The following is a 72089-nucleotide window of genomic DNA, read 5'->3' as shown; positions in this document are numbered from 1 at the left end:
ACCTCAAACTTTAGTCCATATAGACTGTAAGGAGTAAACAGAGGAAAAAGAGTGACATTTTTTGCGACCAGCGACGAAGCTCCAAATCGTTATTTGTGCTGCATTCATGAGGCAGATGCACGTGACTGGGCAAAACCTGCCCGCCTGGCAGAGAGTCCCAGCCCCCAGGACGGTATGAAGGATGAGGAGTCCTCTCAAAGGGCCCTATTACTTCTCCTAAGTCTTTTCCCTGCTCCGGAGGCTGTCACTGGCCTGCCTCTCCTGCTGCGAGGAGCATAATGCCCGGTATAATGTTCTAGAATGAGCTCGTTGTACACCTCGGTCTCAGTGGTGCCTATGATTTATGAGTGGATTCGTTTTTTAGTTTGGCTTAACCAGGTCAGATGTAGCCAACGCACAGAAATATGTCCTTGCTATCAGTAACTGCGGTAGAGTGTTATTAACGCTGACCGCAATGTAGAGCCACACACATGTCCTCACTGAATTTGTTTTTGTCTGGCTGGAACAGTTTTAGTCCCATTACTTTAAGAAAAAGTTCCAACAGCCCAAACTGGCTGTAGTGGTGCCATGTTTGTGTTTTTACAGATGGAGTGCATGTAGTTATATAGACATGGTGAGCGCGATACTACAAACGTCTTTCTCAGAATGTTTAAAGCCTGAGTGATAATTCAGACAGATGTAAACTAAAATAGGCTATTTAAGTATAAGTATATATACTCTTTTGATCCTGTGAGGGAAATTTGGTCTCTGCATTTATCCCAATCTGTGAATTAGGGAAAGACACTCAGCACACAGTGAACACACAGGGAGGTGAAGCACACACTAATCCCGACGCAGTGAGCTGCCTGCTATAGCAGCGCTCGGGGAGTAGTGGGGGTTAGGTGCCTTGCTCAAGGGCACTTCAGCCGTGAATGTGGGCATGGAAGAGCAATGGTCAACCACTTCCCCTGTCCACATTTTTCCTACTGGTCAGGGATCAAACCGGCAACCCTTCGGTTACAAGCCTGAAGCCCTAACCAGTAGGCCATGGCTGCCCCTCAAGAGGCCACGGCTGCCCCTGTTTGAGCCCAAGAAAACCTACTTCACAAATGCAAATCATCAAGAGAAACAGAGCAGGTGTTCTAGTCCAGCAAAGAGGAAATAGATTAGTGTGCCTACATGCATACTTCAGTCACACAAAACTTAATGGTCACTCACCAACTTTGTTCATGCTCCACTAGCATTCCACAAACACACACTCATTTCGTTTAAATGATTCACCAGCAAAAGACACACGACATTGATTCAAACCTGCTGGAACGTTTAATGTTTGATGTCAACTCCAGCCGTTCCTCAACAAGTCCTGCACCAGACTCCCCTCCCTCCCCGTCCCTCATTCTAATATGGCAGCTCGCTGGTAGGCTTCAGATGTAGGTTTGATAACAAGCTCTGTGGGCAAGACAGCAGGACGCAAGTCTCATTAATAGCTGGCAGGTATTAATTATCTGTTGGCTGGATAGAAGACGAAAGAGAGCAAAGACTTTCGCAGGTGCTTTCACTGCTGTCGTCACGGCGACAATGGCAGATGGCATCCCTTAAATCATCTTGGTCACCCCCCCCCCCCCCCCCCCCCAAAAAAACAAAACCCCTCCCCGTCCAGATGTGGAGGTGTCAGCGAGCGCAGCACAGTGAGGATAATGCTCTTCTCTGAGCAGCACAGCCACTTGAATTCAGAAAAGGATGTTTTTTAATGTTCTTTTTTCCCCCTTGTCTCCTAAACAGTATTTCGATGATTTACAGTTATGGCCAACCACCTGCTACACAGAATGGAGAGGGTGATGACTCATGACTCTCCTGAGCACTTGTGCTACCAGGATAATTCCCCTTTCATCAGCAGCATCGACGCCAGAACTTGGCAGTGCGCTACGCTGTTTTTTAAAGTTTCATTTATTTTTTTCTCTTTGGTTTCTTTTTCCCCACTGCTGACAGAAACACATACTGTTGTGTCGATGGTAGTTCCTTCTGTTACACTCAGCAAAGAAAGAATAGATGAGAAAAGATGTGTGGAGAGAAAAAAAACACCATGTTTCAAGGAGATGAAATCAACCAGAGAGAGCCAGAAAACTTTCAAATGATGACTGTCAAGAAAATCGACGGACCGCGGAATATAGGCATGTGTACAGTAGATGTAACTGAGAATCTCTAGGTGCCATCATACACCAAGTGCAGTCCACTGCATTAATCATTAAGCGCTGCATCCTTGTGCTCCAGATAGATGGAGCATCAGTGGCAATGAACCATTGGTGTTACCCACTCAGGCAACGAGAGAACTGACAGAATGTGAAATGGGGTGAACAACAGTGGGAACTGTGATTAAGACGCGGCTACTTTGTGTGTGTGTGTGTGTGTGTGTGTGTGTGTGTGTGTGTGTGTGTGTGTGTGTGTGTGTGTGTGTGTGAGAGAACAAGAAAGAAGGAAAAAAATGGAGAGTGGGAAAAAAAGAAATAGATACAGTGAAAAGAGAAGGATAAAGTAGTCTGACGGTAAAGCCCCTCAGTGGGGGTATCTCATGGATTTATAGATCAGAGGGAATTATGGGAAAGTGGCCTCTGAGTAAATGGAATGTTGCCCTGGCTCACTTGCATTGTCTCCATGGTGACAGCAGAGATAACGGAACAATCGCACGGAACACATACAGTGACCTTGAGCTCTCTTCTCTTCTTCTTCTTTTCTCCCATCCTGAGAGACAGCATTACAGCTTCTTCCCTCTACTTGGGTTTTACTGTCCTATTTACAACTACCAATTTATTTATTTATTGATGTATTTATTTGTTGCATATTTATGTATTTATTTACTAAGGTTTTTTGCACTGTTTTCTCTGTGAGTGAAAAGACAAACCAACCTCCATTTTGAATGGCATCAAAGGGACAGAGGGCAGTGGTGTGGGGAGATGAAGGGGAAAGGAGTGGCCTAATGGCTATAAGGCGGTGGTTTAAAATGGACACCCTTGGGAGAACACTCGGACTCATTGGAGCAGCTGTGTAGCTTCTGCAAGAGAAACAAATGGGCGCTGTCACAAACGGTTCCCTTCCCGCCGACTCAGCAGGCCACACGAGGGCCACTCGGTCCCGGAGGAACATTCCGTTCACTTGGATGTCTCTGTTGTGACATCCGAAGTGTGCATCCCAGAGCAAAGTCTCCACATCAGCTTGAACTGTAATTAGCTTGGTGTTCACATTTGTTTGTACAGAGATTGGTTATCTATGTAAAGTAGCTGGTGAGTAGTTGTCATCGGAGATTCATGATGAGCAAAAATGTGTTTCCAAGTACTCATCTCAGTGAAACCGTTCACATTATATAAAAACATTTAAAAATCAACCATGCCCAATTTAGCTTTAAATGTGCAGTGGACATCAATTCAGAATGAGCAAATGCATCAGCTGTCTGAAAACATTCTTCCCATTTGTATTAGCTTTTTGCTGAGTAACTATTTGTGTGGGTGTTTGTCATGTCGTCAAAAGTGACTCAGTCATTGACTCACCCAGAGCACATAGTGACATCAGTTGGCTTCTCTTGAGGCCAAAAGCAAATGTCTACCCCCAGGGGCGCAGGAGATATTTTGAAAGTGAGGGTGGACCAAATTGTGAACACAAACCCATAGTGAGATCAGATTTCCAGATATCGGATCGCCACCTCTGGCCCACTTTCGACCATCATATTTTAAACTTGCCAGAATATTTACATAATACCATTGATTGTTTTCAAAATATTTTTTGATTAAAATGGTCAAAACTGTGAGATGAGCACAACGCCAGATCTGCCCTCAGACCAGCTTCTTGCTATGTGCAATTCTACTTTTATTTAATTTTTTTAGATTTATTTTACACTACTTGGGCCAATGGTAGAATACTCTAAAAGCAACATGATGTTGATATTTTACGAAGCCATGAATGAATCATCATGCCTATGATCCAAACATAGACTACATGATCAAATAGCCTAGTTAGGCCTACAGTACCTAAATTGTCTGGTATAAACCAAATCAACTCTCCACTATGTGTCTGCAGTTAATATTTATGCAATGTTAGAACATGTTGGCTTAACAAGTTACCAGACAGAAAAACAAAACACACAGAAAATTGCAACAGAAAGTTGCCTTTATAATCAACTACTATTTGTTCCAACAGCATTTAAACAAAGCATTTATAAAATTGAAAAAAAAAAGATATTAAATAAGAAGTAAAATAAAATACTGTTACTGTAGTAACTGTACCACATTATCCCAAGCTTCAAAGAGCTCCCCATGTCTGTGACAGCCAGACGTGACACCGCTAAATTCTCAGCTTGTTTATACCCCACACTGAACGCGTAAGAAAGGCCCATCACTCTGGGGTGTGGTAGCCTACTCTCTGGGATTTATGCACCAAGGTAACTGAAGTATCCAATTTGTGTCTTGAAATTATGTTTGAAATAAATGTCTTAGAACAAAAACTTTGGGTAGGCCTATATACTTGTATTTTATAGTTACGCTAGTGAAAACGAGTTGATCAGTAGGCTAGTTGAGTTTGTTATCAATAAACATAACAGCTAATGTCATGTTGAGCAGGTGATAGGCTACCATAAATCCTCAAATTATGCCCGGGATTGATTCTATTTATAGCCGGACAAATAAAGGCAGGTTCCCATATTTGCCTATACCATACTAACAATTGCCATCAGTCCACCAGCACTACAAGACATTGCTTCGATTTAAGTCAATGAAATAACACCTCTTCTTAATATTTTATTATATTAATGGTTGGATTAATAAAGTCGTTTTCCTACCATGGGTCTCCAACACACGTTCTCAAGCTCATTGTCTTGCCGCCCCTTTCGAGCATTGCCAGAGGCTGAAGCCTACATTTAACACAATTGTTGCGTGACTCAAGGCATTCCAGCCTACGAATTTAATAAAAAGTAGCCTACTAAATCATGCATAATTAAACAATAACTCAATTTAGGCTGCTTGGCTACGCAAAAAGGTTTCTATTACAGCACAACCCCTATTCAATGAATGGCTGCCTTGTCTCGCAATAAACAGCGGTGGAAATCCCAACACTTTTTCAACTGCATGAAACATAACAGTGAACCATCAAATATCTCCCAGAGTTCAGTGCCCATCAGTCCCAACATTTAGCAATATAATCAAACAGTCCAAAAGTAAACTAGATCCCAAACCAAACCGAAAATGTTATGCTTTTGATGGCCTACCAGTATGCCACTCCAAACGAAAAGCATCTCTAATGATGGTTGTTAGTAGACAAACTGGCTTCAGATATCCAACAGAGTGAATATGAGATTGTGCAGTTCTACAGTACTGTATGGCTGTGGTTAGTGATGTGATGCTGTTAATGGGGAGTTTTACATAGTTAGCGCAAACCCTATAGGTTATTATTTATTTAGCGTATATAAGGCTTTTTTTCCTTATCAAAAGTGAGGGGGACGACGGCCGTCTCTTCAGCACTGCGTGGGACACATCCCCCACGTCCCCCGTGCCTCCTGTGCCCCTGTCTACCCCAAAGCATGGGTGATGCACCAATTAGCCCATCAAGCTAGGCAGTCACTTCAGAGAAAAGACAGTGATAACATAAGACTTTTTCTTGTTCAGGGCTAAAAAAACAACAACACAGACACACTTGCTTAAAGTGTTTATGTACAGGCCAATGCTGTTTAAAATGGACCCAGTTGTGAGGTGATGATTGTATAATACCAAGTCATGTAAAAAGCTGGGAGAGCCATTGTATTTTTTTATTAAAAAATACTTCAAAATGAATGTTTGTTTGTTGTGTTTCAAGTGCTTCAAACTACTGTGCGGATACTGATTTTCTTTCCACATCATCTGTACGATTTAAAAAATGGCACATTTTAGAACTCACTGCAAATTATGTCTATTGGCTATTTGCCAAATACCGTAAAAGTTTTCCTCACATCTCACACTAAAGCATTTTCTTTTAGAGAGACAATTTGTTTTCACAGGTTTTGTGTGATGCTTCAAATGTCATTGTCATTATTGAGTACTATTTGTGCAGGATGTATTGAAGTAAACAAAGCAACTTCACCTTTATTTCAACTTAAATGGAAATAATTGCAATAAACATTAACAACAAAAGCATCACTGCCTAAACCAAAACTATGTGACCTTGACTAAGAGTTCTTGGGAGTATTTGAAGTGCGATGCTGGTATGATGTTATTCAGGGGTTCCCTGTGCCTGGCTATTTATCTTGAGATACTCATCTGCAGTGCCGGGGAAAACTGCCAGGCTCTCTCTCTCTCACATAGACACACGCTCATACACACACACATACAAACACACACACAGACACACACACAGACACACACACACAAACACCTCCTACACACACATACCCAGACACCTCCTACAGTGCCCTCTCACCACTGTGATCATAAATTGCATCTGTGTATTCAAAAGGCAATCCTGGCGAAGTCCAATGTTTAGCATTTATGTTAAATCTTACAGGGGCCTTTTAAGTCCTCTGCGGTTTTGTTGGCTAATTTATTTATTTATTTATTTATTTATTTCTGGATGTGGTCAATTCATGAATTTTCACGAGGCCCACACACACTGCATCCCTGCTAATGAGCAATTGTTATGCATTATGACTTCTTTGTCTGTGCAGACATCAAGACACTTCTATGGGGTACTGGTGTCTACCCAATGTGTGAGTGTGTGTGTGTATGTGTGTGAGTGTGAGTGTGTATGTGTGTGAGAAAGAGAGAGAGAGAGACCCACAGACATACAGAAATTACATGGTAATTGGGAGAAGGGAAAGAAGAGTGATGTTTTTTGAACTAAGAGGACATAATATTTTCTCTCTATCCTCTACTGCCGTTCACCGTTAAGTTTACTTCCCGACGGCTCCAGCGGCTGTTCATCACATTTATTGCTTCCAATTTTCAGTCGAATTGACCTCATAATAATCTTGTCTACATTTCACGGGCACATGATTTGGGTTTAGGATGCATGCGCACGCATATGCGCAGACACACACACGCAGACTCACACACACCAATCAAAATAGTATAAAAAATATATAAAAAACTACCCTCTTTTGGGGGTTAGTGCAAGCCAACCCCTATGGTGCATGCATACATTCATTCACATATGCCCCCACACACACACACACACGCACACACACACACACAGATACAAGCACACACATGCACACACACTCTCCACCACAGACCTCCCAAAAAATACCACCTCTCTGGAGATGTTTGATGTGTTGGCAGTGTTGGGAAGAATACTTTTAAAATGTAATCAGTTACAGAATACAGAATACATGCCCTAAAATGTAATTTGTAACCTATTCCGTTACATTACTCCATCTAAGTACCGCATTCTAAATACTTGGATTACATAAGCCCTGTTTTATTTTACATTTTATCAAGTGTGAAAGCTGCTATTTCAGTTTGTAAGACCCACAGGCGATGTCAGCAAAAAACCCACAACTTAACTTTATAGGATAAACTGAAACATTATACATTTTGTTAATGCACAAGATCATCTCACAGAAATATTAGAATTTCAGTTCAAAAAGCCCAGAAATTCATCTGAGAAGGATTCTAAAAGTAACCCCTTAAAATGGCCAAAGTAACTGTATTCTGAATACCACTCATTGAAAATGTAACTGTAACTAAATACAGTTACTCATATTTTGTATTCTGAATACGTAATCCCGAATTCAGTTACTTCCCAACATTGTGTGTTGGACTCCATGCACGTCCGGCGCCAACAGATGTTCCCGACCTGAGGGCTCACTCCAATTCTCCACATATAGCACGTGTTCCATGGACCCCAACTCTGCCGTCTGCACCCCGGCCATCTCCTCTCCAGCCCCATAAATCATTGGGTGTGTGTGTGTGTGTGTGTGAGAGAGAGAGAGAGAGAGAGAGAGAGAGAGAGAGAGAGAGAGAGAGAGAGAGAGAAAGCATTTGTGTGTGCGTGGTGTGTGTTTGAGTATTCCCACAAGCCCAGGACAACGAGAGATGACGGTATTAATAGCACTGATGCCAGAAGAGTCCTGACATACCTTCTCTGTCAAGGAGATCCTGGAGGGGAGGTTCTTTTTTCCCCTCACTGCTGCGGCATGGTAATTTAGAAACCACCTCAAAGCCATGAGCATCCTCTCCCTTTAATGCATTTTATCACGTTCATTCAGTTCTGCTCTTCAATTCTCTCTTCTACAAAAACGTGTTAGTGTTTGTTGTTTTGTTCTTGTTCTCCTATTGTCCCCGTGCGGGCGAGGTGCATGGTTGGCAGGGCAACAGCATCACTCTGTCCGCTCCCCTCCACACCAGAGCTCGTAGGGTCGACTAATTGGACTACTGTCCGGCCTGACCGAGACCTCGTCCCTCAAGTGGTGTTCGTCGACCTCGTCCCTCCCGCGTGGTTTGTCACCCTCGTCCAAGCAGTGGAGGTTGACAGGCCGGCGAAGTGGGCTTGTGACAGCGAACTTCATTAATGGAGCCACAAAGACAGGGATAAATGGCTGACAGCTATTACTAGCCGTTGAGGGGATGATAAGGTACGCCGCGGTGGTGAGAAGATGTGGGGCGAGAGCAGAGTCAACGTATTCATCTCTGGTGGGCTAGCCCATTTATTTTCCACCAGCAGCCCTGTGTGCTTTTGTTTCTGAATGAATGGAAAGACAAAAAAAATAGAAATTCCCTTGTTCCTCTAGGCCTACGCTAAGCTCATTAAAGCAGACACCTTTCAGAGTAATGCTCCGCTCTGAAATATATTTATCTAAAAACACGACACAAGATACTTGTGGTGTGTCAGACAACTCTCTCGCCCCCGGTGTCCTTCTTATTGCGCTCTTATCCAAAATTAGACAGATTGATCCTCAGATGCATCAGGGACAAAACGAGCCAAACATTTTACAAATGGTCGCTGTCACCGTCCTCTGAATGTCCATTCAGGGTTTCTCCAGGGATGTTCACAAAATTGGCTTCCATAAAAAATAAGAGGCTGAATGTGTGTCCCTCTGTAGAAAGTTATCTTTTATCTTTTAGACAAGCAATCAGAAGACGTGTCATTGTTCTATTTTGGTGTTCATAATGAGGAAGTTTAGATAGATGCTATGGGATTGACTTGTGACTTGGCATGTTAATTGCTACTTACCTTGTTGATAGTTTCCGAATGACCCTAATAATCCACGGTAAAGTGGCAGTGTTGACGTTGTGAAAAGAGCTGAAACCAAGAGCATCACGCGGAAGGACACCAGGCTATGCGCTGGCTGTGACTTCAGAGAAATATACGCGCTTGGGTGAGATGGAACAGAAAATCGAATTTCTCCAAGTCAACAAGCATGGGATTGAAAGAAGATGAAGAAGAAGGTGAATGTCTGGCTACAGAGATAATGAGCACTACCTTTTTTACTGAAGGGACACAACTGCCTAGCAGCAGAGTGGGCAGGTAATCACAGCTGGTCTGTCATGGTACTGGCCTGCGTCAGTAACAATCTACAGTATAGGACAGGGTTTTTTTGACTGGTGGTGACCCAGAGACTATTAATCTGACCAAGAAGCGTTGTGGGGCGAGAGGTCAAATAAAGTGATTTTCACAGTGAAACTACATTACTGAATGCATGGTAAGGGGATCTGCAATGGCTTTACGGATAACCATTAGGTTGCACACCAGATCGCAGGTTGAAAATCCCTGATCTAGGAGAAAAAAATATATATGTTTTTGGATGCAGCTGAATGTAGTTCCCTTGGTGCCCAACACTTTACATTCGAGTAAATGGTTTGTCAATACAGCCAAATAAACCAAAGCAAAAGTAATTCCCTAACATTTAGGAAGTAATTGTTGACTACAATCGTGTGTGTCTCTTTTTGTCTTCGGAGGCCGTAAATAGTATTTAAAAGATCTCGTTACAACCTCTGCTCTGATGGATCGCACCCCTTTTGCTGCCTCATAACTTTTTCGGGGGAGAAGGATTTTTGGGAATGAGCCATCGAGAGTGGTTTTTTTCCAACTGAAGGCCATTATTCAGGTCTGAGAGTAATGGGGCCACTGCTAACTGGGCTGTGTGCATTTCTGACCCCCGAAATGGCTGAATACTAAATAGGCTATCAGAGACTTTTAAACAAGACAGTGCGAGAGCAGTGACCTACCTGTGATCACAGGTTCAATTCAATTTAACTACGTCCAGTTATCAGTACACGCTCGCCTGCGCTGCCAATAACACTCCTAGCTCCCAGTCACATATTGTGGTCACACACACCATCAGGCTTAGGGTAAAAAAAAAACAGCAATCTGAGACAAAAATTTGTTTGAATATTGTTTGAATTTCCAGCCACATTGAATTGGACTCGAAATATATATCCACAGCGAGGAGACAGAAATGTAGAGCAATATTGGCGTGGCGGTGGTTATGAAGCACACACACACAAGCACACACACACACACACACACACACACACACACATAAGTACACACACACGCACACACACACACACACACACACACACACACACACACACACACACACACACACACACATAAGTACACACACACACGCACGCTCACGCACATACACACACACGCGCACACACATGCACACACGCACATGCACACACACACACAAAGCAGGTCGTTGCTCAGTTTGAAATGTAGTCCAAGCAGCCCTGGCCTTTTCTTTGCACTGTGTCTGAACTCATATGATGGATCAGATCGCTTGCTTGGTTACATTTTGCAGTCCACTGGGGCTAGTCATTTAATTAGCTCTCACATTTGCAATAATTAAAATGGATTTTTAATAGCCTCTTATTTAGTCTGATCATAATTTCATTCCTTCAAGGCCCCTGCAGAATAGGACAGATTGCAATTTTTCCCCCCCAAACTCTGTACTCCACAAAACATTTATCAAAGGCAATATCAGTCAAATGAAGTCCTCAGGAAATACATTGGATTCATTATTTTTTGATTCAAACTGTCTGTCAACGCCACAAGGAAGAGAAACTATGGGGAAGTAAACCGATGTTCGTACAGGGGGGGCTACACTGGTCGCGTAACTAAAACTCTGATCAGTGGAACTGGCTACACCAGATGCAATAACGGTCCAGTCTACTAATTGTTTTTATGTGTCGCGAACAAAATGCTTTACTTATGTGCCTGGTGTAGCCTCCCTGTTAGATGCACCTGAAGAATTGTTCTGCACTGTGTGTAGAGGTCGGCCCTTGTATCCACTTGTTCATGTGGCTAGTTGACGGTGGAGAGATGGTGGTGGTGTTATGTAATGTGGCTGGCAAGGAGGGGAGGGAGGGGGGTAACAAATGAAGGGCATTGTTTTATGGTCCCTCTCTTAATTGAGGGGTATCAAAGGGATGTATCTGCTAGGGGCATCATAAATCATGATCAACCCCCCACCTCACACACACACACACACAGACACACACACGCATGCACACACGCACGCACGCACACACACACACACACACACACACACACCCTTCCCTTTTTAAGCCCTTTCCCCTCTCAGCAGGGTTACCCAACAACTTGGAAGAGGACAACATGGTGTGTTGCCACATTTTTTTAAGGTCAGCTGAGATTTGCTGGACATCACTTCCTTAGCCTCCAGCTCAGTCTTGATGTGAAAGCCTTGATTATATTGTCTATCTTCCAGAGCTGCTCATTTGCATCGCAAAGGACACAGCAATAACAATCGGACGAACCACGGACCACAGAATCAGAAGAGTAGGAAAGAGCAGAATACAAATGCAATCGCCATGTGGGAAGTCGCGTAACAGTTAATCAGCAGAAATACAGCGCACCAACTGTTGATATTGTGATGTTATCATCTAATCATTATCATTATAATGCAAGGATTATATTGTAAATTTTCCATTTCAGGTCATTCTGAGCAGAAATGTTATCTTTATGCTTCCGCTCCAGTGTTCAAAGACCTCTCCTTTAAATGGTAACCGGTTAGAATATCATAGAAGAACTGTTGATAGCCCTCTTTTAAAATGGCATTGCTTTCAAATTGATTTATGGCAGGTGGCACGATAACCTAAGGTTTGCTTCATCAGATATCCTCAAATTTTTTTGATTATTTCAGGCACAGACATTTTCCTTCCTTTAAGCTCAGGAAAAATAGTTTTGCAAACATTAACATAGTTATTTTATCATGTCTCTGGTAGATTATTTCACACACTCAGTAATTTACATATTTGTAAAAGGCGCTTCATCCTCAAAAAATGCGTCTGTGTCCAGTTTTCATTTGAGTTCTTTGAACCGTTTCTAATCTCTGTAAGAATGTTCTTTAACAAATCAGATTGTGTGGTGAGATCCAACTGTAGTAAATCCCCTGTGTTAAGTGCACATGTAGAATCAATAAATATATGACTTTTACTTTCTGAATACAGACTTTGACACACCTCTGGTCAAGCTCATAATCAAAACCAGCCTATACAACATCCCAATAATCATAAATATTAACTGATATAGAACATGAATAAATTATGCTGGAATGAAGAAATGAAATTATGCTGGCAAGAAACTTTTGAAAAGAAGAGCTGTTAAAGCTAACAGTAAATAAATTGCTTAGTTTACAGCAGAACAGATGGTCAGCGTTTTCCCAACTGTGAAGTCGAGCGTTGATGATACAGATTCACCAAATGCTGCAATTTTACATTAACAATATGGATATGGAAATGGATATTTGAATATTTTGTGTCCTCTCTGTCTCTCTCACCCCCACCCCCCCCCCCCCCCCCGCTACACACACACACACACACAATTTTGTCCACAATTACCTGATATATCCGTTGGCAGGACCTACGAATAGCATCCTCCAAATGTTCTTGATTAGAGTTTTTCAACAGCACAACTCACGATGGACAAACTCGCTGAGGGCTTTCTGTGAAGGTATGGCTATTTAATGGGGCTATTTTATTCAAATCAGCATGCTGTTTTTTTTCAAACCTCAAAAGCAATCCAAATGTTTTCTCTCATGCACTTTCTGGCTTGCTGAATTAATACCTAGACATATTTTCAATTACCAGATACACTGACACACACAGAGACAAATGCACACACACACACACACACACGCACACACACGCACACACACACACACACATACACACACACACACAGAACTTACAAACAAATTCAATTTCAGCCTGGAATGAGAACACAGGCTCCTGTCAATTCAAAAAGTGCATACTCACCAGTGGACCCAACAATGAACAGTTTGTGTTCTATTAAGCATCATGCAAAAACATGCAATTATATTTAGTCATTATTAATTTCTTTAAGTGAAAAAAAAAAGCTCCAGAAGACAATGGAAGAATACTGAGTAACTTATACCAGTACACTGAGTAACTACTCTTTGAAAGATTGCTAGTTTTACAACAAATTACAATTTATTATGTATAGTACAAAACATTATATTACAGGCTGCCATATCTACAATATATTGAAGCAACAAACACATGCTTGAAAGGCCTGATCAGGGATTCTGTGCAAGTAGTGATTATAAATCATATATCTGAGCAGAAGGGTCGACCACTGCAGATTTGCAAATGAAGATGAATATAAGGTAGCCTGACCTCGGCACATACCGTCTGGATACCAGGAACAACACATTTGAGCATGCGGAACCCCAGGTTATCGGGCAGTGTGCAGGCAGTACACATAGAGGGCGTTTAGTATATTCATGCATAATGTAAGTGCACTAACATGTAACTGCATTAAATACATGTATTTAGTATTTATACCTGTACGTAGACACATTCACATAACTCTGTGTGTTTTTGTGCACCTATTTACTATACATATATAGAATACACATATGCAGAGTGCAAATATGTGTGTAAATGTGTCTTTTGTGTGTGTGTGTGTATGTTCACATAGTTGCAATTACCATCAGAGGAATAGGAATGATCACTTTGGTGAGCCGGGCATTCATTATGCATGCAGTGGAAGATGGAGAACCAATTCTGCACGCGGCTGACTTGTTTCTCTTTATGAAGCGCGATTGTATGAAGTACAATTTTTTTTTTTCAGGTGGGGGAAGAAATGAGGGGGAAAATGAGAGCTGACAAGACAGCGCTGGACCTCAATATTTAATGCCACTTTTCATCACCCATCTCGCTACCTCTACAGAGCAGGGCCATCTTAAAGGAGAGAGGGAGAGAGAGAGAGAGCGAGAAAGAGGGAGAGAGACAGAGAGAGAGAGAAATAGAGGGAGAGAGAAAGAGGGAGGGAGAGAGAGAGAAATAGGGTCAGAGAGAAACAGAGGGAGGGAGAGAAAGGGAGAAGTAGATTGCCTGGTTCCCGCGTTCTCTTCATGTTTTATGAGATGGTCAGACAAGCTTATAGTATGTGCACTCACATCAGTATCCTCACTTGAGTTGCGTTTATCTGAGATGACATTCAAAACCCTCTGATGTGAATGGTGTAAAGTTGTCCTAGCATCATCATCATAACGTATACCTGGTCATGACAGGTCAAGTGTGGATCCACATGACTATATCCTTGTCATTGTCTGTTCGCTCTGTAATATGACAGGCTTTAATGGAATTTAATCAACACTTAAGAGGTGTGATAGGGGTGGAATTAGATATGTCAGGGTGTGAATTAGATGGAATTGGATGAGGTGGGTTAGCAACTGAACATTGCTCTTGTCCAGGCTCTGTATGACAATGCTCAGACCTTAAAGAACATACTCCTTTACCTCTGTCACTTACACTGTCCAGGATAAAAAGGGCATTAACCTTGGACACTATGCACATACCAGTAAATTTTGACCACAAGACAATAGGTCGCTACTTCATATTATATGACACACATAAGAATACTATACTACATGCTTACTCAGATCATGAGCCAACCTGACACTTTAAGATGCCCTGTGCTACTGAATATAGAGGCATGCGTGAGTCGTGACCACCTTGCCCTTTCACTGTGAAGACCAGCGTATGTGAAAATTCTACCTCCTGTGGAATTGTGGCTGTCTTGTTCACTTAAGAGGAGGTGGTGTTGCCTGCGGCGACGGCAGCATCAAATGGAACCGTGTGGTCATTTGCGGCGGAGCGGAGGTTGACTGAGTGAACGGGCGCTGAATGAGCAACAGTGAAATATAGCCGCACAATGCCCACACAGTGCCATCCATCTGTGTTCCCTAACCAGCCAAATGAAGCGGTTGGCAGTCAGGTCCAGCCTTTGTGCCCGCCTGCGTGCCCCCACTCACCCCCGCCCCGCTCGGCCAAATGGGCACAGATGAGTGTGTGTGTGTATTTCCCTTGTCCAACCATCTCTGCTGTTTGCAAAACAACTGAGGACACGACCTCATCAGACATTATCGAGATGTGACTTGGCTAACAGCAATCTTGGGGTTTTGACATGCATCACTGCTACCATCACCACCAGAGCCTTACATCTGTTTCTATATGCACAATATTATGACACATATACCACATAGCTTATTATTATTTTATTATACGAGTGTCCTTGAGGGTCGTGCATGTTGATTACTGATGTGTAAAGACAGCACTGGCTGGTAATTCAGATGAAGCGCTGGCAAAGACCAAATCTGACCCGAGGTCAGCTAATGTTGTCACCGCCCCAGGCCAAAAATGGTCCTTTGTTCCTCTTCGGAGGTATTTTTAAGGCGATGACACATGAGATGCTAGATTATTTTTCACCCCTGGCTGAGTTCTGTTTTCTGGTAATTGAATAGTTTCCTTCCCACTGCTAAGGCACGAATGAAGAGACAGAAGTGACAGAGGACCGTACCTTCAACATGCAACAAGCATGCTTTTGCTTCTCATGAGTCTCACTTTTGACTTACTAGTACAGATAGACACACACACACACAATATCAAAAGATATTTCTTTTCCAGAACTGCTGTCTTGCTCTGCCTTCACAGAAAAGATGCGAGCCATCCGGATGATGTCATTGTGACCGAGGGTGGAAGGTCCGTCCTACATGTGCTGGCTTTTGAGCTTGAGGGAGGTGGTTGCTTCTGACATTTTAAATGCCAGCCTCTCAAGCTCACAGATTTTGGTTCTGATTGTTTACTTTACTTCCCCCTGATGTGCCCTTTCTCCTCCGTCAGATGCTGTCCACACAAGGGGGGATTTACAGTGCCAAAGACGGCACTGAGGTCTCATGGCCATTTGCCATTTTCCAAGATGGCCGCCAAAACAGACCCCAGAAATTGATTTATTGCATAGAATTGACCTAGCAAATTATGATACAAGCACGAAACTCAACATGTATGTGCTCAAGAGCAATACAATGAAATCTACCTGATTGGCCACTTGAAATGGTGGCCATTTTCCAAGATGGCTGCCAAAAAAGACCCTAGAAATTGATTTATTGCACAGAATTGTCAAAGCAAATTATGATGGATGCATGAAATTTGGCATGGATGTGATCAAGACCAATACAATCAAATCCACTTGATTTGCTACTTGAAATGCTGGCCATTTTCCAAGATGGCGTTCAAAAAGACCCGAGAAATTTGCAAAGTTCAAATGTGCAAATTGCAAATGTGGTGTAAATAATTGTTCACTCTCCTTAAATATGTTTCTATAGATGATGAAGTGATACAGATATTAAAAATGTTCCACAATGACAAATAAGCCACTTATGACACACAAATAGCATGGTGATAACATGGTAATAATGCCAGTTCTTAATGTCAATGGAGGGTGTTGCGTGATGCCACCCCCCCCAAACAAATAAAATGGTTATGACATGCTAATAATATAATGACACTAATATGCTAATAACGGCAATTCATGGTTTTCTCGATGTTGCTGTTAAACAAAAGATGCATGTACACCAGAAACAACCTCAGCTACCAAGTAGCCAAGGTCGTTGAAGAACCTTTGTCATGAATTCGCTTTTTTCGCTCTGGACGTGACATTGACATGTTTGATTTAGCTAATCACATAACGGCTCTGGCTTGTCAGCCTGGGACATTCGAAGATAAGAGCATTCCAAATGTTTTTTGCCGAACCGCTCATTACCATCATATTAGCTGACTTTTAATTGCTAAATCGCTTAATCGCTCTGGTCGCCCAGATTGGTTCGCTCCAGGCGAATTCACTTTGGTCGCTTTATTCGCCGACCCTCCATAGACAAATAATGACTTCCGTCTTTCCGGTCGCTTTTGGTTTTACATGCAAATAACATCGGTAACAGTTATTAATGACAAATAAGCCCCTTATAACACACTGATAACATGGTGATAACATGCTAATAATGACAATTCTTGATGTCAATGGAGGGTGGTGCGTGATGCGATACCATTGTGGTAATAATATGCTAATAACGGTAATTTATGATTTTCTCGATATGGGCGTTTAAAAACACTAATAACGTGCTAATGGTACTAACGGTAATAATATGGTAATAATGTGCCGCTCACTATAATTTGTGCTCTCTGCGACTGTCCCCACAATTACCCCAGAGTTAGAGAACAAGGCGACCAGAGTGAATCAATCAGCAGTGGTCCAATGTCGCTGTAAGTGGCTAAAATGAATTGAATAACCTCAGTGGCTGGTTTAATTCAGATAGTTTTGGTCTAAATATTGTAAGGATATGGAGAGTGATACAGTGCATATACTCAAATGTAAAACGGCATATACAGTGTAATGTGTGGTAGGAGAGTAGGCTACAAAGTAGGGCAGTAAGAACAGACAGGAATATTATATATGAGGCATACTAGCATATAAGTGTTCTGTGTAACCACTCTGAAGGCCTGACTGACGTCAAAAAAAAAAAGTTTGGTTTGACTAACTGTAGCAACATTGCCCTTTTCCATCCTCAAGGTGAGGGTGGGTAAAGAAATATTACATCTTACTTGTGACATGGTCAGAATAATCAGCAATTGATATTGATATACTGCCACACCACTCATCAAAGGCATTTTCTTCTTCTCCACCTGCTGTTAAAACAGGCTTACATTGTTGAAAAACAAATAGCATTTTTATACACGTGCGTCTTTCTATTAAAATACCTACACTAAATTCTGAATCACATTTTGCCAATCAGCCCAAAACGAATTGAAATTTAAATAACTGTTCCATGCATGGATTCAAAAGGTGATCAAAAGATCATACCTCAATCTGATTTTTTAGATTAACAATGGACAACGACTGACTGGTCAAAGTGCTGTCTGTGTCAGCAGGACACAAAAGAACAATTAACGTCTCCTGATACGAATCCTGCAAAGACAGATAAAGATGGCTATACATTATTGGCAAAAAATATCCCCTTGTTCCACTCTCTTAATGCATTGCCTATCAAACTTGATTGTGCAAGACTTGACACATGCAGGAATGAATTGAATTTCCAATGACTTCATCATAGAAGGAAACAGAAATGTAGTGAATGTTTAAATTGATTTGGGCCACATCTTCTAAATTAATTGCAATTAATGAAGTTCTAGTGTCTTATTTGGTGGCCATCTTTAAAAATGGCTGCCATATTACATTTTCAAGTTGCAAATGAGGTGGATTTCATTATATTGCTCTTTAGCACAAACACACAAAATTACATACTTGTATCATCATTTTCTTGCTCACTTCTGGGCTAAATTCAGTCTTTTGGCGGCCATATTGTAAAATGGCTTCCATTTCAAGTGGCGAGTCAGGTAGATTTGATTGTATTGTTTTTTTAGCACATTCATGCCAAAATTCATGCTTGTATAATAACTTGCTTGATCAATTCTGTGTAACAAATCCATTTCTATGGTATTTTTTGGCGGCCATCTTGGAAAATGGCCGTCATTTAAACTGGAAAATCAGTTAGAATGTATTGTGTTGGTCTTAAGCACATACCTGCCAAATTTCATGGCTGTATCATAATTTCCTTTGTCAATTCTGTACAACAAACCAATTTTTAGAGTTTTTCATGGGGGCCATTTTGGAAAATGGCCGCCATTAAAAATGGCAAATCAGGCAGATTTTATTGTATTGGTCTTGAGCACATACATGCCTAATTTCATGCTTGTATCATAATATCTTTGGTGAATTCTGAGCAATAAATCAAATTCTAGGGTCTTTTTACACCACATTTGCAATTTGCACATTTGAACGTTGCAAATTTCTCGGGTCTTTTTGAACGCCATCTTTGAAAATGGCCAGCATTTCAAGTAGCAAATCAAGTGGATTTGATTGTATTGGTCTTGATCACATCCATGCCAAATTTCATGCGTCCATCATAATTTGCTTTGACAATTCTGTGCAATAAATCAATTTCTAGGGTCTTTTTTGGCAGCCATCTTGGAAAATGGCCACCATTTCAAGTGGCCAATCAGGTAGATTTGATTGTATTGGTCTTGAGCACATACCTGCCGAATTTCACGCTTGTATCATAATTTGCACGATTTTTCCTGTAGCCGCTCTACTATGTATAGAGACAGAATTTATAACACACTCTGTCAATAATACAAGTGTAAATTTGTGAGGACATTTTTAACTAAGCTAACATCAATTAGACAACATGGGACCGTAATAAAAATCTCAACCTTTAAAGGTCTTTAAAAAGGCACATATTCAAAGGCATCTCTCTCAAGGTTAATTCAGCTTTTAGTTGGGTCATCTATAGCAGTTCCGTGATCGTGGAGAGCGAAGGTTCGTTTCTCACTAGATTTGTCATCTATAAGGTTAAAGAAAAAAATTAGCTGGGGTGCCCCTCACAAAAATGTGGGGAAATTTAGTGAGAGCTCTATATCCAATATGGCTGTTGTAAGCCAAGCTGGATATTAACTTTTTAATGGTTTTGCCCACAGTGCTGCATTACACATGGTTTTTAACCAACCGCCTGCTGAATAAGTGTACAATCCATGTCCCACCTGATGATGACTCTTTGAATCTTCATATGGAAAGGACAAACTACCTTTCATATTTCCAGCTCCATTACAACCTGCAAGAGCATCTTGAGAACGGAAAGTGTCGACCAGTGCGTCACACCCCCTTCCCCCAGCAGCTCACACCTCATGAAAGCTCAGATGAGAGTAGCAGTGATGATGAGAGGAGTTAGTGTGGAGATTCAACAGATTCAGAGTGTTTTAGTTAATTAAATAAATAAATCATAATAAATAAATAATTAAAAAATGACAGACATCTGATGACCTATTGTGTATACTGTAATTTTACTGCCCATAACTGAACTCAGTGTGAGCAGAGCTTCCATTTGAGCCTAATATTACAGCTCTGACGATTTTGAAACATCAACATTTAAAGAGCCAAAAATTGGTGGCCATCTTGAATTTGAAGGTCAAAAATAGGTCAAATCAATAAATCTGAATCATTCATGAATTTCTTGACCCAAATAGTCTCAGAAACCATGTGTAATGGAGCACTGTGGGCAAAACCATTAAAAAGTTAATATCCAGCTTGGCTTATGGCAGCCATTTTGGATATAGGGTTTTCACAAAATTTCCCCACATTTTTGTGAGGGGCACCCCGGCTAATTTTTTTCTTTAACCTTTATAGATGAGAAATCTAGTGAGAAACGAACCTTCGCTCTCCACGGTCACGGAACTGCTATAGATGACCCAACTATTTGTCCATTTCCTTTTGAGGAAAAAAAAAAAAACACAAAAGGGGTCACAAAATAATGTATGGGTAAAGGGATTTAAGCATACAGTCCTGACCAGAACACATAAACATACACTAGAACAAACTAGCATCTTGTTTCTAACAAGAGTGTAAACAGACTATGACTGCAAAATTCAGGTCCACTGTAACTTGTCAAAGAGAAAGAAGTGTCGATGTCCCCTTCAATGTGCAGGCTCCATCTTCTTTGTCACAATAGAGGACAACGGCACCAGACTGTGAACTACCTCTGCGTGAGCCTCACAGAGATCAAGGGGGGGATGGACACAGAATGAATCATTCTCTCTGCTAGAGTGACAGTCCCTCTCACTCCACTGACAGATAATGAACAGATGTCAGACACCAGGTCAGGACTTGACCTCCCAGCGCCCTGCGTTTGTGTTCAAGGGCAGAATATGTATGTGATTCATGGCTTATTTCTATTGTGAGAAAATGAAGGCAACTCGAGACTTTAAAAAAAAAAAAAAAAAAAAGAATTTACATATATATATTTTTTAATAATTTATATATAATTTTACAGCCATTCTGCATCTGTCTATCTTTACTGCACTTGAATAGGCGTTAGGCTATGACTTGGGTAATAAAAGGCACAGGCCTTGGGCTATGATTTGTGCCAGTGCAATTCAAAGTAAAAGACACCAGGCCAAGTGTCTGATAGTATATTACTTGCCTGGGCTGAACTTAATAATAAAAGTGGATCACTTTTCGCTCTTAATTTGAGTATGTGGCAAAGTGCAAAGACTTACTGTACGTCTTACCAAAGCTAATTTAATAATTACACTACAGTAAATCAGTTTGCTAATTTGACAATATGGGTAAGGCCCTAAAGGAGAACTCCCAGCGCGTTTTCACACAGATCTCCATTTCCCAGCCAGGCAGCTACAGCGCTACACTCTGGGGGCGTGTAAATGGGAGCTCACAGACATGCCCCCAGAGTGTAGCTGTAGCTGCCTGGCTGCGTTAGCTGCTGGTTGTGGCAACTCGAGCTATCGGTAAAACCGATTGTTTTCGTTTTTTTTTTTTTTTTTTATATAGGCCTACCGACAGTGCTCAGTGACCTCGAGAAACGGAGAATTGAGAATCTCGATAATCTATGTGAAAACTCTTCGGATTTCTCCTTTAACTGCAAACGTTGAAGAGTCAGCTCAATGTGCCCATCTAGCTACAGCTCATGTATTTTGTTTGTCATTTAAATTATCAAGTGACCTGTGAGTATACTTTCGAGGTCACTCTACATTGCCATCTTTCTTTTGAAGCGGTCATTATGCTCATCATTACTTTCTGTAGTTGTTGTAGCTCTGGTCAGCTGTCTGTCCTGCTGGTCTACTTCAGATGGAAAAGCCAAAATGTCACGCACACACACACACACATATATATAAATATACCGTATTTTCCGGACTATAAGTCGCACCGGAGTATAAGTCGCACCAGTCAAAAAATGTTTCATGAAGAGGAAAAAAAACATATATATATAAATATATATATGTTGCACCTGAGTCGCAGGACCGGCCAAACTATGAAAAAAAGTGCGACTTATAGTCCGGAAAATACGGTATGTTCACAACCCACAGACACGGTTCACTTTTAACCTTACCAATATTAAAGAGTGTGAAGTTAATATTCTTTCTGGGATATAGTAGAGATAAAATGAATATCCTTCCTAGGAAACAGCAGCACTAAAATGTTTCTTTGATAATGCTAATATTGTAATAATATTGAGATAAATGCAGAGACCAAATTTCCCTTACGGGATCAAAAGAGTATATATACTTATATAAAACCTTTGCATGGAAAGAGTTCCCTTCTTTGCACCAAGCTTAGACTAGAGGGAACAAACAAACACACACACATTCTAACATGGACCCCTGAAACGAGACAACCAAGCTGGGTCTTGCGTGGTGATCTGGGAGGTCTAGCTTCCACCTCAAACCAACATCAAAGTTATAAAATAATGACGCATTTGTGGTGGTATGTTTTTGAGTTTACTGAAAAGAAAACACCAAAATGTTGAACGTTTTGGATTTTTTTTTTTACATAAAAACACAAACACAGAAGCCTGTACTGTACACTGTTAAAACTCTGACCAGACTCAGATCTTTGCCGTTCTCGTCCTGAGTTTCCGCTTGATGATCAAGTGATCGCTCTCCTTGTCGTCTCGATCAGCGACCACCACCTGTGCATAGAGGGAAACAGTCCAAATCAAACCAAACTGAGGATCGAGATCGTTCCGTTGTCTCATCACACAACTCTGACTCCTCATCTTTCCCAGAGACATTGAAAAAGAAGAAAAACAAAAAAGCAAGACAACACAAAAAAACTAAATTTAACAATACAAATCTATTAGTATGGACACACACACACTCACACCCCCACACACAAGCTTTATACGCAACGTACACACAAGCACGCACGCACACAGCATGCATGCCCTGACTCTGGCATACTCACACATTTATCACAGCTGTCCAAACATGACCATAAATTTGTCACACACACGCTCTCAGCACTCATGATCTGAAATGAATGCCTGTGCCATGTATGGATGTGGAGCCCGTATGCATTATTCATGCTCCATGTCAGTCAGAAAGTGCAGAGTGCTGTGGCAGCATCAGGCTCAGCCAGTTATCTCAGTCTAACCCCCCCTCCTCCTCCCCAAGCTTCATAAATATCATCTCTCTCCGTCTCCGTTCGGCGGGTGGCATTATAGGCACTTACGGGAGGGCTGCCGAGGTCCAGGGGCGTGGAGGTGTCGGCCTTGTAGAGCTTGCGCTTGGTCCGACGGGGCCTGCCGGCCTGGGTTGCACTCGGTGGCTCTGGAGACTTGCTGGACGACGTGCTCTTCACTGTGGCAGAAAACAGGAGTGTGTGTGCGTGCGCAGAATAAAGAAAGAAAAGGTCAAATAATGCAACAGAACTATACGAAGGGGCATCAAGAGATTGATTTTCTTTAAGTGCTCACTCTCTCCAACCTAGGCGCACACACACACACACACACACACACACACACACACACACACACAGACATACACACAAAAACCCACTCCTGCAGTGAGTCGCTCAAGAAAACAGCGGTCACCAACCTTTGCTGCGTAGGACAGCCGAGGAGGGCTGAGTAGAGTGGCCGCCCGTCTGAAAGCCGCGGCCATGAGGGCCTTTGTTCTTCTGGCAGGCCGGAGACCCCTGCTGCCTGATTTCACTGGCCGCCTTGCCCAGAACAGTGGGGGACTATTGACCAAAGCACACCACAGGTGTCAGTCAGGATGAAGAGAGGCCTTTTTATTACATCCACCGCCACCACACAAATTAAGTGCAATTTCATGGTTCATCACAGCAGCCATTTCATATATTTTGTGGCGTGTTGTGGTTAATTTTACAAGCAGCAGCATATTCTGATAAAAACGTCCAAGACTACAGCATAGAGTTAGGTACCGTATTTTCCGGACTATAAGTCACACTTTTTTTCATAGTTTGGCTGGTCCTGCGACTTATAGTCCGGTGCGACTTATATATGAAAAACATTATATAATTGAACATGTTTTTAAATGTTAATTTATATTAACTGACATGAACCCTACATGAAACATTACCGTCTACAACAAGTCCTGTGCACTTTCAGTCAGAGATTAGTGCTTGCGCTATGCCTGAAACACACGTGCATACTTAAATGCTCAAATTATGGCCGGGATTTTATTTATAGCTGGGCCTCAGATTCGGACAAATAAAAGCCAGCATAATTTTGCTTCAATTTAACTCATAAAAGAGCTCTTCTTAATAACTTATATTGTTGGTTAGTTTAATATTGTTGCCAATGAAAAGTTTATCATCCTACACCATGAGTCTTCAACACGTTGCTCTCAACCAGTCGCACGCAGCCCCTTTCTGAGCTAGAGGCTGAAGCAATAACCTACATTTAAACACAATTGTTGCTGCCATGCATTAGCCTACGAATTTTATATAAAAAAAAAGTAAATCATGCATAATTTAAAAAATAACTAAATTTATGCTATATCTTAGACCTCTTTGGCTATATGGAATAAGGTTTCCCTTGCAGCACAGCACATGTTCCATGAATGAATGAAATGCCTTATCTCGCAGTAAGCGGATGGAAATCCGACACTCTTTCATACATGAAACTTAATGAACCATTGCCATTGATAGCCTACCGGTATGCCGCTCCTATAACGAGAAGTATAGGCCTATGTCTAAAACGCAAGAAATAAAGGCCTATAGCTGACTTGAAAACAAAACTCACTGCCACCATGTAATATTTGATCGCTGTTTTGCTACTAATTATCTTTCACGTGAATATGCACAGAAAGTGAAAGTAGCTTCTGTGTTTGCAAAATTCCTGATTGTTCCTGATCGCTAAACGTTTGTTTTAGCGGTTGATGTAGAAGCACCTACAGTAGGCTAGGCTATAATTTGACTTTAGCGGTGACAAATCCTGCTGAGAGAGAGAGAGAGGGAGGGGGAGGGGGAGAGAGAGAGAGAGAGAGGGACCCCCAAAGTGATCCTGCGCGCGTGTGTGTCTCTGCATGGGGTTCAATTGAAGTCAGAGTTGGTCCGTCAATAGTCCCGCATTCAGGCCGCTCCATTATTATATTAATGTCAGACAGCGCTGTAAAATGTGTGGGGAATTTCTCGCACTATGATGGCTAGAGTTGCGGACTTTTATTAGTATGCTCAATACTTTTAATTTATGCACAATACCCGCAATCCCGCGCTGAAATTTAGGACCTGGTTTTAAATGCACATCTTTTTTTTTTCTCTCGCTCCCTCGGAGGTGGCCAGCGAGCATTTGTTCTGTTGCCAGCTTGTGCCAAATTATCGTCCAAAATGCTTGATTGCATTGCATTCTCCACATTTTTAGCTAAATTTTCATGTACCACATCAGCATTTTGTTCAGTGAATCTTTTGTAAATTGCTTTACAATTACCGTCGGGCCTATAGGCCTATTGCCTGCTTGCTTCAGTCACGTCTAAAACTGCATCTTTTTCTCTCTCGTGAGCATTTAATCTGCTTCCAGCTTGTGACTCCACATCGCCCAAAATGCTTGATTGCATTGTATTCTCCGCATTTTAAATACATTTTGGTGTACCACATGGCATTTTCTTTCAGTGAATCTTTTGCTTTATAATTACCTTCCTGCCCTCCTCTTGGCTGCCTTCACTCCTTCGTCTTCATTAACATCAATCTTTTTGGCCTCAATAATCACATAGTCTCTGTTTTTGGTTTTGTGAAATACTTTTCTAAATAAATGCGACTTATAGTCCGGTGCGACTTATATATGTTTTTTTCCTGTTCATGACGCATTTTTTGACTGATGCGACTTGGAGCGACTTATAGTCCGGAAAATACAGTATGTATTGCTGTATTGCTATTGTTTGTCTGTCTGTTGTTGTGTTTTCCTCATATACATCTACATGTTGTTGTGTTTTCCTCATATACATCTACATGTTGTTGTGTTTCCCTCATATACATCTACATGTTGTTGTGTTTTCCTCATATACATTTACATGTTGTTGTGTTTTCCTCATATACATCTACATGTTGTTGTGTTTTCCTCATATACATCTACATGTTGTTGTGTTTCCCTCATATACATCTACATGTTGTTGTGTTTTCCTCATATACATCTACATGTTGTTGTGTTTTCCTCATATACATCTACATGTTGTTGTGTTTCCTTGTAAGTGACCTTGGGTTTGAGAAAGGCCCTATATAAAATAAATGTATTATTATTTATTATTATTGTGCTTTATTATTACTATATTAGTGGGCAGCCGTGGCCTACTGGTTAGCACTTCGGACCTGTAACCGGAGGGTTGCCGGTTCGAACCCCGACCAGTAGGCACGGTTGAAGTGCCCTTGAGCAAGGCACCTAACCCCTCACTGCTCCCCGAGCGCCGCTGTTGATGCAGGCAGCTCACTGCGCCGGGATTAGTGTGTGCTTCACCTCACTGTGTGCTATGTGTGTTTCACTAATTCATGGATTGGGATAAATGCAGAGACTAAATTTCCCTCACAGGATCAAAACAGTATATATACTTATACTTTACTTAGACAATGTGTTCTTCACTGTGGCAGAGAACAGGAGTGTATGTACAGGACAACCGAAGAGTTTTCAGACCCTTTGAAGTTTCAGAATCAATGAACGCTACCATGCTCTTGGGCAGTTTCAATGCTGAAGAACTTTTCTTTTATCCTTCCCCAGAACTGTGTCTTCACACAACCCTGTCTCGCAGGTCTACGGACAATTCTCTCGACCTCATGGCTTAGATTTCACTCTGACATACACCATCAACTGAGACCTTATATAAAGAAATGTGTGCCTTTCCAAATAAGTCGAGTGTAAGTCGAGTGAATTGATTTAGTCACAGGTGGACTCTAATCAAGTTGTAGAAGCATCTTAAGGAACTTTGATAGAAGTAGGATGCACCAGAGCAACTGCAAGCTCACAACAAATGGTCTGAATACTTATGTAAATGGGATATTTCAGTTATTTTTTTTTTTTTTATACATTTACAAAACACTCCTGCTTTTTTGTGGAGTGTTGGAGTATTGTGTAGATTGATGAGAAAAATCCATTTTAAGATAAGTCTGAAACATAACAAAATGTGGAAAACTTGAAAAGGTCTGAAAACTTTCCGGTTGCACTGTGTGATGTGATTTGTTTGTATGATGAAATCTTAATCAAGTGCTGCTATACAAAATCTCCATGAGGCCTTGAAAAAAACAGTTTGGGACGTAACAGGGGATATTTGTTATGCGACACATAAAGAGTTATGTAAAATAAATGTAATGTAAAACTATGTAAAATAAATACACACTTTCTTCAGTTATTTGTCAACAACTACCTTCTTTTTCTTTCTGCACAATAATTGTCCTAATTTGGAAAGGATGGCATGTAATTAAGTGACAATCATGGGAAATCCAAGAGAGTCAGTGGTTCTACCTTATCTTGTTGTTATCGTGTGCAATTGAAACACAATCGGGAGGTCTGTTCCCAGCTTCAAGGAACTTGTTGCTATGCGACCGTTGCTGTGTCACCAAAAGAATCACATGCCACTACAAGAAAGCCAAGCAGTGAGTGGACTGAGTGGACATTATCCACACTGTGTGTCTGCTCAGTAATAATGGTGTTAGACCACTCAGTCTGTCTAGCCAGGAAGAAATGGAGGGTATTATTCCACACCTTTTGAGAACTCATCTTGGTCATTACTCAGTGACAGTGATGTGAGTAGACTTTTAAATCACTTAGACTGTCTTGTCAGAGTGAAATGTAGGGCATCACACAGTTACCTCTTGATGATTCATCTGGGAAAGTCTTTTCAGTGGCGTTGTCTTTTTGGTTTGGTCCTCCTCACTTCTATTCTCAGACTGTACTTGCCCCTGTGCAAAACACACACATGCATACACATGAAATGACAGCGCCATAAACCGTTAGCATCCTGGTGAGTATTACACATACAGTTTGTTAATGATTTAAACAATCAAAACCACTTTTCATAATAGGTTTCTCTACTCTGCATTAGTTCCCGACTGCCGTCATTGATTTCTGTCCTGATTATACCTGGGATTTTTTTTTTTTACTTGTTTTAAATTTAGCTGGTTCCGCTCAGGCCCAGAAGTGGAACCACAGATTTCAGCTGCTAGTACAACTGCAGTTCTTTTTAAAATTGGGCTTATTTAAAAAAAAATTCAATGGTGCTCATTCTAATACTTTGCCATACATTTTACAACTGAACAATTATATTCCAATTTGAGTATTCATGCCTCAATCGTAATAATAGTACTAATACAAAAGACCTTGATTGAGATAAAACTGACCAATTCAATTGGAATTTCAATTGGATTGAAAAGGGGTTGTGTATTCCTTTTAGAATCTGATTGAACAGCCATGAGCCGTTGAGTGTGTCCACTGTGTGTGTTGAGTGTGTCCACTGTGTGTGTTGAGTGTGTCCACTGTGTGTGTTGAGTGTGTCCACTGTGTGTGTTGAGTGTGTACAATGTGTGTGTTGAGTGTGTACAATGTGTGTGTTGAGTGTGTACAATGTGTGTGTTGAGTGTGTCCACTGTGTGTGTTGAGTGTGTCCACTGTGTGTGTTGAGTGTGTCCACTGTGTGTGTTGAGTGTGTCCACTGTGTGTGTTGAGTGTGTCCACTGTGTGTGTTGAGTGTGTACAATGTGGTCACTTGCCTCCGCTGGTTTCCTCCTCTTACGGGAAGTGCGCCGCGGCCGGTTCTGTTTGGGCGAGGGCTTGGGCCGCTCCTCGCTGTCCCACTGGACCCACCTGTTGATGCGTTCCGTCGGCGGGGTGAAGCTGATGTCCAGGTCCGACTGGTTGTGGAGCCGCCGGGCCACGGAGCTGCCCCAGATCCCCTCGGACGAGTCCAGAACCGAGGCCTGGAGGTGGCAGAGTTCAAACACTGGTCAGAGATTTCAAGCAGACTGGAGCACATTTACCAGCCTCTTACTTTCAAGTGAACTAGGCAGGAAACAACTGTTCAACATCAATGACAGAAAAATATATAAATGTACACATTGTACACACTCAACACACACAGTGGACACATATACACACACACACATATACATATATATACATATATATATATATATATACACACACACACACACACACAAACACACACATATATATATATATACAGGCTTGGAATTTCACCATTCTGGGGGCAAGGCCACTTGGCCTTCAGTTGGGCATATTGGCGGGGGGCACAAAGGCCACATGTCAGGGCACCAAGGCCAAAGTTAACTATACAGTAGTAGCATATAAAAATTATCAAAGTTGTATTTAGCCTATTCACTGCAGTAGACCTGCATCACTGTATGAAACATTACAAAAACATATTACATAGAACTGTAAATCATCTGATCATCTAATAATTACAGATATCTAGGCTATATATAACATTTATTTAATATTTGGCCTGCTATGAAATCATGTATATTGAACAATTTAAGCACAGCTCAAAAAAAAACAAAAAAACTCAAATAGCCTAGATGCATGCTTAGCATTTTGTGATCATTAAGGCTACTTTCACAAACTCTTAGTCAGCTGTCCTCTGATTTACCGATATCTAGGCGATATTTGTAACATATATTTTGTATTTGGCCCGTTATGAAATCATGTGGAACAATTTAATCACATTGTACAACTTAAAGCCCAAATTTGGAGACATCCATGCATGTCGAAATTTACTGCAAATTCAAAACTGGATTACTCTGGAACGGCTAACTGTACAGGGGACTGCTTTACACCTTTGTGTTCGGTAAGGTCTGCTGTTTATTCTGATATATGGTTTGTCATGTGTTAAAAGAAGGGTTTGTGAAGTATAAGAGTAGATGAATGGGTAGGGAGATCATGGACGCAAAACCTTCAGTAGAATGTATGATTAAATTGAATTATATTATTTACTTTTCTCGCGAACCGTTCAACACAGCAATTATCGGCTAACATCGTTTAAAAGCTGAGAAAAAGCTCTTTCATGTGATACTTGTGATGTCTGTGCGATGATGAGTAGGCTACGCAAGTAGTTCAACTGAGAAGAATGGGTGAATTTGGACGCACTTTCTTTCTTGCGCTGTCACTTTCTCCACTGCGTAAAAGACTAAATTAATTTGCGCTGTGAATGCTAAGATTATTTTGACAGGCCACAGGCTAAATAAAAATCGCTATTAGTAGGACGCAAAGCAGAATATTGAAAGAAGGGGGCACCAAGGCCACCGTGGCCTGTAAAGAAATGAAATGCCCGCACTCTGCTAAAACTCCCATATATCTCACATTAAATATATGGGAGTTTTAGCAGTGTGCGGGCAGTTCATTTCTTTGCAGCTCTAGTTCCATTTGCCCTGCGCCTCACCGGTGGGGATGTGCACACCTCCACTACTACTCACCGTGGCCTGTAAACCTCTGATTTTCAAAGGGGCATCACGGCCAACGCAAGGGGCTACGACGGCCATGGCCGTCGTGGCCGCCGTGAAATTCCTACCCTGTATATATATATATATATATATAAATAAATAAATAAATATCTCTCTCCCAATCATTTCCAATCAACACAATCCAAAACTCTGAAAACAATTAGGCAAATGCTATAGATCAAGTGTCAGATCCAGCCCTGAGATGTGATAGCACTTCAAATAGACACTTTCAACTACAAACAAACATGAGTGTCCCAAACACATTGCCGGTGGCACAGAAAACAACATTGAGCTAATGATAACTTGGGGGCAAACAAAAAGTAAAAAAAAAAAAAGTCAACATTTTGTAGAGCATTACGCTAAGGTCCGATTCATTTTAATTTCAAAGTATCCTAGCTGGTTTTGAATGTCTCAACCAAGACCCTCCAGGAACCGACTGGAAGGGTTTACAGCTCCAGTTACTTCAGTCTCTGCTGCTGTGGCTGCTGCTGAGGGCATGCAGGGGACACTAAATTGAAAGTGAAATGGGATTTAGCTTCTAAGCTGAGCAGCAAGCTGATGGACACCACAGAGAAAAACAAAAGCAGACAGACGTCCCCACTCATTTCGATCAACTCAACTCATTAAAATCTACTACAACCTTTCACTGACTTTTCATCTTTTCATCCTTCAGTCAGCCTTCTAGTAGTTTGACACAATGTTCTTTTTGGGGTCAGTTAACAAAAAACTCCATGATTAGAACTGATACGTTGCTATTCTTCTGAACAAAACAAGATTGAATTTTCCATAACCCGCCCAGAACTCCAAGTGGTAACCCTGATAAATTGAAACTGAATGAACCCTAATAACAAAGTACAATGCCCGCATGAAAGAAACCAAACAACATGCATAATGCATGACTAGCAATTCATTTCAGAATCCCCACTCCACCGTTGTATTGATGCGGTGGTGTTTCTCCAACTGTTCAAACTCATCAAAATTTGATTATGGTTTTTCCCCTGTTCAGTGTCTGCGGGTAAGCGGCTCTAAACACTGACTGGTCTGAAACCAGTGTCCCTGGCCTTGAGACAATGGCGTCTCTATCTGAACAGGCAAGGTTCAGTTCAACTCAATGGGGCAGTTTTAGCTCCACCGCGGGGGCAGCGGTCCGCGAGGCTAGTCCTGCTGAGAGACGACGGAGATTCTCACGCCTCTTTTGGTTCAAACTCACAAGGGGCAATATGTAGTTTTTTGAAGGGTTAAAGACAAAAAGGGCAAATTAAATCTACAACATGTGCAGAAAAAATGGTATGCTATAATAGCATTTTTTTGCCGCAGGCCTTCTGAATGAAATCAGAAATCTCAATTTTCTTTCTAAATGCATATCATATTGGCGCACTGGCTAGACTTGTGTTTTCGTGAGCTGGTTGTGGACTACTGCTCGCTGGATGTGTGAGAAGCATGCAGACTGCCTGACTGGGCCAAAGATGCTGAGGATGAATAAACACCCTCAGACTCAGAAAGATCCACTGGGCCTCTATGCTGATAGGTTGAATGGAAATGTGAGCGTTAATTAAATGTTTATTTTTATACATTTTATATTTTTCACAGGTTTCAGCTAAATTAGAATTCCTATCCAGACGTCTAATTAAGAGCAAGGGTCTAAAACTCATTCCCGAGCCCAGCACTTTTCAAGCATGTGTGCAAACGGGATGCACAGAGGGGAAAGTTTGGGGTCAATCTCTGCTCCACACTGACCTCTTGTGTCAGGGAGGTGGTATCTCCCAGGGGCTCTGCGAGTCTGGAGTGGAGCCCAGTGCTGATCTCCTTGGTGTTCTCGCTCTCTGATTTGGGGGTGGTTGCCGCCGTGCCCTCATGTTTTTCTTCTGACCTTGACCCCTCTTCTTCTGCCACTGACACAGGGGTTGCAGGGATACACTGTAGAACACACAGGCATGTGAATTCACCACATCCACTCAAGAATGGACACACACACACACACACACACACACACACACACACACACACACACACACACACACACACACACACACACACACACACACACACACACACACACACACACACACACACACACACACACACACACACACACACACACACACACACACACACACACACACACACACACACACACACACACACACACACACACACACACACACACACACACACACACACACACACACACACACTTTGGTGCACTAAAATGGGTAGAAAACAAGTCTCCTTTTGAGACCTGCCCAATGGACACGAGATGCAAATTTCTCAAATAAATTTCCATTCACACACACCGCATCGGCCGATGCAAGCAAATAATGGGCAAATGAGCTGTACCACTGCAGCTGAAGAGGTTTGATGAGGCAATTTGTAGAGACTTTGGTAAACTCTAACGTCTGAAATTCTAGCCTCCTGGATAGGAATGGAGTGCCAGGCTGAGTCTGAAGACTCTAAGAGGTCCAAAATGTTTATTCGTGCAATGTGCACCCAAACCCTCATATATATTTTTTTAAACATCTTGTTCCAATTAGATCATGGCTTAAAGCAAAGGAGCCAATCAACCGCTTTATATGATGACAAGCAGGGGTGCGTTTCTCAAAACCATAGTTGCTAACCTGTAAGCAACTTAGTTGAATGGCAATGGGAAATTGCATTGCAACCAACAAAGTTGCTAACTTAGTCAGCAACTATGTTGCTGGTAAAGTTGCTAACTTAGTTATCAGTTGAACACTACCAATGCAGTACTGATTTGAAGAATTGAAGAAATCTTTCTTGTAGACAGAAGTTTTTAAACGCGGATGTTTATATAATTCAAAAAGGAAATATGCCTTTCCATGTGGTTAGGTACATTAACTATATTTTCACGGAATTCACTAAAAAGGTGCTATATATTGTAAAATGTATTTTATTATTGGGATATGATATTACCTATATTGTGGTGAGGTTTTGGTCATATCACATGGCCACACCAGCAAGTCCAACTTACCACATCAGTGAGAAGCTTCTCTTGCTGGGGGTCCTGCAGAGGGTTCTGTTGCCCCTCCTCCCCCCTGGATGGATCTGTGGAGAGGGCCGACCCACGTCCGGGTGCTTCCTCCAGCGTAGATTCACCCTTCTCATAAGGGACCTAAAATTAATTAACCACATTAATTATTCTCTCTGTCTCCCTCCCTCTCACATCCTCTTTCTTTCACACACTTTCTCCCTCTCACATACTTTCTCTGTTTTTCAACGCTACAGGCTTAACGTTATGTCTGATTTCAAACAGAAACAACGATGGCCAAACTGTGAGGATGGCTTGCGTGGCTTGCATGTGTGGGTGGCTGCATATGCGTGTTTGATGTCACCAGTGTATGTGATCAAAGGCTGGTAAGGCGGAGCATGTTGCGTTCACTAGAATCTGTACCCCTTCCCTGGCTTTTGAAGAGATGCAACAGGGTCTCACAACATTGATCTCAGACAGAACTCTAACAGGTTGGTTTAAAGTAGTACTGGCAAAAAAACTGACCGATTTCAGTTTTTACATCTAAAGATATATAGATGGTGTAGAAACATTGCAAAAAGCTTCTATCCACATTCATGGCCAATTTTCCCAGGGGTCTCACAGTTAAAATGTCTGGCCCCTCAGGACTGGCGTGGACTAGTTATGTCAGAATGGGATCCTCGTTAAAGGGTTCTATAGACCGTTTTAAGAGAGTTCCATTATCAGCATCATAGTTTTTCCCACAAGGCTTCCGCTTTAACATTCCATATGTTATTTTAATGAAGAGGAAGTAGATTGGGAACAAAATAGAACGTTCAAGCATTGTTTTTGTTTTTCTTGTTGAAAGGGTCTATAGAGAGAGGAAGGGGGAAGATCAAACAACAAATCAAATAAAAACAACTGCAACTACAATGCCTGAAGTATGGGTGTAAAGGTACATGTATTCGTACTGAACCGTTAGGTAAAAGACGTTAGGTTCAATAGAGATGCGATCTGTACAGTAATCAACAGTAGACTTTTCTCTGCTTGCGGATCGTTTCAAATTTTGAGTTCCCACACAAACTTATTTGTGTTATTACATGTCAGTTTAGTAAATGAATGTCAAAATTAATTTACAAAAAAACTATCCCCATTGCATATCAAAAATACTGTCAGTGAATTTTAGGCCTACTGTACCGAAAAATAACCAAACCGTGACTCCAACACCAAGGTACACACCGACCGTAATTTTTGTGTAGGGTTACACCCTTAGTCTGTAGTGGACAAATGTTGCAAGCCGTAACACACAAAGTTGCCAAAAGTGAAACTTAACGTGGAGAAATGAAAATAGGTTCCAATTTAGCCCATGTTTCATCTTTCCAGAACTGGGCCTTGCAGTTCTTGCATAGTCCTGACTTGTAGCCAGACTTATTCATCAATAAAGTAAACTAGCACAACATGACAATAAAACCAGAAGATGGTCGATTATCAGCAATAAATTAGAGCTTTACCCTCATGATGTTCTCCATATTAACTCGGCTAGTCTCGTCTGGCCTCATGTCTGAGAGCTCTCCACTCCCAACCCTCGAGCTCGGTGAGGGGCCTTCCTGTGGACAACGCTCCTTCAGATTCATCAGCTCTGTGAGAGAGATTAGAGTAGAGAGAGAGAGAGAGAGAGAGAGAGAGAGAGAGAGAAAGAGAGAGAGAGAGAGAGAGAAAGAGAAAAAAGAGTAGAGAGAGAGAGAGAGAGAGAGGGAGGGAGAGAGAAAGAGAAAAGAAAAGAGTAGAGTAGAGTGGAGTAGAGTAGAGAGAAAGAGAAAGAAAGAGAAAGGAGATAGGACAGAGGAGAGAGAAAGACAGACAGAGAGAGAGAAAGACAAAGAGAGGAGAGAGGGAGGGAGGGGAGGTGAGAAAGAAAGAAAGAACCAGAGAAGAGTCAAAACAACAACATGGCAACCAAACAGCACTCATGGCAACAGGTGCTTGAAATGATGGGGGGGGGGGGGATTGCCTGAGTCTGGGCCTGAGTGCTACCTGACGTGAGAGACTCGATCTCCCTCAGCTTGGCCTCCAACAGCTGCTCCTGCTCAGCCGGCACCCTCTGCTCTGACAATGCCGACCGTAAGTCCTGGATGAACCGCTCCTTAGCTGGAAGATCTATCAATACAAGACAAGACAAGACAAAACAAAACATACCATGAAACACAAACAAACACAACAACAAAATAAAACACAAATAATAAACAGACAAAGCAAAACCAGATAGAAAGAATCACTTAAACAAACCAAAACAAACAAATAACTGAAAAGCACACAATTAAGATGACAGCAGGATTTACAAATGTCCTTGAGTAAAAAGAAAATGAAAACAGAAAATCAGAGCTTGGAGTGCCTTGAGTCCTTACCTCGATCGACTTTCGGGGACTGATGGGGACTTTCTGCCAATTGGACGTAGCTAGGCTGATCCTGAAAAGCGAGACATCAGAGTGGAATTGGAATAGACAAGACCCAACATTAATCAAACGCACGATAATGATCGCTGGTGCAGTGGGCTCGACGAGTAATTGTGGGAAAGACAACTCACAGTCTTAAGCTGGAGAATCGTCTGATCTTTCAGCCTCAGGTCGCTCAGGGTCTCATTCTTGATTCTCTCTGTGTCGCTGAGTCGACGTTGCAAGGTACTGTTCTCGTCATTGATCCGGCTTATCTGCGGGCGGGTGGGGGATTAAAATAAATGATGTCAACTCACGGAATAACCTCGAAAGCAGGCATTACAGGCAAGCGAAGGCACAGTTGAGGGCTTTACTTTGTACAGCAGTTGCTCGATCTCTGATTCGCGATCTCGCAGTCGTTCCCTCAGCCACGAGATGTCTCGATCCTTCAGCTTCAGATCTTGGCCAAGGCTTTTGATGACTTTCAAGTTCTCCTTCACCTGTTCTTTGCGGCTGTTAGGAGGGAGAACATGCCCAAATTAGAAACACTGTCTAATCCTTCATCATGGTAAGATACAAAGTTCCCCTTTGAACAGCAAAACCTGATCAAAGTGTGTGGTGGTGAACGCTCACTAGTGTGTAGAACATACAGGGTTGTTCATTTCAATATTGCATTTCAATCTATTCTGTACAACCCCCCCTCCGTAAAACCCCACTATGGAACTCTCTTAATGTTATAAGTAGGAGGCCATTATTCTAAGGTGCAATTATTACATAATGTTGCTTTAAAGGTCACATTACACACCTGTTAATTAAATCTCAGCTGAATGTCAGGACAATTCTCTACTTAATATAAAACACAAGAATATCACATACAAGAATATCATTTTTTTTCTCCCTGTAGACACCTTTAGCAAAACTTGCTAAAATCCTACCACCATCACTAATTCTGATTTACTACAACTCCCACTATAGTACTACTGGTTTCAAATATCTTTTTGCTACTACTACTACTACCACCTTGACAAATTCCTACAAATAATAACTAATTTGAAGTGGAAAGAATGGGATAACTTGCTCTGAGAGTTCTCTTGTTACGGTCTCCATGTTGGCTTTCTGCTGAGCAAGAGCTTCCTCCAACTCCGCTGTGGCCACTCCGCTGCGGTCCTGTTGGCTCTGCTCATCTCCATTCTGGCTCTGCAGGCCCTTCAGTTTCTCCTCCAGGCCATGCCTCAGGGTCTCGGCCTCCTGCAGCTGCCTCTCCAGCTCGGCCACCCTCTCCCCTGCCTCTCTGGCAGCCCCGAGCCGCTCCTCCTCCACGTGGGCCAGCTGCTCCCTCAGTCCCTGGGCCTCCTTCTGCAGCTCAGCGTGACGCTTTGTGCCGTCTTCCAGGTCCAGTAGCGCGATATCCAGCTGGGCCTGGCGGGTCCCGGCTTCGCCCTGCTGTTGGTCGCAGAGCTGCTCCAGCTCCCCGCAGACCTCCTCCATCTGCTGGAGCTGCGAGTGGGCCTCTTCCAGCTCGCGCTCCAGCTCCTTGATGCGCTCGTTCTTGGTCAGCGATGTCCTGGCGAGGTTCTCACACTCCTCCTTGAGGCCGTGCAGGGCTTCGCTGAATGTCTGACCACCGCCCTGGGATTTGCTCGCGTCCAGTTTGGCTTTCTCCTTGAGCCTCTTGACCTCCTGCTCCAACGCGGCGGCCGCCTTGGACTTCTCCAGAGCCTCCTCTTCGTGCTCTTTGGCTTGCGCACGGACAACTTGAAGCTCCTCTCGGAGTCGTGCCACCTCGTCTTTTGCCTTGCTCGCGTCCAGTTTGGCTTTCTCCTTGAGCCTCTTGACCTCCTGCTCCAGCGCGGCGGCCGCCTTGGACTTCTTCATGGCCTCCTCTTCGTGCTCCTTGGCTTGCGCCCTGGCCGCTTGAAGCTCCCTGCCGAGCTTGGCCACTTCTTCCTCTGCCGTCTTGGCCTCCTCGGCGCGAAGCCTTGCCTCGGTCTCCGCAGCGACGACCTTGGAGGTCAGCTCGTCGGTCTCCACCCGCAGCCTTTCGCGCTCCTCGGCCAGCGCGTTCCTCTCGGCCTCTAGCGAGGCCATCTCCAGCCGCTCCCTGTCGAGCGAGGCCAGGGCGGCCTCGTGGAGCTGCGCCTCGTCGGCCAGCGCGGCGGTCTGCTCCTGGACGCTCTGCTCCAGCGAGAAAAGCTTCCGCCCGAGCTCGTCCAGACGCTCGTCTTTGGCCTCGGCCTCCGCCAGCAGCCGCTCCACTTCAGCGCGTAGCTTTTCTGAACACACACACACACACACACACACACACACACACACACACACAAAAAGTGAGTCAGAGTACAAAGAGCAACACAAATTATGGCTTTCACAGTCCTATTCCAATTTTTGCACCCCGTGTAGCATTTCTCCGTGGCCTTGGCATAAGCCCAGTATGGGTCAGTGCCAGCGGATATGTTCAAATCGGCAGCACAGAATGGAAGTAAAGAGGCCTTCAAAGAGGCTATCAGCACGCATGGGGCTAAAAGTGCATTACTTCTACTGCTATCATTTAGCTGCATTGTGCGCTCAAACGCTTTTCCTCAGTAGTATAAAAAAGTAGATTCTGAGGTGAGGTGAGGTGAGGTGTGTGTGTGTGTGTGTGTGGGGTCTCTTGGGCACGTACCGCTGTCGTCTGCTGCCTGACAGTCAACCCCCCTGGGGGTGCTGTCTGGACCCCAGCGGGCGTCTTTGTTCCGGTCACAGGCATCCGCACCGCCCTCAGCCGGACTGCACCGACAATTCTGCTTGAAGTGTAAGATTTCCTCTCTGATCGCGTTAATCAAAGATCTCTGTGGAGAAGAGGGGAGGAGGGGGGGGGGGTGGAGAAGTGAGGAGAAGAAAATACAAGGGTGGAGGGGAGTCAGACTTTCACTTAGGCTCAGGATTACCAATACTAATACAACTGATTACCAGCTATTTATTGCACTGGACTTGCATTCATAATGGATGTGTTTGTGTGTACTGTATGTGTGGTGTGTGTGTGTGTGAGCACACATGTGTCTGCGTCGAGTGTAAACTCTGTACATTTGTGCAGTTATGTCTATGCATGTGTATGTGTGTGTTTATCAGGCTTGTTTGTGATTATGATCATGTTTGTGAGCATGTGCTTATGATTTTGTGTGTGTGTGTGTGTGTGTGTGTGTGTGTGTGTATAGTCCTCACTGCACTCACATCGTTGGTAGTGGTCTCTATGCTGTGGTCCAGAGTCTCTTGCAGTTTGGCGATCATGGCGTCTTTCTCATGACACATGCCCATGAGCTCCTGAACTTTCAATGTCTGACCCTCGTAACTCTAGAAAAGAGGAAGAATGAGAAAGAGAGAAGAAAGGAGAGAGAGATACAGAGAGAAAGAGAGAGAGAGAAAGATGTTTGTAAAAGAGCCATAGAATAGCTTTGAGTAGGGCTGCACAATGAATCGATTTTTTATTCTAAAATCACAATTTGAACTAATACAATTAGGTGATAATCGCAAAGGCTGCAATTAACCGTGCAGTTCGCAACTCTGTCCCAATGGTTAAAATCTTTCCACATCTATGTATTTCTATTTTCATGTCATTCTCGTTGTGTGACAGACAGTGATACTCCCCTAACAGGAGCGCTGTGCTTCTCATGCACTAGGGCATGCCCCCCAATCAGAGGTGGCCCAACTTGGAATACTGAACTGAAGCTTGACTTTCAAAAACTATATCGCAAATCAAATCGCAATCGCAATATCTGTCAAATTCACAATCAACCCCCCCGCCCCCCCCCCGAGCTCTTGCAGCCCTATTTGACAGCAAGACATTGCTGAGGTGAGAATGTGAAAGAGAAAATTGAAGTGCGCAAGTACCTCTTGAACCGCCTGTAGCTTCTCATTGGTCCTCTCTGCCTGGGCTTTGACGCTCTCCAGTTCTAGGAGATTGGCCAGAGCACATTCAATCACTTGCAACACACAGCCATCTATTCACATGCATAGGCTTTAAGGAAATTGCTCCGCTGAGACCGTGCACTTTCAGCGAAGCAGCCTGCAAGAAGGCTTTAGCACTGGGTGGGGATGCATGAAATTTGGGCTGTAAGTGGTCTTTTAGGAACTGAACTTAGTAATGAACTTTCTGGTAAGTCAACCAGAACGTTTGGGGTGAGTCTGGGGTAAGTAACAGGGAGACTACACCGGGCACGTGACTGAAGTGTTCTGTTCGTGGAGCGCCTGCTGCAACAATTAGCTGCCAAGTGATAGTGGCGTGTACATTTTAAAAAAATTAGACCAGTCTTCTAAAACTATTTTTACGCCAAGCGAACGGTTCAGTTGTGGACCCGCTGTAGCCTCCCTGTAAGAGTCGTGGTGGGCAGTGAGGTGGCCATTTCAATTAATTTTGAATGCCTCACTGACCAAAACTATTATTTAGTTTCATGTTAGAATCATGTAAGAACACAAAAAAGAGCCATTTGGGACAAATGCTTTCATATAGAAAAAATGTTATTAATCTATGGTCACTGAGGTTTCATGTTAGAATCAGGAAGAACACAAAAAAAGAGACATTTGGGACAAATGCTTTCATATAGGAAAATCTATGGTCACGGAGGTAAATTTGTGAAAGTGAGAAGCGTAAGTATATCACTATGGGTGTGCTCCCACATGAATATGTTGCTAATGAGGTTGTTGTTTGACCTTGGGGAGTTGTTAATTCCTCGGCCTAGCAGTGAAGCTCCAGGAACAAGCTGACCTACCGCTGGTCTTGAGGCCTAGGAGCTGCTGGCTAGTAAGGAGCTCCTCAGCCAGTTCGTCCACCTGCTTGCGGAGGCCGGCTGTGGCTGCCGGTGACTCGGCCGTCACCAGGCAGGTCTGCACCTCAGCGGCGTCACGCTTGATCTTGGCCAGGTCACTACGCATAGCCTCGATCAAGCTGTCCATGAACTCCTCCTGACCCAACACAGAATATCACATGACAATGTAACAACAGATTAAAAAAAAAAAAAAAAAAACACACCAAAAATGCATGAAAAACAAAATCAAACCAAAACCAAACCAGAGTCAACAGACCCATTCTGCATTAATTTTACAATTGATTTAGCATCCTATGCGTAGTATTAATTGAAACTGTAAAATTGTGCGGTCCCCTATCTGTGTAGGTAACCTTGTTTTCTAGTTCAACATAAATCTTGCTGTTGAATTATGGGTCAGGTATTCTAATACACATACCTATTTAGGAATTGGAAGTTATAGCCCAAAGCAGTTTGCTATTACCTTTGTTGCATCCTCTGTGGACGCTGCGGCAAACTCGTTGGCGTTCTTCTTGACCAGGTCCTTCAGAATCTCCAGCCGCCGTTCTGCTCGCTCCTCGATGATTTCCTTCTCCTTCTGAAGACGCTCACTACGCGAGAGAAAGGGGTCAAAATGTATATTTGTTAGAGAAATAAAATCAGATAAACTTCTACTTTCTTTACTGGAATACATCTTGGAGATGCAGTGTTTCCCACAGAATTGAATTCCATTTGTGGTGGTTGGTTTGCAGAATTAACTTGAATACAACAGTTTTTAACAAATTAGCACAGCGTGGTTATGATGCTAACCAGATTTAAGCACAATTTAGTACAACCTGGAAAATCATTGTGTGGTGGTCAATGTTGATATTGTGGTGGGCCGCCACAAATAAGTCAATGTATGGGAAACACTGAGATGTTTTTCTTACTTGTAATCACTCTCCATTTTGGAGAAGAGCTCCATGAACTCGGAGGTCACTTCCTCCCGGATGCGAGACTCCAGAGCCAGGTTCTCTTCCTGCTGTTGGGTCAGATTGGCCTTCAGCTGCTGGATCTCGGCACGCTGGGCCTAAAATGAAACACATCTCTCACATGATGAGGATGTGTGAACACACCTGGGCACTCACCTCACAGGATGAGGCACAAAGTCTGTCCCAGCACACACGGCACAAATCTGTCCCAACTTCTGACCCCATAGCAGGAACTGATTTAATTATAGCTTGTGGTTGACTGAAGTGTTAGGCCAAGCGACACTGGCATAGAGCCAGCTATGTCTCTAGAAATATAACTAACTATTGACATATGTGCACTGGTCATTGGTCAAGTTTCTTGGAAATGAAAGATAAAAAAATGAACAAAAAACAGTTGTTCAGCCAAAGACCGGCCTATTTGTGTGCATGAAGGGGCTGTTATTTGTGTGTGTGTAGGGGGTTGTATTTGTGTGTGAAGGGGGGATTATTTTGTGTGTTTGTGTGTGTGTAGGGGGTGTATCATGTACAGTCACTGTAGTTACTGACAAGAATGAACATTTTCATGAGAGATGTATTTGTAGCAAATGTTATTTGTTTACCTAAATGTATATTTATGTATATATAATATTTTAACAAGCCTGCCAATCAAAGCCATCAATGAAACCTGCAGCCTAACAAGTGGTATTTGTGGTAACTGTGTGTGCAATACGGTGCTTGGATGACAATAAAGACTCTCTCTATTCATTTACCTCAAACAATAAAGACTCTCTCTATTCATCTACCTCACACAATAAAGACTCCATCTCTATCCATCAACCTCACACAACAAAGACTCCATCTTTATCACACAATAAAGACTCCATCTCTATTCATCTACCTCACACAATAAAGACTCCATATATCTACCTCAAACAATACTCCATCTGTATATATCTACCTCACACAATAAAGACTCCATCTCTATCCATCTACCTCACACAATAAAGACCCCATCTCTATATCTACCTCACACAATAAAGACTCCATCTCTATCCATCTACCTCACACAATAAATACCCCATCTCTATCCATCTACCTCACACAATAAAGACCCCATCTCTATATCTACCTCACACACTAAAGACTCCATCTCTATCCATCTACCTCACACAATAAAGACCCCATCTCTATATCTACCTCACACAATAAAGACCCCATCTCTACCCATCTACCTCACACAATAAAGACTCCATCTCTGTCCATCTACCACACACAATAAAGACTCCATCTCTATCCATCTACCACACACAATAAAGACCCCATCTCTACCCATATACCTCACACAATAAAGACTCCATCTCTATATCTACCTCACACAATAAAGACCCAATCTCTATATCTACCTCACACAATAAAGACCCCATCTCTATATCTACCTCACACAATAAAGACTCCATCTCTATATCTACCTCACACAATAAAGACCCCATCTCTATATCTACCTCACACAATAAAGACTCCATCTCTATATCTACCTCACACAATAAAGACTCCATCTCTATATCTACCTCACACAATAAAGACTCCATCTCTATATATCTACCTCACACAATAAAAACCCCATCTCTATATATCTACCTCACACAATAAAGACTCCATCTCTATATATCTACCTCACACAATAAAGACTCCATCTCTATATCTACCTCACACAATAAAGACCCCATCTCTATATATCTACCTCACACACATCTTCATCTCCAGCCTCCAGGACGGTGCCCTCAGCCACCGTCTCATCGGCACTATCATCTTCTTCTTCCTCCTCCTCTTCCTCGTCCTCCATCTCCTCTTCGTCGTCCTCATCCTCCTGCACATCCTCCAGCGTGGTCTCCCAGGCCATGAGCGTGCTCCTCCGCTTGGCCCACAGGTGGCGCCGATCGGCATCGTTGATGATGAACGACACCTCCCGGCCAGACTTCTCCCGCTTTGGTACAGCAGGCCGCGTGGTCAAAACCACCACCTGCAGAATGAGAAACGACATTTAGCCATTAATGACCAGCAACATTTTAAAAAGATAGTAATTTTAAGAAGTAAAATAACATTACATACGAATTTTAATTCCTTCCAGAAAAGGGAACAAATTGCATTTATTGTGTGTTTTTCCACTGCTTTTGTCATTTACTATTTTTTTTACAACAGGTAAAAAAAGAGAAGGATTGTTATTTAGTTATTATTTTGTTATTTATTTGGTATTTAGTAGAGCATTACAGAATAATGCTGAAGATTTGCATTTCCTCTTAAGAGAAGTACCATCTTAACCATGTTCCACACAAGTGGCAGAGACAACGGATGTGTCTAGAAACAAACCTTCTGTGCGACGGCGGAGAATTTGAGGACGTTGAGTGTCTCGTCGTACATGGAGGCACACTGGTTGATGTTGACGATCATGCAGGCTTTGCCCCGCCCACAGAAGAAGCCCTGAAGGTAGTGAGTGAGCTTGCTTTCCCGGAAGGGGATGTGTGGCTGGTATCTAAGGTGCATACAATCACATACATCACGCATTAGGAGGACACCTGCATTTTGAGTCCTGTGGATGGTATGTTTTCGTGCTTAACACTAGAAGTGTCATAACTTCATAAATACTGCAGAAGAACTGCCGTAAGTGGCCATCTTGACCCTTAGATTTTAAACTCTATTCAACTAGCAGGACTGCATTATTTTTCAGTCATTGTACAAGCGCTTTTTTTTAAGCTTTCACTGGTATGGGTACATGTATTACCTGCTGGGTGTAATCATCTAATGAAATGGGTATAATATGAGTATGGTAGTGAATATAGTAATGGGTGATTTGGACCCAAAAAGATATGAACAAATTACCACCCATCTATATTCATTCTGAAATATTTCCAACTCACCCTATTCATGGTGTGTGTTTCGCTAGTTTACATCATCAAAAGGCCTTAATGAATTTGTGCTATGAAAAAACTGTTCACTCACTTTGGCTGTGTCTGGTTGAGCCTGAGTGCAGTGATGCATTTCCCCAGAGTCAGCAGCGATGTGTTGATGTTCCCCGCCTCTTTCAGACGATCACCTTTGTTCTGGGTTTTTGCACACCTCTCCGAGCCAGCCAGGTCACATAAGGACAACCTGACATAGAGATAAGACGGACTTAGGAAACTGACAATCTAGTGTTTAGGGGTATTGCAAACAGAGCTAACAGTGTACTTAGGTTTCATAGCCAGCAGGGTAAATAAAAAACAACAAATATAAGCATTTCTCTTTGTGGCTATTTCACACACACACACACACACACACACACAGCCTAGGGCTTGCGGATAAAAATCAGTCTCCATCGGAGCCAATTTCATCCCTTCAAGTTGCTTTATAATAGAAATTTCACTTACTCGCTAATGGTCAGGACTCGAGGCACACCAATATCTTCGATTCTCAGAATGCGGATGGAGAATATGCTATGACTATAAAGGGAAAGAAGGAGATGGAGATTTTTGATATAGGCATTATAATGTGCACCTAGGCAAATGGCCAAGTGTATTACAAAAAAACAACACAAATCTTATTCCAAAAGTAAGCCAGTTCTTAATTTAAAAAGGAAAAAAAAAAAAAAAAAAAAGTTTAAAAAAGTTGCCATTACAGTACAAGTGGTATCATCATTAATATTTGAAATAAGCAGCACCTTCGGCTGGAGACATTGTTGAGCTTTGTGGAGGAGAAACTCTGGTTCTTCCGTCCGATTTTTAACACTCTGTAAGCCTCCTCCGCATTGTTTACTTGAATCCATTTGAGATCTGTTAAAAAAAAAAAAAAAAAAAAAAAATATAAAACATCAGTGTTAACACATATGCAAAACTAATGCATTGTAATTTTAGAAAATGAGTAAAGAGATTTGTTGTTGTTGTTGTTGTTTTTTGCTCACATAAGACATGGTGTAATAAGTCTGTGGACTATTAAACTCACCTTTGACAAAAGTGTTTCCCTTCACGTCTTGTGAGAGACGGAGGGTTGTTCTCCTCACTGGGCCATTTGGCAGGACCTCTAACAAGTCATGAATGGTCTCGTTGTAGATCTCACAGAAGGACACCCACACTGAGTACTTTGTGTTTGAGTCGCCCTCCAAACTGAAACACTCTTCCTCCCCCTGCATGTCAATGTCACTAGAGGTTGAACCTGTTTAGAATGTAAAATAATAAAATTACACACACACACACACACACACACAGTATATACTTACACAGTTAGTGTAGTTCTAAAAGTATCCCAGTGATGTTTTTTCAGAGACACTTCTACTATTTTTATTTTGTACAGGTGAGTACACTTACCTTCCAAAAAGGTTTTACACGTGAGGCTCTTCTGAACGTCAGTCTAATAATGAAAAAAGGAAAATAGCAAATTAACACTGTGAGCGAAGTGAATGAACATCTAGTTGGGGGGGGTGGGTGCAGAACGAGGATACAGATAGTCAGAGATACAGAAAACAAAAAGGGAGAGAGAGAGAGAGAGAGAGAGAGAGAGAGAGAGATGTAGAGGGATGATGTGATTCACCTCTTTCAGGCGTCTCAGTAGGTTTTTCTTGCTGGTGAACTCCTCGTCCTGCTGATCTTTGGTGAGTCTGGTGAAGTCCATACACCTGTGGGGCTTGATGTTGTTTTGTGTGTAAATGCGGCCTTCAATGCTGTGGAAAATCACCCTCAGGGACCGTGGCACTATCCCACCATCAGCCTCAGGCCCTATCATTAGATGATAAGAAAAGTAGCCTTGGATGTTATTTCTGTAGGTTTCACTGAATAAAGGTTCCTTACCCCAGATGGATGAGACTACACTAGCGAGGACACTGTGGTGACGGAGAAAGGGCTCAGCTTGACATCATGAATACAAAAGGACTCTTTTAGCACAAGAGGAAGCACTGCTGCCATACTTGCAAAACCCAAAATGTAAATGGCAATTAAGCGCTCAGACAAGAGAAGTCTTTAATCGTGACATGAAAATATTCAACTACCATTTCATCACTTATCCAAGAACTTCTACCCATCATGCTGAATATGACGGATTCTTACCTAGAAATGTAAATGTCTTCCCAGCATTGGTCACTCCATAAGTAAAGATGAGGGAGTTTCCTCCCTCTAGAACATCTTTCACCAGGCCTTTGGCAGTTCCATCAAACATCTGTTGCTGGGTGGTGTCCGGCCCGTACACCTGTACAACAGTTGGAGAGGAATGATGTAGGAATCATACTAATGACTCAAAAAGATAGCAACAAACGATGCAACAAAAGATAGCAACAAAAAATGTGTTCTCGGTTCACTTCAACACAGTGAAAAGCCTTACAATATGTTTACCATGAGACAGATGTGAAAGAAATAACCATCACAGTTAAAACAAAAAGTTGAATTGTTTTGATTGTAAGTCTCAGATGACCGTTCTCACCTGAGAGAAACGAAACCTCTGAGCCGTCTGCACTGGCTTCTCGCTGAGTCTGGCCGACAGAGATGTTCTGGGTGCCTTCAGCACCACTGTGTCTGGACCCTCAACTTCTACACATTGCTGAAATTTCCATAAGACAATTAGCTTGCTGACTTCCGGCCAACAGAGCAAATTCATAACATGGCATCGTAACCGTCAATCGTACAATACAAAAACATACAATCATCAAAGTACAACAAAATTACCTGAGATTCTCCAGCTTCTTGTTCAGCGTTAGTAAATGGCCTTACGCGAAGGTACACTTGCAAGTGTTCTTTGTCTGATAGTGACTCCTAAGGAAAACATTACAAAAGTTGGCTTAGCAAGCTGATAGCATTTGACACTTTTCACGCCTTTGTTTACAGTTGACGTTAACTGTTAGTCATCAATCAGTGCAGTGCATCATCATCACTCATCTAGAAACAACTGAACAGGAAAATCAGCCACGGTACCTGAGATAATGTTGAAATATTGGAAAAGTCGTCCAGCAAATCCTTCTTGAGATCTTCAACAGTTATAGCAGTCACCCTTTCGGGTTTATAATTTAAACATGATTCCATCATTTTCCTCACTGGCTATAGAAGACAGAAAATCACGTTAACGTTAGCCAACATCACAAAAAGGCACATTATGTCTCTTTCCTGGCACCATCTGCGTGTTAATTTATTTACAAAAGAAAGAAACGCCGGTTATGCTCCGTAATAACAGGTTTCACTATATATTGTACTTTACCAGTTAACGTAATGCATAACTTAATTCAGCTACTAGAGGTCACACTTAGCTAGCTGGCTACAAAAATAACACAACAACCACCACAACTAGCAGCTACAAGCTGGCTGGCTGGCTGACTGGCATGCGTTGTCGACGACGGCTTGTTTTGTGCTACCTAGCAGTAACGTTACTTCTTTTTCGAGTTTAGTCTAAGTTTGTTTTTAATACATTACAACGGATAAAAACACACCTTTTACATTCGGGTTCTTGACAGAATGTGTACAATAATGTCCATTGAAACAGGTTATGCCGATCGCAGTACTCCGAACATTTGATTATCCACCGCGGTTTTGTATTTTAAACTCAACCAATCAGAAAGACGCAGAATAGTCGCAACGACTTATGGGAGCGGATGTTGTAGTCTCATCTGGCACGCAAAACTACATCTCCCATAGTTCCTGTCGTAACTTCAACTTCAACACACATGGTTTGCAGAATGGCTACGTTCATGGATTTGAACATCAATTTTACAAAAGATAAGAAAACGCTCCAAAACATAATCGAAACTGCTGCTCATCGTAAGTGTGACCTTTGTAGTTTCAGTAGAAATGAACACAGTATAACATGCCTTACGTCCTACGTGCTGGTTGAAAAACGTTACTGCTAACTGTAGAGGAGGTAATGTTAGCTTAGATGAAGGCTAAGATGGATTTCTTTCTAATTTACCTGCAAATTGATGGTGTTATCTGTAAACTCATACACTGTCATGTTGATCTTTTAATGTCATTATCGTTTAACTTAATATATTGCATGATTAGTTGCATGCGGTAGTGAAGTTCGAGTTTTAATTGGCGTGCCATCAAAACTTCGGCTGCAACTTTGTAGGTTCTACAACTGCATTGTTTTGTTTTACAGTTGGATACTCCACAGTAGCTATAAATTACACGTTAGAAAGTCAGCAGAAGAAACCGGTAAGACCATACTTAACTTACTAACGCAATACGCAATATATGTCAGTGCTGGTGCCACATTCAATTCCATTCTGTCATCATTTAGGAAATTCCAAAGCCAACCAGCATCTCAGATCTTTTCGACAAGTTGCCTGTTGTACAGGTGATTGTGGTGCTTCTTTACTTAACACTTACATGAAACCTTAAGCCATTGTGTAGTGGTAGAGAAATGTTACTGAATGTTACTTTTTATTATTAATAATTTCTAGGGGAGATCCAGACCTATTAGGGTGTTAAACCGTTTAACAGTGGTTGCAACAGATCCAAGCCATTTTGTAAGTCCGTGTACAGTGTTGTTTCTACTTTGTTATTTTATTTTACACCGCCAACAAATTACAGCTTAATTGTTGCAAGTGTGGCACTGAGATTGACCAAGCCAACTTACTCCTCTTTTTTTTTTCCTGTAGAGGCCAACCACAGAATACAAAGCGTTTGACTTGGTGGCTGTGTTCCCGAAGACTGAGAAGTTATTCCACGTATGTTCTTTCAGAGAGTACCTTTATGTGTGTTGTTATGTATAGTGACGCCGATGTTACTTTAACAATGCTGCAAGCATACAGTCTGTCATCCAGAGTTTATATGGAGATGGTTGTGTTATTGCTAGCTGTGTTTACGTGCTATTTTCACATTTCTCATGACCTTGAACTTTTTGACCCAGGCGGCCTGTATGACTTTCGAGGTTGACATCATTTGTGTGACCGTGACTGAAAAGCAGCCATTCCATTTCAAAAGAGCCCCTGTCAATGGTGTAAGTGTTCATTATCGTGGTAACCCCAGTCTCTTGAACATTTATTGTGATTTATGAGCAATAATTTATCACACTTAATGGTTTTGTCCCTCTGTGTTATTTTCATGATTGTATTGGGCATAAAATAAAATTGTGTTTTTATGCGAGTGTCACCTTGTTGCTAGGCTATTGATCGGGGAGTGTTCTTTGAGATCGTATACACACCAGCCATCAGAGATTCTACCATGAGAAGATACACCATTGGAAATTCCCTGGGCCTCATGGAGACATGCAAAGGAAAAGTATGTACAAACACACAAACAAGGGTAAATCAGATTAAATTAGCAGACTGTAGTCTTAACATGGGTCTGTATTCACTTTTAACAGGGCGTCATTTTGTCAAGTGGTGCAGAAAGGGTATGATCTTTTTTTTGTGTTTTCTATTCCTCAGAGCATGCATACACTATTAAAACGTACTTGCGTTGTTTTTAACACATCTCTGTGTCCAGATAGGGACAACACAGTTTGTGTTGTTTCCAACACATTCGTTTTTAGAGTATACTGTTACAGTTTTTCTTGTAGTATCAAATGTAGAATCATTTTGATTATGTACATTGTTTGTGTATTGTGCCACTCAAAGAATTACTCAATTGACAGGAACAAGGTAAGATGGGGAGAAAATTGGGTCATTTTCAAACCCAACAGTACAGTAGCCAGACACAAAATCGCAATTTGCAGATGAGGTCTCAAGTCTGAATGGGTATTTGCATGTGTAATCTTCAAGTGTAATCTTGAATTTCTTTCCCTACAACTTAGCCTCTGGAATTGCGAGGACCATATGATATTGCCAATTTGTATCCTTTTTTTGGTGTGTGTGTGTGTATGTGTGTGTGTGTGTGTGTGTGTGTGTGTGTGTGTGTGTGTGTGTGTGTGTGTGTGTGTGTGTGTGTGTGTGTGTGTGTGTGTGTGTGTGTGTGTGTGTGTGTGTGTGTACCCCCAAATGCAGCAACACCAGTTTAACAAACATCATTGCATCAGTTTTTGAAGTTAGAAAGTTTTATTTATGAATTATTAGTTTCATGATAAGAGCTATTGTTTATTGTCTAAAAATCATTGCTAATGAATTACTTTATTTTCTTAATGAAGAATTCAGCAGCGTGTGCTTGTGTGTGTCTATGCATACCTGTGTGTTTGTGTATTTATGTGTGACTGAGGAAGTGTTCAGACATACATTTGTTGTTACCTGAGCTTAGATGATCAGAGGGATTGTGTTTGGGTTATCTGAAGGAGATGCCAAAGCAGCTGTTTCTACAAACTGTCGTTCTGTGGTGATAAACGGAGGTGAGAGTCATAAAAGTACTGATGTAGTTAGTTAGTTAGTTAGTTAGTTAGTTTATTTGTCCTTACATAGGAAATTTGTTTTCACCTACCATACAAGCCTCACAGACATGAAATGCATAGATACACACAGTTACGGTTCTTCACCCACCACCCTGTTACCACATACCCCACCCACATAGATGTTAACAGCACATATACAGCACATATATCACAACAGCACATATACAGCACATATACATCACCTTACACAGATACAAACAGGAAAACCATCACCAGTTGGCATTACAGAGGAATGAGGGCGGCATAGTGATCCATCACCGCTGTGTGTTATTTAGTGCTGCTATTGCAGAGGGCACAAAGCTTTTCCCAAAGCGTACTCGCTTCCACCCCATAGCCCTGTATCTGCGTCTTGATGGAAGCAGAATGAAGAAGGGATTGAGGGGGTGGGTGGGGTCATGAACGATGGTCTGTGCTCTGTTCTGGGTGAGTTTACTGTTGAGATCTGATAGATTGGGGGTGGGGAGGCCTATTGCTTTGGCTGCGGTATGAGTGATGCGTGTGAGTCTGTTTCTGTTGGCAGCAGTTAGCATGTTGAAAAAGCAGGGAAGGCAGTAGAGGAGGATGGGCTGGACTATGCTTTTGTACAGAAGGAGCAGGTGACAGGGGGCAACAGAAAGTGATCTGAGCTTGCGGATGGCATAGAGTCTCTGTTGACTGCGTTTTTGTATGTCAGTGGTGTGTTGCTCAAAGCTGAGTTTATTGTCCAGGGTGAGTCCAAGATATTTGAAACAGTCCACTATTTCTACGGTGTCGTTGTTGATGCAGGTGGGGTTGTGGATTGTGTCAGATGGTGTTCTGGTGTTGGTGATTACAAGTTCCTTGGTTTTATTGACGTTAAGCTGAAGGTAGTTGTCAGTGCACCATTGTGTGAGGTGGGAAATGGAGTCTTGGTATGCAGATATGGAGTTATTGTCGTTAAGGAGTCTGCATTGACATGGTTTATGTCCACATTAAAAAAGTAAATGGGGTGGATTATAATAGGAGTTTATCATTGTGGTTTACATTGTACATTGAGTTAAAGCAACACCAAAGAGTTTTTGTACCTTAATATAATGTTTTCAAAATCGTTTCAGTGGTTCATCAACTCGTAACCAGGTGAACGGCACTTCTGCATTCGCTTTGCGGCCATCTATCGGATCTGTGGTTCGATGGAATGAGACATAAGAAACTACAAATTTGACTTGCATCTGACGTCGCAATACATCGTACTTTCATAAAATCATGCAACATATTCTACCTTGTCTGTGGACATCGTTATTTGCAAACCCGCTCTGGATAAACAAATAGTGTGCGTGCGACAGAGGAAAAGTTCTTTGGTGTTGCTTTAAATGTACATTGTAAACCACACCGTATGTGGAAAGTGCTCGCGTTCTTAAATGATTACACTGCTGACTATGATGCAGGACATCACAGCTGGTGTTTCAAAGGTATTTTAAATAGCAATACTGACTCAGTGTTGTTGTGTGAACAGAGACAAGAACAACTGCTTTCGGGATCATTCGCACCATGAAGAAACCACAGCCTGCGCCCACATCATCAGAGGAGAAGGAGGATGAGTGTGAGATCCCTGCCTCAAAGAGAGTCAAGATGGAGCATTAGTAAACCCACATTCTTAGTCTTTTCTTCCGTTAGACTACAATGTCATCAAGATAGATGACCATAATGTCAGATCTGTATGATAAATGTATGAATTTGTACTGTATAACAGCTATGTATTGAACAGATGTCCACACATGAGATGATTATCTGTTTAGTAGTTTTGAGTTATAGTATAACCCCAAAAGAGTACCAGTGTGGACCTATCACTGGTGACTTTGTTTTTATTGACGTCTTTAATTCTCTCATTAGCCCCATCACACAACATGAGGAAGTGGTTTGTATTTATGTTATTTATGATGATGTTTTTGTAAAACTAGATACAAAAAAGATGCTTATCCATGATATTTTCTGTTTATTCATGTAGCACAAAGCGCAAGTCAAAATTTACAAAATAAATCAAATATTGTACAAAGAAATATGACATGCATTGTCCTTTAAGATCATCGTATTTCAAAACAGTTTTAATTCCTTGACCTCAATAAATTCCCAAACATTACCAAAAAGTCTAAATGCTACTTTAACATATGTTAGCAAATTATTCAAAAGTAAACAATCTGCCTAACAATAGGAGACATGCTGTAAAATCCATGTGAGTATACAACCTTCAAAAATTCCTTCAGAACCGACCTTGAAGTCCCACCATTATCTGTAACAAACCCCCAGTCTTTCAGAATCACGTATCACTCTTGCCATCTTATCCATTAATGACATTATGAAACTCAAAAATTTTCATGAAGCAGCAATCCTGGTTCAAAACTCAAAGTCTAACTCAAGCCCACTGCAGCTGACATGAATCAAAATGCTAGCAGTAGATGCCAACTGCGAGCACAAGAACGACTTTGCCTTTGTCGCTTTCACTCACACAAACATCACACTTATATCTGAATAGCCATCGCAGGTCTTGAAAATAGCTTCTGGAATCTTCCACAAATCACTTTGGAGAGGAGCCTTTCTCTTCATTGAACTTGTCCAGCAGATTTTTCGCCCCGCTCTGCCACTCATTGACACTGTCCATTGGTGACTTCCCCTCCTGGAGATGGAGAAACGAAACGGTTTAAACTCAAAATTGTTAAAAGAAACAAAGGACTGATGCTGTGGTAGTTGATGCCCATGTCAAACTATTGTTTTCTGCTCTCTGTAGTGGGGCAATGAGTCAGACACTGTTATATCCTGATGCTTGGGGTTCTTAAAAGTGAAGAAATGTCAAAAAAATGTCCATTTGTTCCTGTTGGCTTAGGAAAACATTCAATAACAATTGTCTATGAACACAGTTTGACGATCTATCCATAAGTGCTGGCTGAAACTCTACCATGCAAAGAAGAAACCATATTTAGACATGATCAGAAATACCACCGTCTTATCTGGGCCCCCCAGCTAATGTAAGATAGGCCGAGGTGAAGTGGATAACTGTCTCATGGTTAGAACAATTAAAATGTTGAATGGACTCTACATCCTTCAGGCTAAAGCAAAGATGGACAACTTATTAGTACTGTTCAGTTCAAAAACTGGCCTCTATAAAGGGTATGGGGAGGGGGGGGCATTAGTGCCTCTATAATGGTATGGGGAGGGGGGGGGGCATTAGTGCCTCTATAGTGGTATGGGGAGGAGGGGGGCATTAGTGCCTACAGTATGGCATGGGCAGTTTGCATATCTGGAAAGGCACATTAAATGCAGAGTGATATACATTTTGAGTAGCATAAGGGGGCATCCAGATAACATTTTTTCAGGGAAAGCCTTGAACATTTCTGAAAAGCAATGCCTTGCTGCACTCTGCACATATTACAACAGTATAGCTCCTTAGTAAAAGAGTCAAGGCATTAAAATGGCCTGTCTGCAGTCCAGACCTGTCACATTTGATGCATCATGGAACAAAACACAATAAAGAAATCCCACTGTTGTGCAGTTGAAATCCTAAATCGGGCAAGAATGGGACAACATTTCATTCTCATTTCAAATCTAGCAACTGGTCTCTTTTGCTCCCAAATGTTAAGAGACTGTTTTTAAAAGAAGGGGTGATGCAACACATGCTCTCCCAACCTGCCTATGTTCCAACTTTTTTCAAATTCAAACTGAACAAATATTTTCTTTTTTTTCAATGACTGATAGGTTGTCTTTGCACTATTCTCAATTACCGTAAATGGTTATACTGTATGGTTTACATGTTTTGCAAAGAGTATCTTTTTCTTTTGTTTTGCATTTTACACAGCGGTGTCCCAATATTTTTGAAAATGGATATATGAGTATAGATTATGCCTAATCTGCATTTTTACATAACATAATTGTAGAAAACATGTCATACAAAAAAAACATACTTTAAGGTATAATAATATATGTCAGTGTTCCTGGACTGATGAATCCACTAGGTGTCACTGCTGTCAAAACCACTGACACAGAGTTGATGGAAATCCTTAGGCACACTTCTCACCACATGTTTAGAAAAATAATGTAGAAGTCATTTATGCTGACCCTTCAGACTGTACATTCTGTTCAGACTGTTTCTGTGATTCTAAAAGAAGTCAGTCAGCCAGTACCGTTGTGGAGTAGTGGTGAATTGCATTAAAACAAGTAATATAGTGTGTTCACAGAATACTCACAGAGTTTTTCATTTTCATGTTAGCTCCATGCAGCAGAAGCAGCTGGATGATTTTAAACCTGTTGAGCCTGACCGCGTCATGCATTGGCGTGTCTCCATCCTGTGTCAAAAAACACGACCACGTGTTTGACCACAATCATCCACATCATCAATGATCTCACTATTCCCCGAAGTCTATTTTAATCACAGCCCATAAAGGTTGCACCCTATGTTCTGTGACCGCCCCCCCCCCCCCTGATTTACCCTGTCTTTGGCATTGAAGTCTGCACCACAGTGAATGAGGTGTTCAGCACACTCGTAGTGTCCGGTTCTTACAGCGACGTGTAGGGGCGTGCTGTTCAGCTGAAAGACAGAGAGAGGGGGGGAATAAAAAAGAAATCTAGAACAGTGGCAGCCTTACAGGGCCAGACATGATATATTGCCTATATTTGATATAGATTCAATTTGTTTTCTTAAAAGTGCTTGTTTTCCTTTACATAATAGCAGAAGTCTAATAACTGGTAAAACCTAGTAACTGTTAAGAACCACAACTGTTAAAGAAAAGAAACTCAGAAAGAACAACTGGAGCTCTAGCATTGGGCGTGTCTCTCGTACCTTATCCCGGGCAGTGATTTTGGCATTATGGTTGAGCAGGAGCTCCAGCACAGGAAGGCTTCCTCCTCGACAGGCACAGTGAAGAGCAGTGGACTCCAGCTGGCCAGGAAAAAAAAAGATTGCACAAGCCAATATGAAAGATACCGGTAGTAACACAAAAGACAGTGTGGCAAATGATCAGCATAGATGTCTGACATTGGATGGTATACTTGCTGTATTTAATAGCAGCTTATCCCAAGCAAATTACAAACCAATAAATACAAAATCAGTAAAAGAAGAGAAATAAGTAAAAAAGAGAAAATAAATGTATCACATTTAAATTATCTAGCAGCATTAATCATCATTAATAATCATTATTAATCATTATCATCATCAATATTATCGTCAACATCAACAACAGTGCTAGAAACAAAAGAAATTCAATACTACCCCAGTATGGCAGTAGCATATATCTGTTTTAACGTTACCTTGTCTTTCTGCTCGACCCTTGCCCCAGCTTCAAGAAGTCTTTTGACAATGTCCACGTGGCCTTTATAGCTGGCCTTGTGCAGTGCAGTGCGATTGAACTGTGAAGTGGAAAGAGAAAAAAGGTTGATGCTGAGGATGCATCATTCCCCATTCGCTGAGAATGGAGACAGGGGTGCCTACTCTCTGCCAACTCTGTGTTGAATGACTCACATTATCGCAGGTGTTTGGGTCACCAAGCTTCTCAAGGTACTTGTCGATGATGGCCATTTTGTTTTCCTCAGCAGCTTTCAGGAAATCGTCTTCATCCACATAATATGGCTGTGAGGTGATAGTGGGGAAAAAATGGCTGTCAACTCCTTTACTGTAAATTTGTTTTCAAAAATGACAGCAATATATTGAGCCTTGTAGATGATTATGGGTGTGCTTGCGAGCCTCACAACAATCTCAGGCGCAGGCTTGTGCTTTCTGACTGGAACTCTCCTGGTTCTCCTCCTCTTCTTAAGTTCTAGAATCTTCTGCAGGTCGTCTAGGTAGTCGGCTTTTAGGTGGCCAACCTTGTCATTCTGTTAAATGCAAATGCCCAAATAGGTTAATCTCTTTAATGATACATTCTTGGTGAATGTATTTACTCGTATAAATATAAATATTTGGTGAATGTATTTATTTATTTTTTTATTTAACTGTTTCTTAAATGAGTAGCCACACACAGTCACCACCTCTGCTAAATGCTGCTTACCTCATGGCCATCTGAAAGGTCTCTGTTGGACCTCAGGTCATCCTGCTTCTCTTGGCTAACAGATGTCTCGTACTCTCCAGTAGCAAACTGCTGGTTGCCGGCCTCCTCTGGCTCTTTGATCCCACATGTCTTGCCGGTAACCTAATGACCAGATAAAGGACTTCATTAGGCAGAGTCTATTAGCTAGGCTTTTTACCAAAGGGGAACAGTGTGCATCAGAGAGAAAGGAAGACAGCTCTTGTCTCCCTAACGAAGCCGCAAATGTTTGAGATAAAACATCTCCATATTTCAGTCAGATTTTTTTTTTTCTCCCTGCCCTGCAGCTTCGGACAGATGTTTTTTGTTTTCTCATTGTAACTGTGATTTTGAAGTTACTGTTGAGGAGGGAAAAAGATCACCAGTCTTACTTTTTCACATTAGCTTTAGCTACTGCCATTAGAACAGAGATATCAAAGGATTAAGAACAAGAAATAACCCCCTAACCAAAAATGGTGTGATTGCAAAAAAAAAGTGATCCTGTAATGAGCAATGTTAAAATAAAGCATACAAAATCACATTCAATCTAAATTTAAATCGAAACGTGTAAAACATTTTGAAAACACACAAATGTAAAACATACAAGTTATGCTGCACACAAATAAAGCCCATTACCAGCTCTTCAAAGCCAAGCATCCCCATGATAAAGATTGTGTTGCGCTCTCTTGTCCACTACTAAGTGTTAATCCAGTGACTTCGCTCAACTGCCCAGAAGAGTGTCAAGTCTCCGCCTCTCTCAATGTCTTATATACCTAAGTGTGAGTACAGAGGTATGAAGTCATGTGTTAACCAAAGCACCCACCCCCCCAACAAACATCATCACAGATAAAGGACATAGTCAGTCACACCGAGTACAGGGCTGAGCATGACCTAATGTCAACAGAGCGTTTGGGAAGGCAGGAGTATGTAGACCCCCCCCCACCCCACCCCATTCGCCCTGAGTGACCAAAGAGCATGACAATGCAATGGCTACACTGTTCGGTCCCTCTCTTCTCTTCTTTCCTTTCTTCTCTTTCTCTCTCTCTCTCTCTCTCTCTCTCTCTTCTTTCTCTCTGTTCTCTCCACCTTAAAGTCTGATGCCACTTCTGTCACGCTTGCCACTGGCTCCCTGACACCGATACGATACACAGATACAGACTGCCAGACGAATGAAAGAGGAAGACATGGCTTATAGATTTCTCAGTGGAGCAACTTGTCTGACAGGGTCTATGACTAATGTTTGTATCTGACTGGGGATTGTGCTGCAAGGTTTTTATGATTAAAAGTCCTTTAAAATAGGTAAATAAGCACAGATTCACTTGATGCCTAAGGTACATATGAGGAAATAGACTGGACACAGAGAAAAAAGAAAAAGAGATCTAGATTGAGAACTCAGTTATGTCTCATACTTTCTGGTTTTTCCTTTGCGGCATGCTAATGGATATTTTTATTAGTTTGTTTTCTTCTTGGGTTTCTGCTATCGCATCACTTCAAGTGTCTCTGATTAAAGCATTACTACCTGAGACTATTTTTAATCCCGCGAGCCGATAAATCACAGACACTAATGAGTCTTTTGGAGGAGTCAGGACGTTTGACAGCTGCCATTTTTACAAGTACACGCTGTACCTGGCCTTGTAAAACACCAAATGAAGAAGTCAAAATATGAATGATACTCTCGTTAATGTCGAGACCTCTTGAGGATTTACTGTCATGGACCCTGTGTTTAAATGTCAAATCAATTTCATTCTTGTGATCCCTGAGAAAACGTCAGCCATGCTATCTTTAGCTGGTCGAGGTGGGTGGCATAGCCAGATAGGAGTTTACTACGAGAGAAATATCTCAGTGGCATCGAGATATGAAGATGTAACCATAACCAGTGGACGCAACACTAAATGAGTCTGAAACAAGGTTCTCAAACATGCAACAGAGCTCTTCCTTAGCGGGCTGGAACATCAAAATTGACCGGTTAATGGAAAACTTGCAAAACTGTTGGAAACCCACTTTTCAGCAGTCCTGGTTATCTGGTGCTTCTACTCTAACATGAAGATTGCTATCATAGATGTTGTTTGAACTTCCCAGAAAACGGTGACTAGTATTGCATCAACATAAAGAAAGAAGAAACAACAGAAAAATAAACAGAAAAATTCAAAAACATAATTTTACCTGATCTTCCCCTTGAAAGCCTATGTTTGATGGCGTGCTGTTCAAAAAGTATTAGACTACCACAAAAAAAACCCCACAAACTGAGATTAATGTGGGTTTTTTTATCAAGTTCAGCCTAATTGTATCGTTCTGCTGTCAAGGTACTGTGCTGGCAGCTGCTGTTTAAAATATTGTGATAAAAGTAGATTTCCCCACAGCTAGATGCTGTCCCATTTATTATGGAATATCAAAGCCTGTCTTGACCAGATCATCTGAACAACATAAATGGAGTGAGGTGATAAGATTTTAATGCAGAGCATAAACAGCGCAGTGTATTCTAATAAAGACATTAAAGTGTCGTAGATAACATCTCAATTCAGCATGCTCATGTTCTGATATGTACACACTCAACTCAGAAGCCAGTCATAACTTGCATGCAAACCAATCTGGACAAAATTTTTCGGGATGTGTTTTTGACCAAAAAGGGGCAAAAACACTGCTCGTCTGGTAGCTGAGGTGCTGGAGTTTAAAGTCATGAAATAGTATAAGTATATATACTCTTTTGATCCTGTGAGGGTTCAAGTAAAAATGGAACATCTTTTTACATGTTTAAGTGTGTTTTTCAAAAAAAGCTGTCGTAATGCTGCATGAAGTGAAATCTAGCTTAAGCATGCATAAGCCATAAGCATGCATTTGAGCTTTTTACCCTGACAATGGAGCAGACATCATGTAACATCATTTAAAAATGATTCACTTAATTGATTCATATTTACAAATTGCTTATATTTACAGTTTCTGCAGTTTCAAGATCCATACAGTCAGAAGAGTTCTGTTGCTCTGTTGGCTGTTGCACACTATGTGGTGCCTACAACGGAGTGATGCAGAACTTAATCGTTGAGGCGCTAGATAAACATTCCAGTCAAGCCTTGCGCAAAAGTTACACCCAATCAAGTGTGTCCTTTTTTAATTATCCCACATGTTGCTTGTCCTGCCAGACCTGTCAGCCCATCTTAATCCCTTGTTACACTTGGATAGATATACTTGGTTAGTAGTTAGGATTTAACATTTTCATTACGTCTCATTGAAAAAGTTGTCTCACAATATCATGCCTACTGAAAGTATGAATCTTCGTGAAACTGTCACTAAACTTTTTTTGTGTGGGGTTTGTATATGAAATTGAAAAGGTTCTCCACCCAAAAGTGTCTGGTACCTGGCAGAAGAACTTTTCGGTGGTAAAAACACTGAAGGCATTTAAGAGCGAGGGACGAGTGAACTATCTGTGCCCATCAAGCATCAGGTGTATATTTACGTCTGGAATGGGAACTTGTACTGGCGTAAGAGGACAACATATTTTCATGTTGACAAGCAGTAAAGGGTGTGAGACACGACTACTTGCATTGGTGGAATAGCAGACATCGTCTCTTGGATGTTAAAGTATGTTATAGACTGGATATCATAGAGAGAATGTCAAGTAGACAGACGTGTCTTATACATAGGTTGTTTGTATTGTATGTTTGTAGGAGGGGGAAAGCCTAGCGAGACAGAACATGCCGATATTCCGTAATCCACTTGACTTTTTTGGTATTATGTAGTATGTAGGTCTGTTCATATTGTATAGTTTGCAGTTTTTTGGAGTCTTTCAAATATGTTTTTTTTCTGCTGAAAGAAAATGCTATCAAATTGTCAAATTAGTAAGCTCTTTTCTAAATAACGTTGGACACAAAAATATTCTATTTTTATGCTATTCATTTATGCAAAATTGTTTAACAACAAGGAAATAATTTCACCACTTTCACACCAATTTCACTCAGGAATTTTCCACATTCAGTTTTGTCGTAAGTGGTGTTCCATCCCATTGACCTGCAGATAGGGTCATACCCTGACAAATTCCTAGTGCGCGCCAATTTTACCCGCAGATGTATACATTGGGAGCCCGTGGCCTACTGGTTAGCACTTCGGACCTGTAACCGGAGGGTTGCCGGTTCGAACCCCGACCAGTGGGCACTGCTCCCCGAGCGCCGCTGTTGATGCAGGCAGCTCACTGCGCTGGGATTAGTGTGTGCTTCACCTCACTGTGTGTACACTGTGTGCTGTGTGTGTTTTACTAATTCACGTACTGGGATAAATGCAGAAACCAAATTTCCCTCACAGGATCAAAAGAGTATATAAACTTATACTTATACTTACTTACACATCATGCTGTCTCTTCTCACGGTTCTGCAAATGGGAACGCTGCTTTGTCTGTCAGATGTGCATGTGGTGCAGGTCTACTACTCGTACTCTGGTACTTTTTTCCAGAGCAGAGGTCAACCATCCAGAATCTTCTTCAGGGTGCCATGATTAGGTGGCTTGTAAAACTGAATCTGTAACGAAACCCGTTGGCTACTGACTTTACGGCCAGTGACCTGTGGTGCCTCTGAACCACCCCCAGGGCTGTTTTTCACCCATCTTTACCCCTGCGAGCCGTTGAAAATAGTGTCACGATTTACGTACCCCCCTCGCTCAGATTTCTCTAACCCTTGTTAATCTATAAATGGCTATTACCTGGGGTCAGAGGTCACTGTCACAATGCTCATAATCAAATGACTCTCTCTATCCAGTTGAGAGTCATGGAAAGGTCAGATTTGAGATAAAAAAAACTGGCATGACTGTAATACAGTGTTTCAGTTTATCTCCTGTGTGCACTGGCGCCTTAATGCAGGGGCTTACCTGGGCTTCAGCCCAGGGGCCTCGACCAATGAGGGGCCTCCTAATAATAATAATGATAATCAATAATAATAAACGGCGTGTCCGTATTCACTGCGTCATTAGCCTACTCTGGAGCTAGCCTAAATAATTGAGCACATCGTAGGCCTACTGCTCTACAATTACATCCATGCAGAGGCCTCCTTTGTCTTCTCCAATTCTAAAGTGTAACAAAATGTAACAAAACGTAATAAATCCCAACGGGTGTAGCTAGAGGAGAGGCTGAAACTGACTGACAAATATCATACAAACTCTGGAGATAACGTGGGTAGGAATGAAGCAACGATAAACGAATGACGTGGATTCCTGTAACTGTCCATGAAAACAGAAGGCATAGCAGGTAAATATCGTAGCAAATAGTCTGGAAATGAAACGGCTTTAAAAACGTATTTCACTTGTCTCATTGGAGTGAACGCAGAACATGGTTTGTGGCGCAAATAAATGACTTAGTGCTCTGCATCTCCGTTCACCAACAGCAAAGTTTGTTGAACCCATTCTCACATATAAGTCTATGTTATGTTTTCTTGTTAACGTGAGATATGTCTCCGTAGTGTAGTGAAAATACATAAGGTAGCCACGTTCACGTCACATGAGCCAGCTTGTTATGTAGGCTAAAAGTATTTCTGTCCCTCCCAAACTGCGTTAAACTGGTGTGTTAAGTAGACAGAATTTCAAAAAACTCCTGGGGAACCCCCCAACACGACAAACACATGCACTTTTGAAAAGTTTTAAACGTCCATATGTGTACCCATCTTTTAACTTGGCCTACAGCCAGTGTTGTAAAAGTCCAACGCTTGTTTTCGTGCAGTAGGCTAGCCTTTTTGATAAGCGATGTCATGGGTAGGCTGACGTGATTTGAGGTCTTTCTGTTCCTGTTTATGTAAAGGTTTTACATAGGCTGAATAATGATAGGCTACACTGCATGTTATTAACCAAAAGCGCACGCTATGTGTCGGTTCAGATCGCGGGCCGGGTATCATTTAATCATAATTATGACCGCCGCTAGCGAAGCTAGCGAAGCGGTCATATAGGGATTGTCAAAGTTTTTTTTTTTTTTTTTTTTTTTTTTTTTTTTTCCCGTCATCTACTTCCTGAAATTTTGGTCAACGATACCCGGGGCACCGAAACACCGGGGCACATGAAATTTGGTGGGTATGTAGCCCCACTAGACTTTTACGGAAAAATTTCGTTTGGTCCCCGGGGGCCACTCCCCCTCCGCGCTGGGCCCCCCGAAACCCAAAAAATGCAGTTTTTCCTCAATAACTACCTGAACCGTGGCACCGAGGATGAAGACATTTTTATGGTATGTTGGTCTCAAGGGCCCACATCAACTTAGCCCATAATCACTCATTTGTGATTTGCACCCCCCCGGTAAAAAATGAAAATGCAATATCATTCTGCTTTAATCGCCCCTCTCTTCAGTAAAGACGTTCAGAACTGCACCAAATTTTATGTGTATGATTAACCTGACATTCTCTGGGGGTATGCCAAGTTTCGTAGAATTTCATCCATGGGGGGGTCTAAAAAATTAAGTTATGTGTACATTTAGTGTCTCTACACTCATTGGCCTGTAGATGGTGGTGCACACATATACACATGCACACACACACACAGGCACCCACATACTATCGGTATTAGAACGGCCGATACATAATTACAAATTCAGTAGGATTAAAAGAAAGCCAAAATAAATATTCATCATCATCATCATGGCTGCATTTCCAGTATTGGCGATAAGTAGTCGTTTGTCCACTAGATGGCGCATCGTTGCAGTGAGACGTAATTTTGTTGGAAGTTAATCTTAAATGGGTTGGAAAGACACTATGCTTCCTACAAGGACAACACTGTAGGCTACAGTAGTTTACCGCAGAGAACGTCTAAGGGTAGGATGATTTCTGCATGACATGTAATTCCCATTTCCTCTTGAAGCCGAAATAAATCTGAGAATGTTTATCGGACATGCTTGTTTTTAACTGCAGGTAGGCTACGTTAATCCTATCAATAGCAGAACGTAGGTAAAATAATGTTACCGTTAGCATGGTTGAGTGATGGAGGCCAATTTGATTATTGATGTATTTGTAGAAAACCATAAATGCGTTTATAAGCTACCAAGCAAATCGATAACAGCACTAATTGTATCTTTCGACTGTCATCTCATTTGCTTATGACCATAACCTAGGCTACTAACAGGAGCTAAGTGAGTTAGCCACAACACGTTCGCTACGTGATGGTTTTTTAATGGAAAATATATAGGCTACCTGAAAGATAACCTGTCTATGATCCCGTGATGATCTACATCTCCATTTAAACCAGATGTTTTAGAGCGCACGTTGAGATGTATTCAGGGCAGGGCTACACATATTTGTTGCACGTGCTACAAAAATCATTCTTTGCGATGAATGATTTAGTACCAACGTTACAAGGGTCAGATACAGTTTTGCCTATGGCTATTCCGTGAGACTGAGGCGCTTTTTGTTTGTTCGAAGTGCGTGTTTAGGGTGTGAGAGGGGAGTCGATGTGCTTTGATTCCAGCTTGGTAGTTGTAGTCTATGCGATTAAAAAACACGTGTGTGTGATGTGAAGTATCCAAACAATGATAACGCTTTCATTATGGCTGCTTTAGCCACAGACCTTGAGCTACTGTACAGTGGGTTGGGTTCCGTTTAGAAGTGTCCACTTCATTCGCCCTTTCCGTGATTCACAGCTACGTGAAATGTATTACTGATATGCAAAACTATTAACTTTTTCGCCAAGAGGTGGCAGCTTGATACTGTAAGGTGTAAGCCATTGGTTCCAACGGAGATTTTATTTGGGTCGCCAGCATAGCCTAGCGACAATTTGTGTTGTGTAATAGGCCTAGCATAGGGCCTACCTTATATAGCTTATAGTTTGTTAACAGTCACGGTTTTGTCATAACTCCCTCTATGCATTTTTGCATTTAGAATAGCTCTAAAACCGGGGGGCGAACACGTCGCAGGGGGGGCGCCAGTGCGTGGATATCTCAATCGCAAAATTAAACAATATTTCTATCGGGCGCCTACCATGGACTAGGCTGGGTGAAAATCAAAAGATTGCGTCAAAAGATTGAGCTTAACCATTGACCTCATGGTTGCAAAATGCAGGGGAACATGAATCAGCATATTATTTGCACAAACAATAACGGAGAGTAGCTCTTCAACTTTGCCCGTTAAAATGTGTATGAACAGTCTCGCAACGCATTTCATGAAGGCCCTTTGGACATGTCAGTTATTTGCACCACTGGGAAAAACGGCATTTTGTTTTAGACTACTGGTATTTCATTTGTGCATTGACAATAAAGCTGAATATCATTTGAACTAGATGACTAAACTTATGCATATGTAGAAGAAGAAACATTCACAAAAATCCATGACCTCTCTTCTTGATAGCTGTTGAAAACTGCATGGAACTGACAGGGATTGTTTTGTTTAATAATAAATAAATAAATACATTATGCTGCTACCTTCTGCTTTTCCCAAATACAATGTAGCCTACAGGTGTACCTTTCATCAGTCCAGTTGCAATGGATGGACTGTGATGAACTGCCCTACTTGTGATTGTTTAGAGATTTTAAAGGTTTTATAACAATGTTACAGATTTTTTGGCCCAGAAACAAATCTATTCACCTTTGCAGCGCCAGTAGGCTACTTTGTGTGCGGAATGTGTGCAAACACACATTCCAAACAAGCATACACAAAAGTTTCAAGAGTGGGGAATGGAGTAGAAGATGGAGACAAATTCATTAATATGATTTATTTTCGCGGAATGGATGTGCAGGACTGAGCGGCGGTCATATTTTGTACCGCTACGCGGTACATCTAGTTAATATTTGCGGTTGGTGGGGGTGGGGGGCCTTAAAAAACATATAGCCCAGGGGCCTCCGGTGGTATTAAGGCGCCCCTGCCTGTGTGAAGTCAGAAGTAAGCAGTTAGATTGGACCAGACTGTTATGAGTCAACATTTCAAAAGCCAGCATCCCATCCGTGATAGTATCGGGGTGCAATAGTGCCTGTTGCATGGCTTACACATCTGGAAAGGCACTATTAATGCTGAATGATGTATAAAGATTTTAGAGCAACATATGTTGCCATCCAGACAATGTCATTTCGATGACAATGACATGTTTTTTTCAGGACAGGCCCTGAATATATATTAGGAAGACAATGCCAAACTGCCTTTTGCACATCTTATCAACAGCATGGATCCATAGTAGAAGAGTCTGGGTGGTAAAATGCCCTTCCTTTCTTCCATACCTGTACAGCAGTGAGTATACTTCTGTGAATACAGCTATACTGTATAGTCATATGGTCATGGGTATCTGAGTGTCAAAGTATACTCCTTTTTCAGAGCTTGTCTGCTGGCAAAATGCAAATGTGATTTCATCTCACTTACTTACTTTCAATTTTGCTTGAAAGTCAGACAGCCACCGGAAATGGTTTAAAATAGATACAATATGCAAGGTCAATACAATAGTACCAAACGCAAGATCTGTATGGACACAAAATTTGGCTGCAGCATGGAGAAGCCATACTGACTGGATGTATGACAAATTTTACGCCATCTGTTCAGTGTATAGACCACATCTGTAGAAGTATACTTAGGCCTTAACATTTGGTGCATCCATGGGCGGATTATGAACTTTCGGGCCCCTGGGCCCAGATGTATTAAGGGCCCCCTTACTTATTGTCGTATATATGTGGGAGGGGGGGTTTGGGGGTCCTCCCCCAGAAATGTTTTAATTTGTTTGATGTGATTTCCTGTATTCTGGTGCATTTTGGGGATGGCCAATACTAAATTCAATCAGATTCATAGCCTACATCCTGATTTGTTGATATTGAGGCAATGATTCCATGCAAAGGCTTGGGCTTCAGGGCCCCCTGACCCCTTGGGCCCCTGGGCCTGGGCCCGGTAGGCCCGTGCAGTAATCCATCCCTGGGTGCATCATCAGCAAAACAATACTACAAAGAAGACTCCGGGCTGTTGAGCAGCTTAAACCCACTATCGGGGAAAAATAGGCAAATATCCAGTTATAAGGCAAAATGTTACTGTCCTGTATGTAAGATATGTAGGGTCTGAGGCAGTCAAAGAATCCGAGGCACACCGATAAAGTATAAGTTAAAAGTCCTTTATTCTAATTGATGCGCCTACTCGTTTCAACTCATAAGAGTCTTCATCAGACAAATATCCACTCTTAAAACTCCAGCAACTGATCTGTTTAGTTCCCAAATGTTGAGAGACTAAACTGAGAGAATGAAGAGACTGTTATGAAATGAAGAGGTGATGCAAAATCGTGGTAAACATGCCCTTGTCACAACTTTTTTTAAAACATGTTGCTGGCATCAATTTCAAAACATATCTTTTCCAAAATAAAAAAGCCATCACATTTCTATGTTTCAACAATTGATATGTTGTCTTTAATCATTACATTCTGTTTTTATTTACATTTTGTTTTTTGGAAACAGTGTAAACCGATGAGTTTTAAAAAGCTTTTTGAAAATCCCAAAACTATCACAAGAACAAAAAACATTAGCCTAAAATGTTGGAGGGTGTAACAGTGTGTGTGTGTGTGTGTGTGTGTGTGTGTGTGTGTGTGTGTCCATCTCCTTGAATTACTGTGTAAATGGATGTTATGAATGAACAGCTCTACATCTCCTGCAGAAATGAGATCAATAATTGCTACATCATATTCTTAACTTACTATACATTATTAAGGGCAGCATGATGACATTAAATGGCCAGAGTAATTTGGCTTTCAGATAGGAAGCGGTGTGAGCTGCGCTTCCTGTTGGGTTTAGCACATGGTTCTGTGCATGAGGGTTCGCCACTGTGCGGTGTGCATGAGGATTAGCTGTGTGGTGAGCTGCCACTTGCGCTGCACAAACCGTTCTTGCGCCGTGCAAGCCATTGAAAATAACGGTTTCAGAGCACAGTAGTGCTATTGTAGCATCCTATGTGTAAGGCACTTCACTAAAGGAGCGAGAGAGAGAGAGCTGAAATTATAGTTTTATAATATGATGTTACACAGAAACACAGGCCAGGCATCTTATATGGCAACCATGTTGGAGGGTGTAACAGTGCACTACGATCTTCTACTGTCTCTATTGTGCAACGGAGTTTTTTTATATTTATATACTTTTTTCTGCTGTAAGTGCATGTTGTGTGTGATGTCTATGAATTTCCCCTTGGGGATCAATAAAGTATCTATCTATCTATCTATCTATCTATCTATCTATCTATCTATCAAGTCATGTGGAGCCTGTCGGACATGGCCATCATGTGGAGCCTTTTTGTGTCACTGGGTTCACAGCTGTTCCAGGATGATGCCGTGGGTGTGAGTGGTGTGTGTGTGTGTGTGTGTGTGTGTGTTTGTGTGTGTGTGTGTGTGTGCATATGGGGGGGGGGGGGGGGGTTGGTATGCCAGGAGAGAACATGCTTCCCTGTCTTGTGCAAATGACCACACAACGCTAGGTGCTTATGACCTGAACAGCTGTGGTTTCCTTGTAATGTTTTGGGCTTAGCTGACGCACGCATCCCTCCTAGGACACATTTATGACCCCAAGTTGTTTTTTTAGAGGCAAATGTTGCAGACCAGTAAGGTTTGTGTGGCCATCAACAGTTGTTGCACTGAGTGGATGGGCATCATACAGTATAGTGTTTCATTTTAAAGGATTATATGTCATTCTTATCACTGATCATTGTCTGATAATGAATATTAAAGTTTATTTTAGATCACATACTTTTAACCAAAAAAGTGATGTGATTCTTAGTTCTTTTTTTATGGCCTAACTTCTTGTCAGGGTTTTGTGTTTCAGTGTATGCAGCTCATGCATCTATGCTTCTTTCAAATCTAGCCGTTTTAAATAATGCTCCGTTAACAGAAAGTTTTATTTTTACGTGTACTTGCTCCTGCTTTATAACTGGTATAGCCAACATCCGTGGCAACCAAGTCAGGTGCAGTGACACTGACACATGTATTTTCATTCCAGTACATTGCCCTGATCAACAGGCTCTCCAAAGTAAAAATGTTACAGCATCTCTGTTTTGGAGATGTCTAACAGCCTGACTGTGAAAAGTGGGCTTCAACAAAACCCTCTCTGAAAATGCCCTATCGATGTCTGTGGCTAGATCCATGGGTTTGTGGATGATGGCCTACGTTGGTAGAGATTATAGCTATAGCATAGCCATTTGTGCTGTGATCTTTCACTCTCAATGTGTCTGTTCACCTATAGTCGTCAGAGAGACCCCCGAAACATGTGAATGTGTTGTCATGCCAACAGGCTTGCATTTCAGAACTCTGCTTGATACTCTGAGGTAGAGGCAGATATCAGTATATATCAGTTTGCACATGGTGAACTTTGATCGAGCAGCACTATCTATTAAAAGAGACTTGACTTTTTCTGGAGGAAGTGTTTTGACACTAGAAAGTAGGTCATTGGGCAGTGTAAGTTAATTATTGGAATGAAATGGTTGTCAGCAGAGTTGAATAAAGATACATTGAGCTAAGACTATAGTGTCACAGGGGAAGTCGAGTGTCAAGTGTAACGTATGTTAAAAGAAAACTACACATACCAAATAGGAAAATGTGTGCACCAAAGATTCTAGAGCGGAGCGGAGTGTGGTTAGTCCTGGGCTTGTCATACCTGGAGAAACTCCTCCTCCTCCTCCTCCTCAGAGATGTACTCACAGACATCAGGCTCTTCCATGAAGGAGATTGCCAACTTTGACCTGAACGCAAACAAACATCAGCGTCATCCAGGATCAGTCAACTCATTCATCTCAATGATGTTTTCTATTGCAGAAATGAAGAGTAATACATAGGTCATGGTTTCCTGTCTTGACTAGAGATGAAATGGTATATGTATGCTAAAGCAGTTATGAAATATTCAACAATAAATCAGTTTGGATTCAACAGAGCACCCGAGAAGAATTATTTATCTGTCCTAGACACAACAACAGTACACCCAATCTATGCATACTGCACAAGTGTACTTCAATGACAAAACATATATATATGAATGTCTTTGTAAGGTGATATCTGTTGTCTGTTTTTGTTCTTATTTTCAGGTCTCAAACTCAAACCTGCTTAGACAGTGATCTTCAACTCCAATTAGAGCACATGCTGTATTTGTGTGTCTGGATGAATCATTGATTTGCTTTTAGTGTAAATTAACATGAGTACTCATTTTCCATTAGAGTGATTCACCATTGGCGGATTCAAGCCAGTAAGCCTGCGTGGTGTCTGCCTCATCAGATGTTCTTCTTGAGGTCCATTTACTTGTACATCAATTGAGGGAAAAAACAAGGCACCTAATGGTATCTTTTCATGACGAACTGCTGCTAAGCAACTGAGTATATATATTAGTGTCTTTCATACTCGGATTTATTCTAATAAAATATTGCCGTAAAAAAACATCTCCCATTTCGGCAATGTTTTGCTGTCAATGATTCAGCTGATGGACCTTTCTTCATATATGACAGCTGACCTGAGGCTCTGATTATGTTAACTATTACTTGCACAAACACTAATTTGTACTAATACTAATTTAACTAGATGTACCGCAGAGCGGTACAAAATATGACCGCCGCCCAGTCCAGCACATTTTTTCCACAAAAATAAATCACGCTGAAAGGCCTATATGATTCTAACTGTCTCACTAAATTGCATTATCCACACTCAATTCTCACTGATATCTGCTAGACAACAAGTACCAAAACATGATTAGTTCATAGATTTCACATGTAAAATTCATTTTATACAACCCCACCTCCAACTTGCCTGTTCATAATTCTGAGAAATTCTTGAATTGTGTGCATGTGTGCATGTACATGTTTATGTTGTGTGTGTGTGTGTGTGTGTGTGTGTGTGTGTGCGTGCGTGCTTGTGTGTGTGCCTGCGTATGTGCCTGTGCAAGCGTACATATGTCTACTGTGTGAGTATGTGTCATACGTATGATTACTGTGAATGTATGTGTGTGTGTGTGTATCTGTTTGTGCACATGTGTGTACATGAAATGGGTTAACATGACCCCTGGAGGCAAACATACGGAAAAAAATGGTCATCCTAGTCCCTACAGTTCTCAAGATATTCACAGAGAACTGTGTCTGCCCTACCCTCCTTTCGGGGGTCCAGTCCAGCGGGGGGGCTACAGATCAAAACGACGAAAAACGACGGTTCCATGCTATCCATGTGGGGTTACATGCCCACCAAGTTTTGTGTACCCCGGTCTTTCAGTGTCCCGGGAATCCTTGTTGGTGTACGTCACTAAATGTACACATACATTATTTTATTGTAAGGCCCCCCATGAACGAAAGTACACAAAACTTGGCATGCATTCGGAGGGTGTCATAATGATCCTACACTTTTAATTTCGTGCAGTTTTGACCTTGTCAGCCAGAGATATTGTGATGAAAACACCTAATTTTTTGCTTTTTAATTTTTAACTAGGTGGCGCTATACATGAAATAAGTGGTAATGGGATGGGTTGACATGACCCCTTAAGACCAACATACATAAAAAAGGTGGACCTCCTAGGCCCTACGGTTCTCGAGAGATTCACAGAAAACTGTGTCTGCCCTACCCTCCTTTCGGGGGGTCCAGTCCAGCGGGGAGGCTACAGATCAAAACGAAAAACGATGGTTCCATGCTATCCAGTTTCGTGTACCCCGGTCTTTCAGTGTCCCGGGAATCATTGACGGAAATTTGGGCATGCGAAAAAGAAAAAAAAAAAAAATCTGACTAAACCTATATGACGGCCGCTTCGCTGCGCGGCGGTCATAATTACCAGGCTAAATAATTTTGCTAGTATGATACCATGTGCATGATCTTATACGTACGGTACATATGGGTCAATCAGTGCACAAAATTCTCAGTACACACTGATGACAAACTGACATTTACTGTCAACCTCTACCATGTTCCTAGTTAGTCAACAGATTTATGTTTGTGACATGTCAACATATTAGCAAATATTGGTATCACTGCTTGTTGACCCTGGTTTCCGCAGTGCGGAAGCCGGATTGTACTGGACTCTGTGGTGTCAATACTGGTGTCCTTTGCTGAGTTCTGTGGTGTTGCTTGAGTGATTCTGCGAGTATGATGAACTGATGGAACTGAGCTCAGTATTGGTATACAAAATGCTTCTGTTCTAACCTCACATGATA

General features: G+C 41.8%; 3 protein-coding genes across 5 annotated transcripts; 1 reads left to right on the top strand and 2 right to left on the bottom strand.

Moving 5' to 3' along the window:
* Positions 1-22596: 22596 nt before the first annotated feature.
* kif20bb (kinesin family member 20Bb) lies at positions 22597-48222 on the bottom strand. Of its 3 annotated transcripts, none has more exons than XM_076298016.1 (32): positions 48132-48222; positions 47623-47745; positions 47377-47463; positions 47135-47251; positions 46765-46903; positions 46253-46437; positions 46030-46072; positions 45668-45877; positions 45387-45498; positions 45097-45168; positions 44690-44839; positions 44060-44222; positions 43434-43712; positions 41672-41811; positions 41227-41353; positions 40710-40902; positions 39832-39893; positions 39175-39294; positions 38627-38792; positions 37046-38240; positions 36342-36480; positions 36120-36242; positions 35941-36001; positions 35570-35692; positions 35047-35174; positions 33560-33700; positions 32311-32490; positions 28828-29034; positions 27931-28020; positions 23709-23853; positions 23344-23471; positions 22597-22801 (listed from the first exon to the last, which is right to left on the bottom strand). In XM_076298016.1, exons 2-32 carry the CDS (start codon positions 47731-47733, stop codon positions 22718-22720), a joined length of 5220 nt encoding a protein of 1739 aa, XP_076154131.1. In that variant the 5' UTR covers positions 47734-47745; positions 48132-48222; the 3' UTR covers positions 22597-22717. The 3 variants fall into 3 exon arrangements, with proteins under 3 accessions (XP_076154131.1, XP_076154133.1, XP_076154132.1); XM_076298018.1 differs by having other exon boundaries at positions 35071-35174; XM_076298017.1 differs by having other exon boundaries at positions 47623-47741.
* Positions 48223-48349: 127 nt separating this feature from the next.
* rpp30 (ribonuclease P/MRP 30 subunit) lies at positions 48350-53142 on the top strand. Its single transcript, XM_076298015.1, has 11 exons — positions 48350-48459; positions 48797-48852; positions 48938-48994; positions 49101-49166; positions 49299-49367; positions 49550-49639; positions 49804-49920; positions 50006-50035; positions 50435-50472; positions 50880-50959; positions 52491-53142. Exons 1-11 carry the CDS (start codon positions 48366-48368, stop codon positions 52616-52618), a joined length of 825 nt encoding a protein of 274 aa, XP_076154130.1. The 5' UTR covers positions 48350-48365; the 3' UTR covers positions 52619-53142.
* A 407-nt stretch (positions 53143-53549) lies between these two features.
* ankrd1b (ankyrin repeat domain 1b (cardiac muscle)) lies at positions 53550-57750 on the bottom strand. The gene is made up of 9 exons (XM_076298732.1): positions 57661-57750; positions 57010-57150; positions 56711-56836; positions 56484-56591; positions 56273-56371; positions 55806-55904; positions 55455-55553; positions 55213-55311; positions 53550-53648 (listed from the first exon to the last, which is right to left on the bottom strand). The coding sequence occupies exons 1-9, from the start codon at positions 57685-57687 to the stop codon at positions 53550-53552; spliced, it is 897 nt and encodes a 298-aa protein (XP_076154847.1). The 5' UTR covers positions 57688-57750.
* Between the last annotated feature and the right edge of the window lie 14339 nt (positions 57751-72089).

Source organism: Alosa pseudoharengus, unplaced genomic scaffold, assembly GCF_046254945.1.
Source record: "Alosa pseudoharengus isolate Yale_2024_CS ecotype anadromous, Long Island Sound unplaced genomic scaffold, YU_APseudo_1.1 YU_APseudo_1.1_scf_21, whole genome shotgun sequence".
NCBI lineage: Eukaryota > Metazoa > Chordata > Actinopteri > Clupeiformes > Clupeidae > Alosa > Alosa pseudoharengus.
This window is presented reverse-complemented; position numbering and strand designations above follow the sequence as displayed.

What these genes read in the sequence shown, in the direction of transcription:
- kif20bb (XM_076298016.1), bottom strand. Translation starts at nt 47,733, where the DNA reads ATGATGGAATCATGTTTAAATTATAAACCCGAAAGGGTGACTGCTATA. An exon ending in CGATTCTCCAGCTTAAGACT is followed by an intron (nt 36,002 to 36,119) that starts GTGAGTTGTCTT and finishes CTCGCTTTTCAG; the next exon opens with GATCAGCCTAGCTACGTCCA. An exon ending in CCACCTCCCTGACACAAGAG is followed by an intron (nt 29,035 to 32,310) that starts GTCAGTGTGGAG and finishes TGCCACCTCCAG; the next exon opens with GCCTCGGTTCTGGACTCGTC.
- rpp30 (XM_076298015.1), top strand. Translation starts at nt 48,366, where the DNA reads ATGGTTTGCAGAATGGCTACGTTCATGGATTTGAACATCAATTTTACA. An exon ending in CAACAGATCCAAGCCATTTT is followed by an intron (nt 49,167 to 49,298) that starts GTAAGTCCGTGT and finishes TTTTTCCTGTAG; the next exon opens with AGGCCAACCACAGAATACAA. An exon ending in AGACTGAGAAGTTATTCCAC is followed by an intron (nt 49,368 to 49,549) that starts GTATGTTCTTTC and finishes TTTTTGACCCAG; the next exon opens with GCGGCCTGTATGACTTTCGA.
- ankrd1b (XM_076298732.1), bottom strand. Translation starts at nt 57,687, where the DNA reads ATGGGGATGCTTGGCTTTGAAGAGCTG. An exon ending in TGCTTGGCTTTGAAGAGCTG is followed by an intron (nt 57,151 to 57,660) that starts GTAATGGGCTTT and finishes TCTGGTCATTAG; the next exon opens with GTTACCGGCAAGACATGTGG. An exon ending in GGGTCGAGCAGAAAGACAAG is followed by an intron (nt 55,905 to 56,272) that starts GTAACGTTAAAA and finishes TTTCCTGGCCAG; the next exon opens with CTGGAGTCCACTGCTCTTCA.